The following is a 72089-nucleotide window of genomic DNA, read 5'->3' on the forward strand; positions in this document are numbered from 1 at the left end:
AAATGTTCATGATGTTTGTTTGTTTGTAGCCTTTATTTAACCAGGTTAAAAAATCCCATTGAGATCAACGATCTCTTTTTCAAGGGAGACCTGCGGTACATTAGTTACACATAAAAACAACAGAAAACAAAAGGACATCACAACATAATTACAGGGGTATACATTAGCAACCTATTTACAGTGACAGGTATCCAATAACATTTCATCCAGCCGTGCTTTAAAACGATGCAAGGGAATCAAAATGCTCAGTTTCAATATTTTTTGCATGGTGTTCCAAGCCAGAGGAGCTGCGCACATAAAAGCTTTAGTACCTAAAACAGTCCTAGCACTTGGCACATGTAATAAAAACACATCCTGGGATCTCAGGCAATAGCTACTTGCCACTCTCCGTGAGATCAAAGAGCATAAATAAGTCGGTAGTTTACCCAGCATGGCTTTATACATGAATATGTATCAATGACTGAGCCTCCGAACAGTAAGTGAAGGCAGACCTGCCTTAGCATACAGGGTACAGTGATGAGTAAGTGCTTTACAGTCAGTAACAAATCTCAGAGCACTGTGATAGGCGGCATCTAACCTTTCCAGGCAATGGGCAGGTGCATTCATATAGATCAAATCACCATAGTCTAGCACAGGTAAAAAGGTCACAGTGACTAGCCTTTTCCTGGCTTCAAAAGAGAAACAGGACTTGTTTCTGAAAAAGAAACCTAGTCTAACCCTCAGCTTTTTAAGCAGATTAGTGACCTGAAGTTTAAAAGTAAGACAATCATCAAGCCAGATACCAAGGTATTTATAATAGCTAACCACTTGGAGTACTTGTCCTTGCATAGTCACAATATCCAAAGCAGTCTCTGGAGTCTTTTTAGCTTTAGAAAAGAGCATTACCTTGGTTTTCTCAACATTTAAAAGAAGCTTTAGTTCAGAGAGCTGAGTCTGAATAATGTTAAAAACAGCCTGTAATTTAACGCCAGCCTCCTTAATGGAGGGACCTGCACAGTACATCACGGTGTCATCCGCATAAAAATGTAAAGTAGCTTCATCCACATTTTCACCTAAACTATTGATGTAGATGGAGAATAAAAGTGGACCTAAAACAGAACCTTGAGGAACACCATTAGCAATGTTCAACCACTCAGAAGACAGCCCATCAAAGTGAACACATTGGGACCTTTTAGAGAGGTAGTTCACAAACCACCCACTGCATGGCTGGATAAGCCAATACTGAGTAGCCTCTGCTTTAAGATGCGATGATCGACGGTGTCAAACGCTTTGGAGAGGTCAATAAATAGAGCTGCACAGCTCTGCTTTTTATCTAAAATACTTGTAATGTCATTCACCACTTTCATTGTGGCAGTGATGGTGCTATGTTGCTTTCTGAAACCTGACTGATGTTTAGACAGGATATTATTTTTACATAAAAACTCCTTTACCTGTTCACTCACTAGGCGTTCAAGAACCTTAGCCAGAACTGACAATTTCAAGATTGGCCTATAGTTATTTAAAATAGTTGCCTCCCCTCCTTTTAGTAGTGGCAGGACATACGCTGACTTCCATACTTTAGGAATTGTTTTTGTGCTGAGGGAGAGGTTAAAAAGAGAAGTAAGAGGTGGAGCAATAAAATCTGCAGCTATCTTTAAAAAGAAAGGTTCTACGTTGTCCGGGCCGGCCGGTTTCTTAGGATCTAACTTAGATATGTATGTATGTAATACAAATGTTTCAAGAAATGACCATTTTTACTGTGATATGTAACCACTTAAAGGTCATTACTGGTCTGCTCTGAATATACTGTTAACACTGAATGAATGTAGCAAATATAAATAAGGTTTGATATTGTCAAAAAAATATATAGAAGCAATCTCATGGAGTTTTCAGTTTGAGAGATGTAATTGCTGTTTTCTATTTTCTTGCCAACTGAGGAAAGTTCATTTTTTGAGCAACAGGATTTGAACGTTTATTTGTAGACCCTTGTTTTCTGAAGGTACTCTATTGAAGGTCAACAATGATTTGTAATGCTAAGAAATAGGAAACATGTGCTATCTCAACATCCTCACACACATGAAGGTTATTTTCCAAGGTTAGCTTTGTAATAAATTACAATATAATTCTCTACAAATCTTGAACCATGTCACCGCAGTGTATTCATGCCAGTGATACAGAAGCACAAGACACACAACTCAAATGCACTATTTGAGTACATTTTCAATACTTTCCATTTCAAGCTACTTTAAATACTACTACTCCTCTACATGTTGTGATATAATATATCATGTTCTGAGGTTTGTCCATTCTGCATAATGAGGATGATCTTACATGCCCATATAAACAAATGTAAGGTGACAGTAATCGTAAAGAAAAGAAATAAAATACAATGGCAAGGCAAGTTTATTTATACAGCACCTGTATAGGAAAACCTGCCTTTCATGAAGCAGGCAGTAGCCTTTAAACCAACAGTGAAACACAAGAGCACATACTACAGTTTAAAAAACAGAAATACAATCTGATCCTTTCCCAACAAACACTATATGCTCTTTTGTAGTTCATACAGTACATGGATTAAGAGCACCCAAAGCCTATGCTTCGTAATATATAGTGTGTTGATGTATTGTCTCCCTGTATCCCTGCTGGTAATCCCAATGGTTTCACCAAGTCCTGAACTGTAGGCCTGTCCCAGTGTCTGGAAGCTACTGTGAACCAGTGAAGGGAGCATTGTGGGAACACTTAAGGATGCTCAGGACCAGTTGGACTTTTGCTCCAATCAAAGACGTTTAATGAAGCAAAAACAAAACAGCAAAATGTGTGCAGACCCTCCAGTACGTAAGGAGTACCTTTTACGAGATGATGAGGTATATATATGTTTTTAAAGGTCACCTATCATGCAAAATGCACTTCTTGATGTGTTTTATACATAGATATGTGTCCCCGGTGTGAAAGGAGACTTTGTTTCCTGGTGAGTGTTGTGCAAACACTGACACCTCTTCCTAAGATCTGTATCAACCCTCAGCAACAGCGTCTCATTGGTGGACCGAAAACATGACATCTTTATCTCATCGTCAGTGGAAACTTTGAAGGGTTAGAGTTATCAAGTAATCTCTGGGTTTGCACTTACGTCAAAGCCACGCTCTTCTTGGTTAGACTTCTGATCTGAACATGTTGATATCTTGAGTTTGCTGCACAGGAAGACATTGATCTGATGGTTAGAGTTGAGGGGGTCCAGACCCCAGTTTGGGGGACTGGGGCTGTGAGAGGTTTTCTACCAATGGAAGGGTTGGGGGTTTGATCCTGATGTAAATTGAGCAAGATACTTAACCCCGAGCTGCTCCCGATGGCCGATGTGTGGATGTTAGTTTCTCTGAGCAGTGGGCTCCTTGTATGGCAGCCTCTCTATGAATGGCTGTAAATTGGTAAATGCTGCACTTAGAGGGTAAAGAGGTGGTACCCCAAGGATCAGTGCTGGGTCCACTTCTCTTTCCTGTTTACATGCTCCCTCTTGACCACATCATCCGTAAACACAACATCAGTTTCCATTTTGAACTGCCTGCCTCCAGGATAAATGTATGTCTCAAAACACAGGCTCCTCTAACAGATCAACATGAATATATATATAGGACATAGAACAAATAGAACAGATCAAATAGTGCATGAACGACGTCCCTTTCTACTAGTGTCACCAAAACATGAAGCACGCTGAGGAAGAACTGTGTTAGTGTTCAGCATTGCTGTGTCAAATGTTCCTCTAATCATTTAAATCATATATATAGATTATGTCTCAGACTGATTGCCTTTTACTCGGTTACATTGTAGTTTTAGTCACACCAAAACATGAACTACAACATCGAATTTAACTTTGATACAACCAAAAGTAATATCTAGGTCGTCTCTGATACCGAGCTCCGATGCTGATAAGGCTCCGGAAAACGGCCGTCCTACCTTTAGAACTAAACCCCCCAGAATCTACACGCAAGATCACCGTAACCTGCTTAGGGGGGCACTAACAGCGTGGCCTCTAACACCAGCTGCCCGTCGTATCACTTATTTCAGGCACTAAAGTGTCGGATGTCCGACCGCCAGGATAGCAAAACGGAGTGTGTAGTGCAGTAGGTGTTGGTGAGCTGGTAGAACCCCAGAGCAGTATCTAAACTGCCCCTGGAGGAGAAACCCTGTGTCGTTGAGAGACCCCTTGGTAATTAGGGCAGCTTCAGGACCCACAATCCCTAACCCCCTCTTTTCATCCCCAGTTATGCCAATTAAAACAATACAAATGTAAAATCAAACATAGCCAGAGTCAATCACTGATATCACACCAGTGATATTACCACATCAGCAGAGCACGTCATATTTCAGCATCAATCAAAACCACATCAACCACAGTAACCAATATGAAACTACAGCTTATCCTTAGCAGGTTTTCTATTCCCCTCAAACAATTTCAAGTCCAAATGATCAACTAATGTCAGCCTTTTCCAAGGAAGGGTGTTCTTACCTCACTCTAAGACCAAGCAGAGACCTTCTGAGACCACCACAGAGACCATTGGGTCGAAATGTACAAAATTAAGATACAAAATGGTTTTACAAGGACACAAGGTCAAAGTACAAAAGCAATAGGTTCCCAAGTGAACCCCCTAGAGCCGTCTAAAAGAGCCCAGGGCCCAAAATAAAGCCTCAAAAAAGTCCCCAAACTCTAAAGATCTCTCGTTTCCCTCACTCATCTTTTATAGTCTCTCCCCTCCTCCCTCCAAGGGCGCCGGAAGCGGGGGGGCCAGGGGGCCATTGGCCCCCCCACTTTTGAGCCCTGCCCTACATTTTCGCAGCGGCGGATGCCGTGGAACACTGTACAAATCCCGTTTCAATAATTCCCCTCTACTCTAGAGTCGCATCTAAAACGCGATCTGATCTAGCTGTGTATATTTTGTTATTTTTTATTGTTATATTCAATCTCATTAGCTACAGGCATTTTTGAAGCTTGTAAAGGGAAGATGACAGCTCTCACTCGCCACTCTGCTGTTCCACAGCGCCGCTTCCCCTCCCTCCGCTGAAATAATGAATGTAAGGCGTATAGTAATCATATATAACACGGCAAGGTCCGTTACAGTTTGTTTGTATCTGATTTCAAATAAATAAAGTCTAGGCTTTCAGAATATTAAACTTGTTTCGGCAAATTTAGATGATAAATACAACTTTGAAAGCTTGTAACGGCATAATTACAAGCGGAGACCGGAGTAACGTAACGTCACAGCAGGCATAACAACAGCCGGTGTTTCTCGTGAGTGTTTTCCCCGGGAAACAAACACAATACACACACAAACGCAAAATACACAAACACACACACGTATACACACACACTCGCGGGCTTCCCCCAGACCAGTAATCCAAACAAAAATATCTTCCCTCCGTTACTACTTTGATCATTTGCTCCGCTTCCAGAGAAGAGGAAACTTTAAAGGCCTTTTTCTCAAAATGATGGCTCTGTAACAGTCATTATATAATGTGACATATTTTGCTTAATATTTGGAGTACAAAAACAATCCTGATATCCAGTGGCGACTGGTCATTAGGGGCAGGTGTGGCACAGCCCCACCTAGTGTCAGCAGAAAGTATTACAAATAATGATTACAAAAATGCAAAAAAAAAAATAAAAAAATATATAAAATATATTTTAAGATCATGTTTAATCATCTGATTCGTCTGTACATTGCTGTTTTAGTCTGTGTTCTTCTAATTAGTGTGTCTACAGTCACAGTGTGTGCCTATTGAGCTGTTTAGAGCCATGTGGGACAAAACCTGATTATGCCCCTTCCTCTCGCTGTGAAGTGAACGGTGACTGTAAAAACTACACTGCGCATGCTCAGAGTATTTTGTAATGTAATGTGTGTGGCAAAAAAATAATGACCAGAGGGGCACGGAGCTACCATCCCCACCATACGTCATCTCAAATCATTCAGAGCTGATTGGCTGTAAGTACGTGTGCCGCGAAAAGTGTGGTGCTTGAAGAGGAGACGAGAGAGCTGGGGTCCTTCTCAGGTCGACTATTTTCATTTCCTCGGTCCTCGGTATCACCGGAAGTTGATTTGTCTGCGCCATCTTGAGTAGCGTCCCATGGCTCTTATTTCTGCCGGAGGACCGAGGATCGAGGAGCGAGGAGCGAGGAGCGATAATGGAGGAGCGATAACCGAGGAACCACCAGACCATCCTCCGGTGAAATCCTCAGATACTCTCCCCGCCCCCTTACTGTGTATCGCTCACTGATTGGACGATGCAGCGCATGCACTGATCTGATGCTTCTTGACATGAGAGCAGTTTCCCAGCGGAGTGAAGAAAACACATGAAACTCACGGGACTCACTCCTCAGTTTATACTGTGTTTTGTTTCAATGAATGCATCATTCAGTTACAAATATGTGATATATCTGAACAACAAAGTGGTCAAAAATTATTTTATTCATTTATTGGAAACATTTTCATGATCGCTTTTTCGTTTTACATTTTCATTTATTGTCATTTCCATTCAGTCAGTCATTAAGTGCTATTTAACATGTTAATTTGCTACATATCCACACAAACTAAGTGTGCAATCCAATTAATGTTAATCTAACTGGGTTTTGATAGATAACACATATCTCTTTTTCTTCTCTGAATTATTTTATTTCTATTGTGCACTCTAATCAATATTAATCCAACTATTGTTCGTTTATACATTTTAAGAATGGCGTTTATCTTTTTTGAGAATGAGTTCTTATTTTATTTAATGTATTTAGGTCTACAACAGATGATACAAATGTTTGTGTCAGTAAATGTGTACTAACAGAGGCGGGGGTGTTTGTGAAAATAACGGGGACAGAGCTGCTGTCAGACGAACAGCTGTGCGGCGTCATCACAAACGGACGTCGCTTCACGTGACGCTCGGGAGGAAAGGACGTCCCATTGCTTTTAAAACTCATTTCCCTGCTTCTCGTGGTTTCCTTGCGTCTCTCCATGCTTCCCTGGTGGGAGGGACTAAACGCAGGGAAACGACGCAAGTGAGGGACGCAAGGATTCCATTTAATCGACCTGAGAAGGACCCCTGCAGTGGCGCGTCCTAAAACCAGGAAGTAAGCAATGAGATTTCTCCAGAGGATTTTAGAAAATAGCTCGAAATAAGATCTGTGGGAAACGTACCTGTTAGATAAATGCACGTTTTGATTAGCCGGATAACATCCACATGTCTACCCTACTTTTATAATTTTTTTATCATAAATCTATGGATTAGATTTATGATAGACTTTTGAAACTACAAGAAGATAAGGAGGACTTTTACAAAAAAGTAATAGAAATGTTTGTCCAGAAGGATAGGCAAATGGACTTCATCTTCAAGTCAAGGTAAGACTGCCATTTGATTGAAAATGGGATCTTACTAAGAGAGAACAATTCAATATTTAAATGATAAAATGACATTTTTTGGGTATCCTTTTGTTGAACTGTCTGTTTAAAATTAATCGAAGCATCAGACAAAAAAAGCTTTTGAAAATAATATTATATTTTGGTTTAGGTCAAAATATAATATTTGTAAACCTGAAGAGTCAGTGCCAGTGCCTCACCAGCCATGAACCTCACTGCACGTCACTGCAGAAGCTTATATATAGACATCTAAGTTTTTTGTGCCCCACCACTTTTGTACATATAAAAACGCCACTGATAACAGGCCTACTCTCTTTATTCTTTACTCACTGCTGATATCATTAGAAAGCTAGGAATCTCTTCTTTCCAACAGTGTATACAACTCAAAAAGTGTCTTCGGGTCAATGCGACTGATTTCGATGGAGCAGGTCACTTTGCATTAGGTAAAATAAAGCAGGCAGACATAACAGGAAGAATATGTACATTTTAACCCAATCAAATAGGACATTGTCACACCATTCAAATGTATCCATGTAAATTACAACCAATAAAAAAGCTTAGATTTGTTTTTTTGTTACGTTGTTTAGTTTTTTTGTTACGTTGTTCTGTGTGTGTCAGCCGTTAACCTAGATAGAAAGAATAGATACACTTGCAAACAAGTCAGAAGAACCAGCGCAGAAGAAAAGTAAATACAGTCAATCTAAACTTACATTTAACAACTGGAAGGTCACATCCCTGACATCCACTTCTCCGGAGCCTGGACCTTCATCAATCATAGAAGAAACAGCGAAGCCAGATGAACCCAAAAGCAGCAGCTCTGCGGCCGCAGAGACTGTCAAAACCGCCGCCGCCACCCCCACCGCCGTCGTTGAACCGAAACAGGCTGGTTCCGACTGCATGGAGGTTTGTTGTCGGGACATTGAGGCGGGTAAAGCTGTACAGCTAACTGTCGAAAAAAAGGAGACCGCTAGATCGTCTGGGCAAAGAGAAAGGTACTTCAACGCAGAATGGTACAAAAACAGAGAGTGGTTAATTATTTGCAAAACCACTAAACGGGCCTTCTGTGAAATATGCAGATTTGCTGCTGTCAAACGGCTTGTAACTTTCTCAAAATGTGGAGATGATAGCTTTGTTAATACCGGAGTTAATAACTGGAAAAAGTGCCCAAGCCTCCATGAATAGTTGTTTCTGACTGTACGATGGGTATCAGCTGATTATGTTGTCCATGAAGACTTCATAGGAATGTATGACTGTCCTAAGACTGACGCAGAATCAATAACCCACTGATAAACTGCGATGTTAACAACCTCATGATAACCTCATATGTTTTTAACTTAGGATCATAAGCTACCTGTGTTTAGTCTAGAAAAAGGTAAATGTGTGCATTTTATTATAAAGTTGTGTATATTTACAGACTGTTGCAAAAACTAAGAAGCTTATAAACATCAGGTTTAAAACTAAAAGAGCTTTACAAAAAAGTAACACAATTAAAGATGTTTGGAGTTTTATTTGAGTTATTAATTTACATTTTTTGTCTAAGAGATGCTGATTTGAAACCGTTGTTACATACAGTTACGGCATTTCCTGTTTCTGCCGGAGCGAGGGGAGTTTGTCCCAAAGCTTGCCGCTGTGTTTACTCCCTCCATCTGACAGGAGGGAGCCTCATGTGTCACTCCACGGAGTTCACTCCGTCACGGAGGGGGAGTGTGCAGGGCGTGGTTTGGGATTGGGCCATACACACGCACTTTTTTGCCCCCCCCACTTCTAAAATGAATCCGGCGCACCTGATTTACTACTGTCTCCATCCACACATTCACACATAAACAAAGACAGGTTTTAGACGTTATTCAATTATATTGACAGTTTTCCAGCAAAACACAAACAAAACTCAACAAAAAGTCCGCTCTGCGATAAACAGAAATGGTCTTTACTGCCTAATCCAGGCCGCTATAGTTCATTAGCCGCGTTCACACCGGAGTACTTTCACCGTACTTTTCGCGTTTTAGTTCCGTGAGTACCCCTTATGTCGCGTTCACACCAACAATCGTACTTAATCTCGGGTACTTTTACCCCCATTTTTAGAGCCAGCTCAGAGAGCGTACTTTTCTGTGGGTGAAAAGTGCTCCAAAAGTGCCCCAGTGCTGATTGGCTGGGCGAATTGCAAACCACGCCCGTACAACTCTGAAAATGTTGTGTGGAGACGCCATTGTTTTTCCTCGCTACAAAAACACAACGCTCCGTGCGTTGTGTTTGTTTTTGAAAGCAGTTATGGCAAGCATCAAGAAATGATGAGGAGGTGTCGGCGCTTCTGGAGATCTACGCCGAGGAGGCGACCCAGGGAATGCTACTGAAGCCAGTTCGGTAGCTTTCACTCGACCTGGGAATTGTACACAGCCCCGCCGGCTAAAAATAAAGAAACTCAGGCAGGACTACAAACGGCGGATTCAGTGGCCAACGATGACTACCACGACGAAGGTAAAATCAACTACATGCACTGGGGTTTTAATCTGCACAATAATGGTCTCAGATGTACTTTTATTTGCTCAGTAGATCAAGCTAGCCATGCTAGGCTGAATAGGCTAACACCGGCCCCGAGCTAGCTACATCTAGCTAGCTAGATATTCTCGGCCGTTCTGAAAACGTTTTGACTTGTGAATAACTGTGCAGTGTTTCTGTAATTTGCTTCACTAACTCATGGCACTAATCGTCTGTTTCAGGCGAGGATGGACAACTCTCGGGATTGGAAACAAGCGAGCTTTGCATTCTAGATCACAGCGCTAGCTCGTCCTCCTTACCAGCAACCAAACGCAAAGGTACACACACTGTAACTTTGTCTTGAAAGAACGTTACGCATCGAACTGATGTTCACAATCATGTTTATTTCATAATATTCATCATATTTTATGTTTAACTTGCCTCAACAACATTAAACAAAGTTCAAGCATACATGAAGCACTCTTCAAAAAGGAACAATCCTCCGTGTTTGAACCTCTTGAATCGCTGCATAGCCGATTTATTTGGACTGGATTATCCCAGAGAGGCCAAACATTCTTTATAACACAGTTTGAGATTTGTGAAACCTTAATTCTATTTGTGAAAATACAAAAAAGGGAGATTTCAGTGCTTTTTTTTACATGTAGACCACATTAGACCAGGTCCTGATCTAAAACCACTATACCTAGACTCATCAAATCTGGACTGGATTATCCCAGAGAGTCAAAAGATTCTTTATAACAGTTTCAGATTTGTGAAACCTTAATTCTATTTGTGAAAATACAAAAAAACATTCCTAGTATGTTGTAAAACTACATGGCGACTAAACAGATCTTGTATCTTGCTTATTTTCCCCTCTTAGGAAAGCGGACACGGGATGCGAATTTCTTTGACACCGCCCAGGCGTTGGAGGACCGGCGTGCCGTGGTGAAAGAGTCGCTGCGTGGAGATCAGATGGTGCTGTTCACCAAGGCCCAGGAAACGGAGGACAAGATGCTCACCTCGATGGAGCGCCAGGCAGAAGTGTTCAAGCAGCAGATGGAGCGCCAGCAGCACCAGGATGAAGTGTGGGCGCTGCGCCATGAGGAAGCGTCGGCGCAGCGGCAGGATGAGCGACAAACTGCATTTAATAACAGTTTATTTGGTATAGTTTTTGTAAATACTGACACACGACACACAACGTTGCACTAAGGTGTGTATGCTGCTGAGAATATCCCTACACCTGGGACAGTTTATTTTATATTGTTATTACTGTTATGACTTTATTTTATATATAATGTTTACTGACATGTACAACTGACACTTTATTTACATTTAAAATTGTTCTATTTAATGTTATGTCTTGAGAGTGCAATAAAGAAAACCGACATGGCGATTAAGCTTATTTCTCCTGACACTTTATCTTTTGTGACCTGTGTAGCATCCTATACATCACATGTAAGTGATTATTCTGATACCATCATGTTTCATCGGTTATAAACTGGCAAAGCTTTATTTGTCATTTATTTATCATCAATGTTGCAACCTTGTGGGGGAATGGCAGGGGCACATACACAAATATGATAATTTATATAATTTTAAATATTATTTGACCTAAACTTTTAATTCCCCCCCATTTCACACAACACAACATGGAGTCCACTATGGGCCAAAACTAACATGTATGTTTGCATAGTGTTTATGGCAGACGGATGCAGTGGGTCTCAGGAAGATATATAATAAAGGTGGGTTTGCTGCTGAGACTATCCCTACACCTGGGAATTTATTTTATATTGTTATTACTGTTATTATATAGTACAACTGACACTTTATTTTATATTGACAATGTTTACTGACATGTACAACTGACACTTTAGTTACATTTAAAATATTTCTATTTAATGTTATGTCTTGAGAGTGCAATAAAGAAAACCGACATGGCGATTAAACAGATCCTGTATCAGCCATCCTACGGTGAAACATGGCAATCATGTGTGCTTTCCGTCGGCCAATCCTTTTCCTAAAGCTTTTGAACTGCCTTTGATGCTGAAGAAACTTTGCGATTATAGCATTCGACGTGTGGCGGCTCCGGATTTTTGTCGGACGCCTAATAGGCTCAGGCTCTGGTCGCATTAACGAAGTTACAAAGCTGTATAACATGAGCACAAACAGCACAACTTCAGTCGACTCCATCTCCATCATGTCTGAGGTCGGAAGGTAAACAACAGACAGTATACGCGGGAAGTTTTTCTTCTTCTCTTGTTTTGTAGCGGATTGCAAACAACTTTAAGGTGCTTACCGCCACCTACTGTACTTGTAATCTTCCCTCAGGGAAAAGTACTCCGGTGTGAACGCGATCTGTACTAAGTGCCCTGGGGTTAAAAGCGCCAGGGCTCTTAGTGCCGGAACTAAGTACAGGAAAGTACTTGGTGTGAACGCGGCTATTGCCATGGACAATAGCTCCAAGAATGAAGTTAATATGGCCGACCAGGATGAGAGTTAATCCCTTCTTCATCAGCCCCCTTGGCCCTTTCTCCATATCTGGATGACAGAAATATAAGCAATACAATACCTCTAATTATTATGAGATATAGATTCATATTAGCATGCAGCTTGAAAACAATATCTGAGGTGGAGTTTGAGTTCACAGAGTTCATTCTCTGTATAGACATGTATACAAACTATGGTATTGATGGACTGATAATGATTTTAAATGTTTGATATCTTAAAAAGTCTAATGATAATATATTTCAAACACCATTCATTCTTTAATAAAACCCTGAACAAAAATATACATGTTGCCTTTGATATAAAAAAGGACATGCTTCCTTATGTACATTTTGTATTTTTAATCATACATATATTTTTATATGTGCCTACATAAATGAAATGCACATTTGTACACGCAGTGCATTTTTATCAACATCATCAAAAGGACTTCATAAAACTGAACTATTAGACCAAAAAGCAACATGATTTGCCTGTGAAACGGCTTTATGCTCTCAAACATTAAACATCACAGACTTAACACTTGCATCAACTCAAGACCTTATCTTGCACAGTTGGTCGTTTTGCCTGAAACAAGTAGGCTACACCTGCTCGAGATGGACATGCATTTGCATAGAAAGGCTCACACTGACTGTGAGCTACTGTGAGTCAGAGATGTGAAGAAGCAGTGAGGGCATGGGCCTACGTGATATTTTAAAAACGTTTTAATTATTATCCTCTTTCTTTTTGACTGATGACAGCTCATTTCCTCGAAGTATAAACCAGAGCAATTATTATTATACGCGCACCAACACGTTACATGTGCAGTTAGAACATCGAAACCATCCTCCTCCCTGCAGGCCTGCGGTCAGTGTACCGTGGAGGGAAAATACAGCGACGGACAGACAGGCTTAATGACGTTAAAAGCGAGATTTCTAAGTAGGAATCATGATAGAAACACTCACCAAAAGTGCACATCTCTCCGTTTTGTCAGGCACTTCCCTTTGAAAAATATAATGACCGTTATTTTCAAGCACAACAATTGCTCGACAACACAGAAGCAGAAAGTCAACGGTGCCTCTGTCCACTTCCTGTATGACGTCAAGACTCACCTGTGAATTACCTGCGGCGGGCTGGACGCTGAGGGGCGCAACAGACATATCATTTACCTCGAGCATCTTAATTCTGGCATTTCACAAACAATGGAGGAGCAACTATTCAGATATTCACCTTAAGTTAAAGTTGTAAAGGCACACTTTAGAAATAAGAGAGTTAAATTTGCTTAACAAGGAGATTTTCCCCCAACAACAAATATTTGTATATTCAAATTTCAATTCAACTCATATGGTGTTATATGCTTTTTCGGAAAAAAGTGGATGCAAAACCGTAATTTGTAAATAAATTGAAAAAAAAGCAGATTGGAGAACAATTTTAGCCCAAATACAAAAACAGAAACATTTGAGTGGAGATCAATGGATTGATATGATCCAATTGATGAAGTGACTACTTAAAAATATATCTCAGCAACAAAAGTAAGCTCTGACTGAAAGCTATTACAGAAACTGAAGGTGTCAGACAAATGGATTGAAAACTACAATATTTGCCTTTGAGATGTAGTGGAGTAGAATTATAATTTAGCAAAAAGTAAAATACTTAAATAGCTCAAATTTGTAATTAAGTAAGGAATAATTACATCCCACCATTATAAATCATCGCAAGCAATCTTATTAGATGAGAAATCATAACACTGATAACAGCAACATGATAATGAAATAATTAAATCTGTCTTTTGGATCTAAAAACATCAACGTTGAGCATTTCACACATTTATTTGAAAGAACAGATATTGTCAGGATACACATCTCAGAAAAGACACAAACACATTTACTGACGCTTATGTCATATACAAAATAGAAGGATATACAAATATGCTCACATCCTTGAGTGACAGGCTAAAGCTGCCCACCCTGTACGATTATTTAATAACCAGTTTCAACACCACCATTAATTTGGGTGGGAAAGACAGCGAGAGAGAGAGAGGTGGAGGAAGAGATTTATAAAGCTGGTCTGGTTGGTTTTTATCACTTCTCTGTAAAAGAAGCGATGCATTTACATTCTACTGGCTGACTTTAAAACATATCTTTGGAATATACAATCTTAGAGGTTCACAGATACACATTCAAATAGAGGAACAACTAAAGTAAACAATGCACGTTTTTTTAGTAAAAATGCAGATTGGAGAACAATTTTTGCCCAAATAATTTTTTTTTAAACAGAAAGATTTGAGTGGAGATCAATGGATTAATACGATCTAATTGGTGAAGTGACTACTTAAACAATACAGCTCAGCAACAGAAGTAAGCTCTGATTGAAAGCTAATACAGAAGCATTCAATTCAACTGGTAAAATGTATTCTCAATTGTAAGTTTTTGCATCTAATAGTATCGTTTCTGTTTTTTTTAATACATACTGAGAAAGTAATTTTTGATGTGCATTCTTACTGCTGTTTAAGGTCCTGAATTGTATGGGCTTTGAGACACTAAAGTACCTGTAGACCACAAAGAGTTCTGAGCCAAAATGTCACAAAAGGCCACTCCCTGATCCCAATACAAGTCTCAACATGACATGTAAGATGTAACCTTTTGTATTCAAGTGTTGGTGCCTCTGCACTCTGTGGAGGAAAATCAACCCTCTAAGTCCCAGTTTAACCGAATGGTGATCAAATGAAATCAATCAAGCAATAGAAGTGTATATTGGCTCAGACTCTCATCAATGTGGTCTCTGTGTTAATCACAGTAAACAAAGACATGCTATACAGTGTCTGTAACATCAATAAATCTCACATAGATGTATCAGGAAAAGGCTAGGTCCTCTTTTTTACAGCATATGGCAGCCGAGTTCAGTACACAAGTCTCACATGAATGAATGTTACAGGCAGAGGAGCATGTGTGAACAAGCAACAAATGGTAAAATGGCAAACAGTAGAGCAAAAATATAAAAACAAACACACAAACGGAAAATTCAGTAACACTGAGTTCACAGTAGCTCAAAGTAACCATCATCCAGAGACCTGGCATCATGATGCCCACCCAAAATGTAATATCCAGCTGTGCACATACAATATGTTCTGTATCAAAGGCTTTTCAAATATGTATCATGGGTATAGGTCAATTATCAAGTTATCTGAAAAAGTTGCATCTCTGCACATCCAGTTTTCAAACTCTTATATATATTTAACCTGATAGGTGACATGTTGGTAAAAAAAACACAACACAAAAATCAAAGAGCCGGGAATGTTCAAAAATCATAAGGCAAAACAAAATGAGAGGGGGATTCACATGAAATGAGGGGGAAGAACGGCTTGGCTTGTTAGGGGTGCTATAGGTTTGAGATCATTAAAGTTTATAAGTACAACAGTAGTGAAAGGTGGAGTGACTCTAGTGAATATTTGAATTAGACTTGATGGCGTTTTAGCCCGTCTCATCCTAACACAGGCAATTCGTTATGTAAACACCTCACAATAAAATACATCTGCGGCTTGGAGAAAGTGGTTTTAACTTGAAGTAATCTAGTCAGTACTGGTGTGATGAAGTGTCTTTTGCAGCATTAATGAGGTTAACATTTAACAGCCAATGTAAAAGCTAACACATTCAGAATAAATCCTCTCATATGGATTTAAATGGTTCTTAACTTTTACAGCTAAAATGTGATATCAGTCCAGGGAGCTTCTTTGGAGTAAACTGGACTCTGAAATTAGCTTGCCAGTATGTTAAAGGTTTTCTGTGCTTTGGGGAGGTTTGATTCCCTGATGCAGAGGAAGAGAACCCACCCTTTTGGTCACATTTTCACCTAAGGCTTAGAAGAACAAAATACAAAAACCCCACTAAATATAATCACCATGTTGAGTAACCAAACAGAAGATGTAACAGGGTTAAGAGAGTGTACTAATGAGGGGACAGGTATTTCGTGGAGGAAATGGTTGCTATTGAAGAGCTTGGCTGAATGATTCTTCTAGTAGGGAGGCTATTTTGTTTTGGTCCACCTGTAAAGAGAACACAAACATGTTCAACACTCCAGGATATTACAAATAATACATACACCAATATGTTAGAAAATAGAGATATGGTAATCATAACAGCAAAGACAGTTAAAAATATGCAAGTTGGTCGAACAAATGAGGCATAAAATAAAAATATCTGAGAAAACCGTTAAGAGGAGTGAGTCATTAAGACAAAAAACCTACATATCCTCTCTCAGACAGAGTGATGAAGTGACTATATAACATATACGTGGGTAGGTGAGAGTGCACAGGAGTACGTATGTAGCAGTAAATGTACATTAAGCTCTTAGAGGAGAAGGTGTTTGTGTTAGAGGGCACCGCACGTAGGAGTCACGGGTCACATCGCCTTATAAAATCTGCAGAATTTTCACACAGTTTGATACAGAAATAGCACGCTCACCCACACACGCTTGCCTGCAGCTCTTCAACAGCAAACACACAGAGACTCACACACATTGATTGCAAATCTCTCTCGCACAAAAGACCCACCTCACTGATTAAGCCCAGCTGCACCAACTCTTCAGCCATCTCCTGAACATTTTCATCTGAAACACACAGCAGCACAGTTAACAGTAGTCCATGGGCATGTAACATCCCTTTTTCATCCTCATCTCTACCTGTCACACAATGTATCTCTTTGAATTATGAATATAATAACACACACTCCTAGGGCTGTGCAATTAATCGTATTTTAATCGCAATTACGATTTTGGCCTGCCACAATTACGAAAACAACATAATCGAAAAAAACTATTATTTAGCTTTGCTTGGTTGTGACAGTGTACTACAACATATTTGATCTAATTAATTTTGGTCTCATTTATTTGTATTTATCATATTTATATATGTTTAGTAGCTTGTGGAAGTGCGCTCCAAAATATTTGTTGATCTTCTTTATTGGTATTTATTATTTATTTAAATGTATCATTTATTTTTGTATTGGTTTTTCAGTTGAATTATACGTTCAGGGAAATCAACAGTTAAAAAGATACTGTTCAAATTATTATTTGTTTTAAAAAATTTCAAAGTCAATGAATAATCGTATTTAATAATCGTGATATCAATTATTGACCCAAATAATCGTGATTATGATTTGTGCCATAATCGCACAGCCCTACACACTCCTACTCAAAAAGGCAGACTAAGGGTAAATACCACATTCAGAAGATATGGTCAAGATACTGCTTTGAAATCCACATCCCACCCTACAACATTAAACACCATCAAACAGCAGCCTCTGCCGCAGCTCTTTCTGAAGCCACGGTGTTGTTTGATGGTACCATTTACATGTTTCTGTGTATATCTGGCAAAGCAGAACTTAAGGGATATCCAATAAAGATAAAAGGAGAGTCTAGAATGGGACTCATTTGGCAGGAAAATGAAAGAGCCGACATGTTTCAACCAGCATCGTCTTCATTAGTGTAAGATCTGTTAAAACATGTTTTAATATTTCTCTTAAGCTTTGCTAATAAAGACTTAACTGCATGGACTGGCATACACTCCTTCTCCTTTCCTACATTTTGGAGTTTATATAGCTCATAGATATTAAAGGTATAATATCTTCAAACATGTCAGAAGTTTCCAAATAAGCGCCGTATTAATCCCATTTAACTGTAGCTCATCAAATGTGTATTATGACAGGAATTTTAAATACATTATGCACTGATAGTGTTGTTCGCCTCAGCGTCCATATGAACTAACTACCCTTTGTTAAACTATCATTCATGTTGACGTAAACTATGTTTAAATAAATGCACAAAATATGAAAGCATATGCTGTTTTCTAAAACATTGGGAAAATACATTCAGAAAAAACCTGAGCTGATATTCCTGACATTAAAATGTGACGTTTACTTTCTTCTGAAACTTAACTTGTATGACCTTCTATTCATTCCCTGACCTGTTTGGGGTATTTTAATTGTATTTTAGTTACCTCCCTTTCCTGTGCCCAGTGATCAGAGGAGTTGTCATGGTCTACTGATTTTTAATAACCTCGCTGTCAATTTACAACTTTATCAGGAATGTGGCAGGGACAAGACAAACAAGTGGAGAAGATAGACCACCCAACACTAAGAAAAGAAAACACCCACCCACATATAAATGATAAAGGGCTATGTATATTGCTATTATAGCCGAGTGAGAGGATTCCTTGCTTTTTGCCATTTTGTAGTCTGCTTTAAAATCATCGTTACTGTTTGGTTTTGAGGAAATAAAGCTTCAGTTGTAAATATGGTTCAATTCAAGTGTATGAGAGTGAAGCAAAAGGCCTATCGGGTGAAATCTAAGTGGCTCAGTTAGCTAGTGACCCTGCAGAGTGTTACTTTGGACTTTGACGTGTCGATAAGTAATGCTTTAGAATAACCCGATATCAGCAGGACAGACTGTTTACTAAGACAACAGGGTGTGCCTATAATAGAAGTAACACATAATAGACCAATACCACTGTGTGCCAGTGGTATTAATGTGTGAGCGTGCAAAAAAATACACATGAAGTGAGAAAGAGTGTGAGTGAGAAAGTTGAGGAGATACATTTGAGTGAATATGTGTGAGTGAGAGACAGGGAGATGAAAGCCTGGGAAGAGATGGGCTAATCTTGACAGAGGAGGTGACAGCTGTCAGCTGCAGCCCTCACAGGCCAGGCATTCCCCGCACGCCTGCAACATTATACATGCCTGCCATACCTGAGTGTGTGTGTGTGCACACTGGATCATACTGCCAACATTAGTTTGACCATTGCAACAGTTGTGTGTTTTTCTGGGTTTCTAGTCAGCTTTATGACAGTTAAACAATTTAGGAAAGCCTGAATTTCAAATTAATTAATTTAGATAACTCGGTAAAACCTTCAAAATGTGTTGCCAAGGAAAGTTATAGTTAAAGTTTTAAGAAACAACTTATCAACCCCGCACTGTCCAAAGTACAACCAGGAAACCATTTTCTTCAGAGCGTATCAACTGCCACCAACAGACCACATAAGGGGTTTTGTTTTCCAAACTTATTCTGGTTGTTTCACCATCCACAGTTTACATAAGGAGGGATAGTCATTGTAAAGACCTTACATTAACACTCTTTTGTAGCTGGGAAAAGCTGCTGATAGCTACAGGGAAGAAAAAAAAGGCGCAATCCTTTGAGCCGTAAAGCGAGCCTTTCTGTTCCCTAGAGATCATACCAGGTGGCATGCAGAGTTACAGAGTGGAAGTGAGACGTTTTAGGAACCAACCCCAACTCTGATGGTGTCATTTTTCTGTAGTCATTACATTGTGCAATCAATATTTGGTCAACAATGGTAGGTTCATGAAAAAAAACATTCCAGAATGTAATTATAATAAATAAGACATTTGTCCAAAATAGAGGTGCAAGGTTTTCATGACACATAAGCGACAGTTAGTCTCCCTGCCTAAAATAGTCGTGCATATTGTGACGCCATCCGCGTTTCAGGCTCTCTCTGGAATCTCACTCTCACTTTCCAACATGCCTCAGTGCACACATATTGAGAGGAAGTGTGTATTAAAACTGTGTGTGGTCAAATCTGAGAGTGAAGTAGACTTGAAGTCATTCATACGGACATAACTCCATCATTTATCATCCCCTAGAGTCAAATATAATTATATCATTAACTCCAAACCCAAGCTGTAAACATAAACTGTTCAGATTAAAAACAATGACCACACTTTATAAAAACCTTCCTACTTTGAAGGCGTTTGTCCAAAAAATACACGCACATCAACAAGAATACTTCAGAGGGAAGGATTCTTGTTGATGTGTGTGTAGTCAACTCCATAAGGAAAATAATGTAGCCATTCTTGTATTGCTATTTTACACACATTCAGAAGGGCTTTTATACACACACCCACCCACCCCCACCCCTCTAATCCTCTTTGCTAGCCCTAATCTCCCTCATGCACGACACGCCTTCCAACAATATCAAATGATCGTCTAATTGCAGGAGCCATTGTAATATTAACTGGTTGGAAATGTCAAAGGTCGTTTCAAAAGCTTGTTGATTAAAAATATTCTTCCCTTAAAGGTGGGGTAGGTAATTCACTTCAGAAACACTTTGTGTTATATTCCATGGAATGCTCTTAACATCCCGATAGCAATGAATAAATTAAATGCTTTGACAATAAATACATTTAAAAAATATCATCTGTGGAAGCCGTAGTACTGTAAAAAGCACGACCAATCATCTGAGCCGGCCCGGCTAAAATAACTGGATGGCCTACCTGCCTGTCAGCCTTCCATCTGGGCACAAACTTATCTCGTGCCCTCATTGGTCACGTGCGTGTTCGTGTGTGTTGGAGGAGGGGCTCTGGAAGGAAGTCTGAAGGAAGGGGCAGATTTTTTCCGGTTGTGTACTTTCAAATTCTAGCGCACTTGAGCTGGTTTCTCCATTCTTACCTACCATACCTTTCCCAATTGAGCACCTCAATTAATCCTCACAGTGTAGTTCTGATGAAATACAACTTGACTGTGGACATTTTGATGTGGGTGCGCTATAAATAAATGAGTGACTGTATATTGAAACCAACAGAGTGATTAAGAGTCAGTGTGTTATAGGATAGGTGGACTTACGAGATAACATGTCACAGCTTAGATGTCTATTCAGTTTATCATCCAGTTTCAGCAGCAATGTTAGCTAAAAAAGAGAGAAAGACGACATTATTATTATTATTCATTTCAGGGTTCATACACTTTTTCACCAATGATTTTCAATGACTTTTCCATGACCTTTACCTAATTTTCCATGACCAAAAAAATTACTCTTTCTCAGCGGTACCACTGAAAATGGTTTATTTTAACATGGAACAAGAAAATAAGGTCTGCATATGAAACATGTTGTGCCTATCTAAAACAAATCAAATAGGCTTACTAGCTTCTACACGCTAAAGCAACTAAAATCTCTCACCAGCTAAACACCTCGTCAGTTAAATGCCATTTTACGTTTCATTACTATACGATACAGTATTTATTATCATTATAGTATTACTATTTTGGTGATTAGATAAAATATAAATTATATTTGATGCAACTTTAGTTACATTTCCATTAAAATATTGTTTTCCATAACTTTTCCAGGGCCTGGAATTATCATTTGGAATTTCCATGAATTCCATGAAGAACCCTGTAATTTACTTCTGTATGGTAGAAAAAAAGGATCTGGAATTATATCAAGTTGTTACTCAATGGGGGAAACACATTTTTTAAACGTTTAATTAGTGAAACAATAAAAGATTAACTTATAAATTCTACTGCAGAGACTTACATGATACCTTGCTCCCTCCTCGACAGATTCAACGTTACACTGCATCTGAATGACCTGCAGAAGAAGTTAGGGAGTTTAAATAGGAGCAGTTGGCAACTAATTGATTTCACAACAGTTGTTTACTCCAGAAGAAATATAGTATTCCTATGTATTGATCCTACTGAAGCCCTGAGGTGAAAGTGAACACAAATTCTGGTTAACCATTTTCCAAGTCTCATCTAATTGATTCACTTTTGTGTTGTTAACTTAAAAACTGGTGAAAAAAAGGTCTTGCTAGAACAATCTTACAAAGGTCCCTTTTTTCTGTTATAAGATGAACAATAAAGATTTACCGAGATATTGATATAGATAGAGAGGAATGTCTTTTTCACATTTGTATTCCCGCTCATCATTAATGCAGTAGAGAAATCAATTAGAAATGAATCACCAGAAAAAAATATCTCCCTTGCATTTGAGTTTTTATATAACCGAGTTACTCAACAAGAAATGAGGATTGTCCCTTGTGGAGTGTCACCATTGCGAGTGTTTTTTTAACTTTTGTAATATGCAATATAATCTCCTGTACGTACCCGCCGTGTCTCCAATTCTGTCGGTTCAGGGGTGGGGGATTTGACCAAGGGGACGACAACGGGAGATTTAACCGTCTCCTGTTGAGGCTGATGAGGAGAGGGCACCCCGAACGCAGTCATCGGATAAATACCGTTTCTGATCCAGAGAGAAAGGGAGGAAGAAACAAAGGCAGGTGGAGGTGGAGAAAACATCAGAGAAAGGGAGAATGAGAGAGAGAGAAAGAGGAGACGGAAACGATAATGGAAATTAAGAAATGTTTTAATATACGGACTTTGTTTTCCTCTCCTTATAGTCAACATTTTTAAAGTGAAAAATGTGTTCTACCAAACTAACAAATTAGAAAAAATAAGGATTTCCTCTTGATTCTTTAAAAGCTTGGTCTACCTGTGGCCATGATTACATATCAACGAAGGATAAATATTATAACACTAGTACAAATACAAATATGTGAGCAGGAAAAACATGAAGCCGAGATGGAGACTTGCAGAACTGAATGAAGAGTGGCCAAAGATCATGAGGAAAAAGTATTTTATATTTAAATAAACCCCAAAAAGTTTGAAAAGTGCATGACAAATGTTTAAGTAGGGTGCTGGATTCAGATAGAGAGGCGAAGTCCCTCCCTTTCCGGGGGACCTCCATGGGACCTTATTTCGGAAAAATTATGTATTGAAGTCAATGGAGAGAGAAAGATTATCTTTCAATCCCGTTTGAATTAAGCCACGAATTACACATATGATGTTTGTCAATTTAAAAGATAATTTTGCAAGTCAAAAAAATAAAAATGTGTCGTAAAACTGTGAAGTAACACTTTTTTTTGTGTGAAACCGCTCAATGAACTCCATCTCCCGTCTCGCACCACACACCAAGACGGCCGTCACGTTGGCACATTTCACTCCTTTCTTTCAGAATGAGGCGGAAAGTATTAAAAGAGGTGAAAATCACTCCAAGTCTGGGCATGTTGAGAGCTGTACATACACACAGGGGGAGTTAGTCGGTTCCTAAGAGCCAGCATGCGGGACCGGGACTCTGGGATTTGTAGTCTTTCTAGTTGCCTATTTTTCATAGTCTTATATTTCAACAGTTTTACGACAAACTGTGACCTTTTTTACATGGAAATTATTTTTTAAGATTGACAAACATCATATGTGTAATTCATGGCACAATTCAAACGGGATCGAGAGATACGTGTTCTCTCCCCATTGACTTCAATACATAATTTTTCAGAAATAAGGTCCCTTGGGTCGGAAGTAGATGGGCGGGACATCATTAAAAGATGATGGCAGACCATAGACTGTATATATAAAGTGGCAGACGCACACTAGTCAGATGGTCCTATACTGCCCCCCTGTGGCCAGATGGGGTTTTTCTTTGGAGCCTAAATACATTGAGAGTAACGCTTGTTCACGCTGTTGCTGCTCTCCGCCTGTGCCTCTTACCTCACATCCTCCAGGAATTTATCAAGCTCCAAAGCAGGAAAATGGGAAAGCCTACAGAAAACACAAACAACAGTCAAAGGTCTTTACACCTCAAATGTATATAGGTTATATTCACAATTTCAGGATTTACTATGTATAAGTATAGAAAAACCCAGTAGTAACAATGACTGTTAATATAATCACTTACATTTGTCTTTGTTTTATCCTATTCAATTAAAAGACATGTTCCTGTACCAAAGATATTCAGAATGAAAAAACGACATGAATGCGGTTGACACTCGATAGTGGAAACTCACTTGAGCTGAATGCCTTCTTTCTTCTCGGCGATGACCAGGTTAGGATCCAGGTTCTTGGTAATCTCCTCCAGGGCATTTTCAGGAATCATGTCTGGACAATAATAAACATTTAAGAATGAATGATGTGATGCTGGTTGTTAAAACACATCCCTTTAAAACTAAACTTCTTTCATCTTTCATAGGTAGTATTTGATCTGATGATATGTGAAAGGTAGCAAGTCTTGTGAAGGGATAACCCACTTAGACTTAGAGTTACATTTGTGTTTGTGATTTTGTACGTGTTGGATTGCATAGTTTCCAACTGTGATTTAGTTTGAATAATGTGTTTTATTGATGTTCTAGGTCAAGCTGTATATGTAATGACAGTATTCACCAGTGCAAGGTAAATATACAACACCAGTAAAAAAACTATATTTAAATCTGCATCATTAATTGCTCCGTCCACTTGGATGCACAGATTCCTCTGACTAACAATGTACTCTTAGGGCTGTGCAATTAATCGTATTTTAATCTCGATTACGATTTTGGCTTGCAGCTATTACGAAAACAACGTAATCGAAATAAAACGATTATTATTTTTATTTAAAAAAAAAAAATGTAATTGTTTTTTTTTTTAATTGTTTTTTCAGTTGAATTATACTTAAAGTTCAGGGTAATCAACTGTTAAAAACATACTGTTCAATTGTTTTTTTCAATAAATGGATGTTTTCAGTTTTTAATAATCGTGATATCAATTATTGACCAAAATAATCGTGATTATGATTTTTGCCGTAATCGCACAGCCCTATGTACTCTGACACTTTATTCCTTTATTATTGCAAGTACATTTTTTACTCTTTTTATAAATTATGTTTTGTTGGCTTCACCAACCCTGAATCATTTCTGGCTCCTAAGCCTGCAGGATGTTCCACTTTCTTCCCCAGTTAGTCACTTTTTCCAAACTCCCGCTTGTTGTCGTAGGGAAACTATGACTACTACTTTGACATTACACATAACCCTCCTGTCCATTGCAAATACAATGGATGGTTTTTTCTTATTAACCATAGCATGCTAATAAAAGCTAATCAGAATGACTCAATCTGTTATTCTGTGTATTCTGTGCAACCCGGTATCACGGCAAGACGTGAACATGTGACGATCTACCATGCTGGGAGACGTGAAGATATCACGGTTTCGTCCCTTCAAACGTGACAGTTACACGGTATTGTTAACATGGCCCAACCAGTGGAGAAATACCCGGAAGTGCCTAGCAAATGGTCTACCGCGCCTATTGGTCGGTTTTTATTGTCAAAATTAGATGTTTTTAATTTATTTTTTAATCGTCACACTCGATTTTGCTGATTTTCTTGTTGCCCTAGCTGGTCGACACCTCTTTGAGCAGAAACAAAGGCTACATTAATGTATTAAATCGATGTTAATCCATGTGTGTGGATCATAGACTGGTGAGGATGTGGAATTAACGGACGTGACGTTGTGCGATTGCGTTGCCAGGCAACGCAATTTACAAACTCTTCAACTACAACCCTAATTATATTTTAAAACATTTTAGAAGGCCTCACGAAATACTTTAATGTAAATTAAAATGTAAATGTGAAGGAATGTGTGTAATGTGGTGATTGACATTATTCACCCACGGATCTATGGGTTGGGGGTATTATTCCGCAGCACGGACATCTTAGTTAACCGGACTCCTGTTGATGTGAAATCCGAAAACATTTAAAAAAAATAAAATAATACTTTATTCCGAGTTTGCTTGCTTTTCTCTTTGGAGGTCATCACATAACGGCATTGTAATACACGGTTTGGCTGCATTAAATATGACACATCTGCCGTAGTTCTGTATTTATAGAGCCCTGATGAGAAGACTTCTGGACAAACAGGAAGCACTGCCGCCAAAACTGAAAACGTGACGTGGATCATAAATATATCAGCAATTAAACAACATCTTACATTTCTTTTCACACAATACGTCTCCTTGCAGTATCAATACTAATTCGGCTGACTTTTATATTTGATCCAATTGGTAGATAGGCTGTATTTACACCATAACGGTGCACAGCTGATAGAAAGGCACATCTAGTGGTTAAAGCACGTTATTGAATTTGATTATTTGATTATTTTTCACAAAAATGAAACCATCAATAGCAGAAACAGAATTAACTGTCATTAGTAAACCACCCAAAAAAAAAGATCATAAGTGGTTTTGTTTTATATATATTTTAAGGATAATAATAGCAATGTAACACTGTCTATGACACTTACTGTATAACACTGATTTGAAAAACATACAGAAAAAACTAATTCACTGCCCTTAATAAAGTATGTAATACATTTCAGGTGTGCTGTTTTGTTTAGATCATTGACATCTGGAGCTCTTTTAATGTCCTTTTTGATTATTGTTACACCAGGTCTTGTCAAAACCTTTATTCCATATTCAATATCCATTACTAAACAAAACAGCAATTCTACTCCACTACAATTCAGAGGTTAACCTGGTATTTTTACTCCACTACATTTATTTTAGTTACTTTGCAGATTCTGATTAATGATGTGAAATATAAACAACCCTTAAATCAGGCTTTAGTTACACCTGAGTAAAATTCAGGGAAAGGTGATTGTCAAGTGCCAACAATCAGGAGAGATATTTGATAGTTGCTGCTTGAGAAGACTAAACATTTATCTGCAGATCCCTATAAAGTATATTCATTACTCGTTATTCTCTACTAATAGTTAATTAAAGACTGTATATAATGGCTATTTTGCATATCCCTTTCAAGATTTCAAGATTTTCTAAGGATCATTGACATATCATACACAACTAATTCAATAACGTGCTTTAACCACTAGGCGGTGCACACAGCCATAATAACTTTGTATTATTAGTGTAGGACACTTGTGTATGTATAACATCTGAAGATGTGTAGTTTTATTCATGTTTTCACATAATTGTACAGGATATTGCTATATTATTTCACATGTTTTACTTATAATATCTGATTTGTAAAACATCACAGACAGAAAGGTATATCCGTCATTTAACAGTAAGCTATTGAAATTCTGAATCCATAGATGTGTCTCCCATCACCCAAATCCCCTGACTATTCTCTCAACTCAGTATTTACATTCTTATATTCAAAGAAAATCAGTAATATCTTTAAAAACGACAAGTCCTTTTATATCAGCTGTGCACCGTTATGGTGTATAACGTATTTTTTTTCGGATTTCACATCAACAGTAAGTCCGTTTAACTAAAATGTCCGTGCGGAACAATACCCCCAACCCATAGATCCGTGGGTGAATAATGTCAATCACCACATTACACACATTCCTTCACATTTACATTTTAATTTACATTAAAGTATTTCGTGAGGCCTTCTAAAATGTTTTAAAATATAATTAGGGTTGTAGTTGAAGAGTTTGTAAATTGGGTTGCCTGGCAACGCAATCGCACAACGTCACGTCCGTTAATTCCACATCCTCACCTCCACACACATGGATTAACATGGATTTAATACATTAATGTAGCCTTTGTTTCTGCTCAAAGAGGTGTCGACCAGCTAGGGCAACAAGAAAATCGGCGAAATCAAGTGTGATGATTAAAAAATAAATTAAAAACATCTCATTTTGACAATAAAAACCGACCAATAGGCGCGGTAGACCATTTGCTAGGCACTTCCGGGTATTTCTCCACTGGTTGGGCCATGTTAACAATACCGTGTAACTGTCACGTTTGAAGGGACGAAACCGTGATATCTTCACGTCTCCCAGCGTGGTAGATCGTCACATGTTCACGTCTTGCCGTGATGCCGGGTTGATTCTGTGTGTATGTTAAACACTCACGGTGGTGGCTGACTATGCAATGAGCAGCCAGCAGCTTTAGCAACGGTACTTCGAACAGAGCTTGGTTAAACAGCAGCTCTCGGGCTGTAGGTCTCATACTCGGATCAGACTCGAGGCACTTCTGGATTAGCTCCTACAAAAACAAACATAAAAGGTCACACACTTCTAGACGAAAGTCATGTATACACAAATGGGACTTTCAAATAAACATTGAGACCCAATAACACATACACACACACAGATGAATCTGGTATGATCTTTCAGGATACTCATGAACATAAACACACACTCCACTCTTTCTCTCACCCTCTGCAGTGGGTCCTCCAGAAACTGTATGGCATTGTTGATGGCTTCCGGAGAAACTAAAGAGGACTCTCCATTCCCCTGGATTTCCAAGAGCGCCATCTGAAACACACTGACACACACATTAGCATATTGTTTTAAGAAAGGGCTATCATGTATCATAGGTCCCATCTCACCTCTAAGGCACACATGCCAAACGAGTAGATGTCCACCGCCGTGGTGATATCGTCAGCTACAATGAGAGAAGGAAAAGAAAGAAGAAATATGTACGGATATTCACTTCTTATATTATATATTGTTTTTTTCGTCTTAGAATTAGATTTTTTCCTGATATAAATCAATATTTGATTATTTTATTGGAACAAAGCCTTTGAGCGTATTGTGTTCAGTCAACATTCAGACATATCTGTTGTATTCATGATACTAAGAAATTGTTCAATACCATCTATTATGCTGTGTTGATTTAAGCTGCCATTTTGTCTGAAGCTAAACACTTTCAATGGATGTATTCAAGAGTCCTTTAATGCAGTTATATCCTTTAATGATATCAAATGATTCGTATCATCCAGAAACATGTGGATTTCAGTTTAAATAGAAATAAATGTAAAGTGTAATTTCAGTCATGTCTACCTCCATATTCTGGGGCATAGAAGTGCAAGTTCTTCTGTTCCTCATGACACGTCTTCACGTGGTTGTTGATGGTGTCTGGAGCAACTGCAGATGTGACAGGAGGGGAGCATATGAAGGAAATAAAGAAGTAGGATGGAGAACAGAGAGATAAGTGGACATGGAGTCATTGTACACACAATAATAGTTTATTCCACACACCTTTTGTCGACATCTACCTATTTATTTAAGCTCGAAAGAACATCAAGAAGGTATCCTTATTGAAAATAGTGTCTACTTGAGATGTAAAACAAGGCTTGCAACAAAATGGCTCACAATGAAAACTACAATGTCTTAGAGTATCATAATTGTTTTTGGTACATGAGAAAAGGGTTGTATTCATTACTTTTGACACATAATACTGGATCCCAAGATGTTTTGGCGTATTAAAGCTAATGCACCGGCACCTAAATGGTTTGGATAGTTGAAGCTAATTGACTTGCAGGATACTTTGAAATGATTGTTAAGTTACAAAGCCTGATGAGACTCGCAAAACTAGCACTGTGTAATAACGGAACTTCCCTGAAATGTCCAGTCTTTAAATCCATAATTCAGTATCATCTGACTCCATCACTACCTAACCCTTAAGTGAAACTTGCGTAACTGTATACCTGATCCGATCTTGATGAGCCCGTTGTGTTGGATGAAGATGGTGTCACAGGTCAGGTTGCCATGGAGGATGGGAGGGTCACATGAGTGGAGGTAACTGCAGTCAAGAAAAAACAACATTCACAAATACAGACTACATACGACTTCATTATTCTTATACTTAGCATGTGTCCTGGATGTCTAAAATAAGGTGAAACCAACCTGAGAGCAGACAGGATCTGTGTGCACCATCTCTTCCAAGCCTGTAGGACCATACATCTTATCAGAGCGCTTACATGTTGGTTTCCAATATGGAGTAACAATGACTTACATCATGTCATTTGACTTTGCTTAAACTGGTACACAATGTATTTTAAAATGCTTTCTCTCTCTTGCCATCTGGCAGATTGGTCCTAGCTTTGGAAAGATGACCTTATCAATATTACTGATACAGGGTCTGTCACTTTTCACATAATATGCTGACTTTCATGCACCATTATTCTATTAGGGAAACATTACATACAGCCAATTCTTACCTTTTCATTCATGGCTTTATGATTCTTCTTTGTCTTTTTTAGAAACTGCTTCAAGCTTCCTGATGACATATATTCAGTAATGAAAATCACCTGAAAGAGAGGAAAGAAATGAGGGGGAAATGCTTCGGAAGATGTCATTCAAATTTAAATAAAAAAGATGCTCAAATACTTTTTTGAATCTTTAAAATTGAAGATTTTACAAATGAAGACAGAAGGATGATTCAATAACATTCATATGTTGACAATTGTTGGTTTGTCAGGTCTGAGAGTGAGACTCACCCTGGCCCGGTTCTCCTTGTTGTCGGCCCAGTACTTGTGAAACTTGACGATATTAGCATGTTCCAAATTGATCAGGTTATCAAATACTGCTTTCACTTTCTCCTGAAAACATAGGAAAAACAAAATATAGTAAAGTATAATAATATGTCATATTGCTATGAAAAAAAAACACACACTCTGCTTTGACTTGACGTTTGCCTGACCAATGGATAGATGGTAGTATATCTGGCAGAACTATTTATGTAAACAAAGTACACATTTCCACAGTTTTGACCTTCTGGTAGTTTTCCTAGCAAGCCAAGGGGTGACAACAGTGAACTCACAATAGCAGTGATAATACAAATAAAACATACGTGAATCGATTAGTCAATACAACAAATATTTTAAGAAAAATGCTAAATACTTCCTAGCTCATGCTTCTGCAACCCGATACAACACAGAGCCAGACATGATGTGACACTATTAACCTGCACATGGTTACGTTAACCTGGACAGTGTGTACCTTCTTATAACAGCAGGACAAGAGGCATTTTTTAAATACTTTTTACAAAAGGTAGGAATGTCTTCCTTTGATAAGTCAAAGACATTCCTACCACTCGTTACTTTTCTGAAAAATGTAGATGAGCCCATTTAATGCAACAGTATATGAAGGACTGTCCAAATGTATGATACTTAAAATATTATGTCAATGTTATAGTGCATTAAAATGACATGGTGGTTCTATAAGGCAGTGTAGCTATTACATTTGACTGAAATTGCTTAACACTGGTTTCTCCACATTACAGACCACACTGCGTCATTATAACAACAAGAACGTGTTTGTATACACTGTAGTGAATACGTTTTACCTCGTTATTCTTTATTCATTTTTTTGATCCTGTATATGTGAATGAAGTACTAAGGCTAAAACATCTGTAATCATTAATGATTTTTCACTTTTCCACCACACCGTAGCAATACTTGTACCCTTTTTCTTCCGTTACTGGACCAGTGGGCCTCACCTCCAGCAGCTTGAAGTTCTTCCTCTCTGAGATCATGACTTCGTTCCACACTACCTCTACGCCTTCCTCTGTGTCCATGGCCAGGTACGCAGCATCGATCCCTGGGACATTACGCTGGTTCACCTACAGGAAAAGTGAAGAATAGCTTAGGGGACAATATATTTTAATACTGAAACAAAAGACAATGAAACGGTTGAATGGCAAACAGTGTCTGCTATACTTTTCCGGTTTGAGCTGACATGATGATGAGAGGCTTGTACCAAACACACGGAATATTATAACTAAACACAAAGCTTGAAAATAACTCCCACCAGGTATAATTGAGTTTTGGAAATCTCCGTAACAATATTCTTCACTAAAGACCAATTTGTGAGGAGAAAACATCAATATATTATTAAATAGATAATGTTGAATATGTATAGATATTTGACTATAGTGCGAAATTAATATATATATTTAAAAATATAGCAATTTGAAAATGATGTTGGAGCAGGTTGTTCTTTTTATGTTGAAAAAGTGATATGATCTTCATTTAAAAATATTCCAGCATCCATTGATCTAATCAACTAAGCTTCAGGACTTTGGTAATTCCCTTAAAACGTGATGTGTCATCTTTTGAATCAATGACTGTGTCGGACAGTTCAAACTTTGTCCATCATTTCCACTTCAACCATCAGAGTGAAGCTTCCTGACTGCCCTTACCTCTTCTCTGCGTTTCTGCCAGCGGCCACACGGACTCTCCTCCAGGATTTCCGACTCATCTTCGCTCTCATCATCATCCTCAGTTGCAGTGGTGGTGTGGGGCTGTATGGGGGCCACGGGCGAAGCAACAGATGCTTCTACCTGTTGAATACTACTAGGCATGTGTCCTGTCGTGACATTTGGCTTGTTTCCCTCTGTGCCTGGAGCTCCTATCTCCTCGGCCTCCGACATCATGACACAACTTGAATGCTGGCAGCCTTTCCTTCCCTAAGCTCCCAGCGAATGATAGGAAGCCTCGTCCTTGCTTTCTCCTCTCTGTTTGAGCTCGTCACACATCCATGTTCTTCTCTGTCCTGGCTTAAACGAGGTAAAGCTCAAGGAGGGAGGGCTGTAAACAAATGACATGCTTAGATTTGAAATCATTGGGCTACACGTTATAATACTATTTTTTAGAGGTGGAAGAAGTACGTTTAATACAGAGTAAAATCCCAGGTCAAATGTACGTTAGAGGGTCTCGAGCATGTTTTCTCTTCAGAGATTGTGATGTGATGTTAAATGTTTGTTTTCCTTGTATTGTGTCTTAATATTTGTCCTCGTTTGATGTTGATGCAAATGGAGCAGCTGTGATGCAAGACAAAGGTCAGACTTGATCTGACAATACATTATTATCTCATCGTACCTTAAGTACTTGTACTAAAGTAGAGGATCTGATTACTTCTTCCAACGTTGAATATAGTATACCTTGAAATATATTTAATTGTTCATAGTTGAATGACTCAAAGAATTACTTTATTTAAGCTATGGAATCATTTAACCAGCTTTCCTTTGTTCATAAATGACAAAAATAAGCTCCTTATTTTAGACATTCTGCTTTAACCAGCTTCACAATGAATTCACAAGAGGAATGATCACTCACCCCAGACAAGATAAGATGAACGAGAGGACAGTCTCTGGTTTAACCAAACTATATATCGAATTTTAAAAAATGAGCGACCAACCACAGCTCTCCTTCTTTAAAATATTTTTGTAATTTCCCTCCAATCGAAATATAGAATTTTAACATTTGAATGTCAACTGCTTGCTATGCAGACATGTTATGAAAATATCACACATCAAAGGGTCAGGTGCAGAGGTCCCTGAAACAAAGAATGGATTATGGCTGTTGTAGTCTTTACCACCATTGCCATATTTGTAGTCAATTCAATCATAGTTACTTCAGTGTTCAATAGTTTTTTGATTAAAAATATAACTGAGCTATAGTGTGTCTGTGTGTGTCTTAACTGTCATCCATGTCAGCCAGGGGTGCACATAACTGGTACGCAGGTACGCATGCGCGGCAACAATCTGAAATGCTTACCGTAACTTGTGTCACAAAGCAGAGTCGGGTTGCATTCGAATAGTCCATTTAGCTTAGGAACCTTCCTAACGGAGTGAAATGACCCGGAAGTCCCTCAGTGGCAGCCATGATAAGTGGCGTTCGAATTCTCTAAATTAAAAGGAAAGGAGGTTTCAAACTTCCTTTATAACCTCCTTTAGCCTAGGAACCACTGGACCTCCCTAACCGAAAGGAGAGGAGAAAATGCTGCCCCACAATGCCTTGCGGCCGCAGCATTTGCCGTCACACAACAGTCGGCCGTTCACGGAAACAACCGATTATGAACGAGAAATGATATCATGAAAGTTACGGTGCTTATTAAGCATTTTAAAACGTATGTGGTAAGTTGCCAAAGTGCTTTGTTTTGAACGTTCATCAGTATTATAATCAAAAAGAGAAATATGAACGTTAGTTTTTACTGAAATGATCAAATAAAGTCAACATTTCACAGTCTTTACTGAGCTGTGTGGGGTTTGTTCAACTTTTAAAAGATGTTTGAATGGTGATATACACAGTGATAGATGTTAAGGACTAACGTTTATAATAAATACATTTGTATTGATTTTAAGATCTTTTCATACAATCATACGTATTGGGATCATTTGTATTAATGTGGACCGGAGGGAGAGGGTGACGAGCATAAGTTTCACTTTCCTTTTTTATTTCAATTCCAACTTTGGTCATGAAGAATATGTTTCTCTGTTGTCCACGTTCATAAAGCATAAAGCAACAGCATCAGAGCACGGTGCAGAGTCTCTAGATGAGTTTACAGTAGTCCCTCGTTCTTATTAAACATCCATGTTGTAGTCCGCTGTATAGAAAACTGTAGTTTCCATAGTTTCCCCACAGCAGCAGCAGGCGCACATTTATGACCTCCGCTGGCGCATCATAAACACGTCGGATAGGGAAAGTGCAGTCGGATTCTCTAAAGTACCGCAGTCTCTTCTCCTAAATCCTTTTGAATTCTCCTATCCACTATCCCTTAACCCCGTGACGTTTCACTCAGAGGTCAAGGAATAGACGATAGGGTTAGAACTTAGGAGCTGTTTTTTTGGAGTATTCGAACGCAACCCTGGTCTCTAAAACAGCTGATCACAACGTTCACACGCTCCGCGTTCACGAAGCTCTGCACCCCTCCCCCCCCCCCACTACTCAAGTACAATATCTGAGTACTTCTACTTTTAATCAAGTACAAGATCTGAGTGCTTCTACTTTTACTCAAGTACAAGATCTGAGTACTTCTACTTTTACTCAAGTACAATATCTATACTTATACCACCTCCGTTTATAGCCTATGAAAAAAACTATTACAAAACGAAGGCTAAAGCTAACGTTAGCAGATAGTGACAATGTATGCTAGTTAGCTAGCTCGACAACGATAATATTGCGACAGAAACACTTTTCAGTGCACATCACGGCAGCAGAGCCTTATTATACATCCATCAGCAGAGCCGACAGGCAGGGAGCACACAGATCGCGCTGCATTATAATATATATACACCATACGTGTCATGATGGCACATAACAGCTCCCGGCCGCCGATTACTCCGGGTCCCAGACCCCCCCCATACCCCAAAAATATTTTTATTGCAGATCTACATGAATCACACAAACGACCTATTTTGGATTCAAAACGGCGAATTTCGCCAAAAGGTGACAAGTTTGCATCCCTGACTTTAACTTTTGATACTTGAAGTATATTTAGCAAAGAAATGTGCTAATGAGTATTTGTTCTAAAGTAAAGGATCAGATTACTTCTTCCAACCTTGAATAAATAAAGTATGCCTTGAAATATATTTAATTGTTCATAGTTGAATGACTTCAAACATTACTTTATTTAAGCTATTGAAGCATTTAACCTGCAGGGTTCTTACACCTTTTCCAAAGTCAAATTCAAGCACTTTTCAAGCATTTTCAAGGTGCATTTTCAAGCTTTTCAAGCATCTTACAGCTGTTGTAAATTACATATTTATATACACATACTTATACTCAAATGATTATTTCCCTACCTCACATTAAATCAGATGTTCTTTATGCTATAAACAACCAAATGTGTGTTTCATAATAGCATTCTACATGAGGATGAAAGATTAAAAATGTTAGAAAAGAAAACTAAGTTTAATATTTCAAAATGAGTGACCCATCTGTACGTAGACCTGGCTGAGCCAATATAAAACAATCAGCCAAATAACTTTTCAATATATTATTGATTACTATTTTTGAGGTACTTTTAGGTTGGCAGTAAACACAAGTCAGAGGTAAATGGTGTACTTTGACTCCACTACATGTATTTAATACCTTTAGTTACTTTACAGATGTGGATGAATGATGTGAAATATAACCAAGTGTTAAATCAGACTTTAGTTCCACCTGGAGTAAATTCACAAGCTACTCTGTAGTATACAAAGTCATTCAAACTAGCTGCACCTTTACCAGCTTTGATAACACTTTCATGATCAATCATTATAAAACATATCATATACAATTATTAGGGATGCTCCGATCGCCAATTTTGGCAATAGTATGAAGCTGCAGCCTCGGAGGAGGGTGCACTCTCAGGACCGCATGCACTCTCAGGACCGCATGCACTCTCAGGACCCTAGTTGTTTTGCAACATCGCCACCTAGCGGATTGGATGACCGCAAAAGTACAACCAGCGAGTATTGAGTCTCATACACTGCGAGTCTCTTTAGACATTGTAATGCTTGTTATTAACCATCTAAAAATGCATGAAAATATGTTTTTCTTAATGAAATTACATTATTATTATTAACAACAAGTTGTTAATATGTTTTTGATTTTTAATAACAAATGTATTTTGTATGTCAGATGTAAAAAGATAGTCTTTTATATTTGTCTTTATCAAATTTGACATACAACATAAATATATATATATATATATATATATATACAGGGTTCCTGCAGGTTTCGCCAACTCAAATTTAAGACTTTTTAAGACCACTTCGAATAGAATTTAAGACCTATTTCACGGCAAGAAAGTATGAAGGAAAATTGCTATGAAAGAAGAAATACGTCCCATAATTACTTACAAATCAAATGTATTCATGTTCAACATAAGAACAATGACTGAACATAACAGCATAACAGTACAGAACTGTGTTAGCCAAAAAGTGTGTATGTGTCTCTGTGTATGCTTGTGTGTGTGTTAGGGCTGTGCAATTAATCGTATTTTAATCGCAATTACGATTTTGGCCTGCCACAATTACAAAAACAACATAATCGAAAAAAACTATTATTTAGCTTTGCTAGGTTGTGACAGTGCACTGCAACATATTTGATCTAATTAATTTTAGTCTAATTTATTTTTATTTATCATATTTATATATGTTTAGTAGCTTGTGGAAGTGCGCTCCAAAATATTTGTTGATCTTGTTTATTGGTATTTATTATTTTGATATTATTTATTTAAATATATCATTTATTTAATTAATTTTTGTATTGGTTTTTCAGTTGAATTATACGTTCAGGGTAATCAACAGTTAAAAAGATACTGTTCAAATTATTATTTGTTTTAAAGTTCAATAAATGGATGTTTTCAAAGTCAATGAATAATGTTATTTAATAATCGTGATATCAATTATTGACCAAAATAATCGTGATTATGATTTTTGCCACAATCGAGCAGTGTGTGTGTGTGTGTGTGTGTGTGTGTGTGTGTGTGTGTGTGTGTGTGTGTGTGTGTGTGTGTGTGTGAGAGAGAGTGAGTAACAAGAGCTATATTCAGAGCTCTGCTGCCTTGGCTACAATCTTTCATCGTTGCTGTTGTATGATTGGTGTTTAACTACGGTATTTAGCGTATACACTACAGCACCTCCGCTTTTAGGGTTGACGTAGACCCAAACGTCGCCCGGAGGTCCAACGGTGTTGTTGCGGGAGCTGCTGGACTAGCTAACGCTGCACTAGCTAACGCTACATTAGCCAAACAAACGCTAATTTCTTTTGCAAAGGGTGCAGCAGGCTTCAAACACGTTCCCCTCCACTGGTTTCAACCAAGCACTAAATTCGATGTTTTCCAACCAAATACGGTTGAACTTACACTTCCCCATATTTATTTGTAAGTAGATTCGAAGAGACATGAGTTTCTGACTGCCGCAAGCTGAAGCTTGGTTGCTAGGTTACTAGCTGGGTGTTATCCGTTAAGGGGCCGGGGGAAACAAAGTTAGTGATTACTGGTTCCATGTTGATTTATTTCAATACAAATTGTTGGGGGGAACTGAAAGGCTATTACCATACTGGTTACTTTGCAGCCCGGACATTTCCCCCAAAACACATTTTAGACGCGATCGCAACACAGAAGTACCTTTCAAATCCCATCATTTTTAAGACCTTCTAAATCATATTTAAGACCTTTCTTATTTTTTTGGTCATATTTAAGACCTTTTTAAGGCCTTCAATTCAGATGATCAAATTTAAGACTTTTTAAGACCCCGCGGGAACCCTGTATATAGTAGTAATAATGATATAATCTATTTATAATTGTAAATGTATATTGTATGTAGACATACATTTAGATGTATATTTTGTTAAAAGAAAACTGTTAATTTAGTTTTTGGGAGAAGGGGTGGGGTTAAATAAGTGTAAACTCCTTTGAATCAATTTGATACTGCTTATGTTTCTACAGTATCATAATTCTCTTGTTTCATTTCATTATTATATATATATATTTTTTATTGTATTACACGTTCGAAATAAATCAAATCAAATGTGTCTTTGAAGAGGTGCTAGATTACTCAAAAACAACTGTTAGTGTGTTTATGCACCAGGCTGCAAAAGATAAACATGCAATTTGACGAGAGGAATTTCAGTGCAGAATACATTTTTATTTATTGGGCACTGTGGATTCTTCACTGGGGTGAGGCGGGGTCTGCTGTTCCCTCAACCACCAGACAACAGCTCCAGCTGCAGTACCCCGGGAAGCCCTCTTCTGAGTAAAAACCCTGCAACACTCCTCGCCGTCCACTTCCCCGGTAGCCTGTGCCAACGTCCTTATAAAGGTTGTCGCAGTAAAAGCACCTGGAAATTTGGTATTCCTTCCGAAATTCCCTTTTGTGTCCCTCTGAGAAGACATTCCAGTTGACGACACCTGAAGTAGAATGTCATAAGAAAATTACAATTCAGACAGAAAAACAACAAAACCTTCCTTAATTTAGCTGACCTTACGCTTAGTCAATCAACTTCATAATACTAGGATAGGAGAAGGCAGAAGTAAAGACACTTTATAGACTTTGCAACATGTAGTGCATCGTTGTAAATCGGGCAAGGATCTCCCCTCTTGGATTGAAATATGCATCTTGAAAAAGAGAGCCTAATTGGTCAAACTGAACATTTTGAAATACTTTCACAGACAGACATAAATTAGGCCTAATTGTTAGATTCTGACACGACAGATTCTAACCTACAGAATAGGCCGACATAATAACTGACTAAAACACCTCATGCAATATTACAAAACATGTCAAAATGATGAGACTGTCTGATAAACAGTAAACAGGCAGTCAGCACAGTTAAGATTATTTACAATGAATTCAAATAGTAATACAATGACTATTAAAGAAGCATTTACACTGAAGACAGAACTTATATTAGGCTACTGCTGATTTAATGTAGCGGACAGACAGATCATATTGACATGCTTTTGTCATCCTTTGAAGTTTAATTAATTAGCTGACTATAATTAATGATCAGGGTTGGGAAGTTTACTTTTTTTAAATGTAGGTTACAGATGACTAATTACCCTGTTAAAAATGTAATACGTAATGTAACTGACTATGTAACTATTTGTATTGATAATCTAATGTTAATTATGGTTCTTTTATGTTTTTTGTGAGTCACTTTGGATAAAAGCCTCTGCTAAATAACATAACCATAACATACGGTTTCATTAAACAAATAAACAAAAAGGCTAACAGTTGGTTTTGCAGCGAGTCATCATAGGCTAACAGATGACATTTAGCACGTGTTACTGTAATTAGTGATTAAATCAACAATTAATGTAGGACACCTAGTTGGGCTTGCCAAAATCACGCTACAGTTTCATTAAACAAACAATCAAATATGCTAATGAAGCTAATGCTATTAGCATTAGCTTTTGCCGAAAGCTATAGCTAACAAATAATTGTTTTTAGTGCCTTTAATACTGTTAGAAGCTATCATAAGCTAACAGATGTTTGTTTGTATTGCCTTAAGACTATCATAGTTAATGTTAGCTAATCACACTTCATTTCAAGACACCGGAATTGTTATTAATGTTAAACAAATAAAACTTTAAAAGCACTTCACACTACTCACACTCTATGCGTTGTCGTTCATATTCATGTCTCCTGCTCACTAGGTGGCGATGTTGCAAAACAACTAGGGTCCTGAGAGTGCATGCGGTCCTGAGAGTGCACCCTCCTCCGAGGCTGCAGCTTCATACTACTCAATTTTGGAGCCGATCGCCGGAATCAGTATCGGCCGATACCGATACCGCTCTCTTTTGCTCTCTTTTCCTCTCTCCCCCTCTCTCTCTCTCCTGACAGCCCGTCAGTATCTCCTGCAGCTCACTGATCCAGTAATGAGTGACCCGACAGTGAAGAATACATATATTTATAACTAGTTTAGCTTGTTCCAGAGGTAGATAAAATAGCTAAGTGTGTTAGGTCTAACTCTTAATGTGTGTTCTGCTCCGCTCACCGGTCCGTCACAGCGGGTGGAGCTGCAGGATTTCTGCTTCACACACACGTTGCATACCGCTATTTTATTGTCATTTTCGGACACTTAAAATACTGCCAGACTAGTGAAGCCATTTTGGCGAGCTTGTTTTGCCGCGCACAGAGAAAAGTGTCATGTATTTTACATGCAACGATAGCCTAATCTAAAATGCTCTACTACCGCGTACCTTTCGTGTGGTGTGTGGCTCGTCAGCGCAGACTCTCGCATCGTTATTGTTGCACACTTTGCAGGAGGCTACTCTTGGGCTTCGCTTGACCCTCGTCTTAGCCATGGCTTGTATTTGTCTTCTGCTAGCCAACGCTCGTTGAAACGGCAACCTCCTGGCATACTGTCATCTATCACTCATCAGAATGCCCAGGTCACACACGTAACAAAAACACTTGCCGGTCACGCGCATTGCGCGGGAAGGCCGGAGCGGAGCTGTTTTATGTAAAAGCGAAGCAATTAAGCGCGCTCCGACTTCTTTATTTTCTTTTAATCTAAAAAGCGAAGTAAAGCATTTACAATTTCAAGCACTTTATCCCAAATTCAAGCACCATTCCCAAAATTCAAGCACTTTTCAAACCTTGAAAACACCTCGTACAATTTCAAGCATTTTCAAGGATTTCCAGCACCCGTACGCACCCTGAACCTTAATAAATGACATAAATGTGCCCTTATTTTAGAAACAAATGTTAACCAGCTTCACAATGATTTATAAGAACAGCCACTCACCTCAGACAAGATGCAAGAGAGAGCCAGTACAAGTTGAACGGCAATACATATATGAAATGAGCAACCAATCAGAGTTCTCCTTCTTAAAATATTTATTTTCTCCCCTCCAATCAGAATAGTTAATATTTACATTTGAATGTCAACTGCTTGCTCTGCAGTGTCACAACGGCTGCGCGCATGCGCATTGCTTTCGTCTACGGCAGGGCTCTCCAACACGTCGATCGCGAGCTACCGGTAGCTCGCGGGCAGCTTTTCAGTAGCTCGCCGCTCGATTATTGATTATAGCGTAGTAGTAAGGTTGCTTATTGATTTTTCGGCCGCGGCTGGACAATAACGTTTTTTTATTTTAGAATTTTTTCTGTCACACGAATATCAAATGGTCGGTGACGCAGAGATCAAGGAACAGACGTGACAGCAGCACAGCGACAACACACACGGAGCAGTCTGCTTTCTCCACCAACACCAGTCCAGAACTAACAGCAGAATGACCCGCTCTGAATCAGGCCCTGTCGCTGCGCGTCAGAGACACACAGGGAGGGATTTGTGTTTTTTGAAAAACACTCGTTATCGTCATGTCAGGTTTTTGGTGGATTTAATCAAGTCTTGGATTGCAGAGTATGAATGTCCTCTTGCTATTTTCAGTTGATAAATACTTGTGTAAAGTTTGTGAAGGCAGGAGGAAAGCTTCCGCGATCACCGTCTCCTCTCCGTTCCTCCAAACCCCGCCCCCTCCCTGAAAATAATGAGTGACAGGCTGATAGTGACCCGATAGAAACTTTATTATTCACTTAATCACTGATTGAGATATGATGAAGCTAACTTAATCTCATACATTCATGGGATTTATGTAACAGTAAGACAGAGAATGTAAGTGTGCACCCACATGCACTATTTTTGTTTTTATAATGCTATTGTAAATACTCCTGCTGTTTTCAGACTCAAGTCCTGTGTGTGATGCATTCAAGACATTCAGTGTCTTTTTTTTTAACAGAAGACTGTAGCTAGAAGCTGCAGCTAGACTGCAGAAGTATTAGTTTTTTGTTTTTGAGGATGGAACCATTTTCACACACAGATATAGGGAGGCTAGACCTATACAATTAATTTATTATGGTTTATAATTTAATGTCAAGACGAAGAAGAAGAAGAAAAAGATGGCTGAACAACTGTTCAGTGTCAATCCTGTGGAGATCTCCAAAATAATGTTCAGCTTAAGTCTCAGCAAAACTCACAACATTTCTGGAGCCTTGTAGACCCCGAAAACTATAGAACATTCACCAAGCAGCACTGAAAATGTCTGCTTTATTTGGTTCTGTTCTACATACCTTTGTGAAGCAGCTTTTTCTGACATGAATGAAATCTAAATACAGAACAAGACCAACTGATGAACATTTAAATGACTCTATTCTATGACTCCAGCATACACATCTATGGTGGACTGCATGCAGTGCCATTCATCTCACTAACAAAAGAGTGAAATGCTTGTAAGGTGGTGATTAAGGACACTTATGTGAATGTTCAGTGATGTACTTATTATGTGGGCCATAATAATATGTGAGAAATCTTCGTTTTCTTGGACCTTATTTTTGATAAGCTTTAGGTATTGCAATTTCACACGTGTACAAAAGTATAGCTTAATTCAACTGATGAGGGCTATGTGAATAAATGTAAGCGATGTGATGCAAGTAGCTCTTGGCCACTTTCATTTTTTGAAAGTAGCTCTCAGATGAAGAAAGGTTGGAGACCCCTGGTCTACGGGGTTTCGGCAGGGTCCCGGCCGTCACTGTCTCTGAGCGGGCGAGCTGCGCTGAGTGAATTTGTCAGACACATCGGTGTGAAGTTGGGGATTCTTGGGACATTTGTCTACCTCGTTTGCCTAATCAGGTAAGTGTGTGTTTTACCTAACAAGGAATGTTAACAGTAAAGTGCACTGTACTATTTAAACCAAAAGATAGATACTACCCACCACAGTTAGGTTTGCTAGCTTAGCTACAGATGGCGTTGAATTTATGTTCAAGCACCTGAAGGCGTTTATAATGCATTTAAATGGTGAGATGACCGGTGTTAAAGTAAACCGAGCCAGACATATAACGCTATAACTTTACACACAGCATTGATTGGGATATGACAACGTTGCCGCTGTGTTGAAACTTAGCCTTGACTGGCGGAAATGTATGTGTTATACATTTTCGCTGTGAGCCGTGTTCATACGTTTTATACAGAACTTGTGTGTATGTGTGACGATACACGGAACGGGGGGGGGGGGGGGCGGCATTGTTGTTCCGCCGTTACACCGGTTATTAACGTCTGTTTATTGGGGTAGCCGGCAGCCGGTGACTCTGACATTGTTGTGTTACAGGTCTTGTTGTTTAGTTGAGGGTAAAACACATCTCAAACTTCGTGACTTTTCCTAAAACGGGTATATTAATCATCGAGTGAATTTTGGGGCTTGGGGAATTAAGAGAGAGAGAAAAAATATATACTTTGCGGCCACACCCCGTTGCCAAGCAACACTTATTGTTTAAGTCACGCAGCTCCGTGCAAACCTAAAGCTCAGCCGCTGACGGACCGGTGAGCGGAGCAAAACACACGTTTCAAGTTAGACCAAACACACTTAGCTATTTTATCTACCTCTGGAACTAGCTAAACTAGTTATACATGTTTATTCTTCACTGTCGGGGTAACTCATTACTAGAGTAGCGAGCTGCATGAGATACTGACGGGCTGTCAGGAGAGGGAGAGAGAGGAAAAGAGAGCGCTACGTTTATTATACCGGTGTTATTATCTAAAGTGAATGTTAATTTTGAATTAAGTAGTTAATATACTATTAGTGGTTTGTTTAAATGTATTAATTGTTTTGTTTTTTGTTTGTAGAAGAATACCATTTATTGATTTATTGTAAAATGAATCCGAACGTTTTGATCTGTTACGATGATAAACTGAAGCAATTTAAAAATTAACCCCATTAACTGAGTTTTAAATCGTTTTTTTGTTAAGTCCTACTAAGTATATAAGGAAAGGATGAAAACTAACGAATTAAAAGTTTAAAAAATGATATCTTCTGAACTGAATGTCCTATATGTTTCTCTTGTGTTTCAGGGGTGGATCACATGCAGTGCAGGCTCCAATCAAGAGACTCTTCTAAAACATTGTCGCCTTTGTCACGGAAAAGGTGCGAACTGGCCCTGTATTCACACTGACTGTGTATGTCAGTTAATTGGCAAACTATACTATACCCTGCCCTACCACTCCACTACAGGCCCCTCCAACACACTACGCCCCACTTCCCAATCAGTCCCCAAAATTGTAATACCAGTTTTTTTTTCAATTCAAAACATCCAAACTATCCCCTTAAGATGGTGCAGACTTTGAACAAGACGGCTACCCAGGAATTTGCTGCACAGAAAAAAACATGACATTGTGGTTTCAATCAAATTACATTGTTTTGTAATTTCTGTTTTTCAGATATCTGAAGAATTTCATCAGATCAGCAAAGACATCCTGGGGACGTTCGGTGCAGCCTTTGACAAACATGTGCCTTGCCTGCTGAAACTGTACCGGGCTAGGAAGGGAGCTTTTGGACAGAAGATGGAAGACTTCTTGGAAAAATGTGATGAACAAGTGAGTGAAGTGCCTCAATCTAAGAGCATGCAAAAGTTGAGGGGAAAATGGCCGGAGCCGGGTCCACCAAAGCCCTTTCCCCCCGTTTGAAAATATGAAATGCTCCTTCGCCTAACATTTGTAGGAGCAAAAACGCTTTGATGGAAAGGCTTCAGTAAAAATGGATTGTTAAAAGTCATTGCTTGGTGTTTTTAGTTGGTGGAATTTGAGAACTGTAACAGTATTTTTAATTTGTAGAATTGTCCGCAGGATTGCAGTTTTTGTTTTGTTTTATTTTGCCAGTCTTTTACTGAAGCATGTTACTGGGATCTGACCTGTTCTTTATCCTCCTCAGAACGTCGGATTTTGTATAAATTCACTACGGCACTAAACTAATTGATATGTTTGTGTGTTTCCACTGGGTACTCCTTAGACATCCGACATTGTGTCTCACCGAAAGACAGCAGCACTGAGAGGCCTGCCCATTTTTGTCCGAGATGACACAACCAAGTTTCTTCTGGAGTGTTTGGTAAGTAATACTAACTGTAGGAAATAAACTTACACAATACAATTAATATTGCTTAATGTAGCTTAAACATGTTATGACCTCATAGCTTATGCTAATCATTTTATGCACAATACACTTTGTGTAAGATTTAATTTTGAGCCCAGAGATGCCGTGCTGTTGAGTTGCAATTATAACTTCCACAAGCTGAATGGTAAGACTCAGTAGCTTGGTGCTAAAGTTAGAATCAGTGGATATGTATTTTGTCGTTTAGTTTTCCATAGCACTCATTCATGCATATTTTACTTTTCCTCAGGACACTGACCATGAAGAACGATTGCTCAGAGGTGTGTCTGTGGCCATCCTCACCGTCATTGAAGATGATGATGCCGCCATATCGCCAAATGTGCGAGACGTGGCTGTTGTGTTGGAAGGGACCATTGTACTGCATGACCTACCAGACCTCTCTACTGCCTTTGCATACCTCTTTGGCCTACTTTATGCAATGAACATGGATTTTCCAAAGGAGATGAGGTTTTGAAGCCATTCAGACTATCTTTTAAGAGCTTGGCTCTAGACGCTCGCAGCGCATAAGGTCTCGGAAAACAAAGCTTTTGCTGTGAATGTTAATGGGGAAGCCAGACATGACTTTAACCTATGTTTCGCCTGTTCTAGTGCATTGTGGTTAGTGCTCATGTAAAACCTCACAGCATTCATTTCATTTGAAGCATATAAGTTCCCTTCTGAAATAGAGAATCAAAGAATGTGTGGATGTGTAAGTTGCCAGTTCAAAAGAGGGGCATATCCAGTATTTCTACTGTTCAAGTTCATTGTTAGTGATCAGGTAAAACTTCAATGTATGTACTTGCACATGCAGTCATTTTAAGCATGAAGTCCCATTTGCCTGTGAAATTGAAATGTGTGGAATTGTGAGTTGCCAGTTGACAAGAGGCACTGGATTGTAATTGTTATATTTGTTTATTCTTAAATTCTTTGATTGTGATGTGCTGAAGAGGCTGAGGCCTGATTTATCACAATGATGCCAGGTGTGTGAATCCTATTTTGACCTGATGGATAAAAGCAGAAGCAGAAACCATCCTCAGAATCTGTGTTCAAAGGCCATCGTCATTTTCTGTTTAAAGCAGCTTTGCTAGATGTTTATTATGTCAAGAAATGTCCTTAACTTGTGTTATGTTGCAAAACGTGCATTTTTTCAAATCCATATATTCAGCATGTGAAGAATGCATGTTATCAACGTCTAGCAAAGCTGCTTTAAACAGAACATGATGATGGCATGGGGTCTGCGAGACAGCGAGACACAGAGGAACTCAGCCTGAGCACACACACACACAGCTGGGCTGGGCGAGTCGGCTGACAGCTTCCATACAGCGCAGCATAGACAGGTATTTTCTGTGTTAGAGTTTTACTCGCTACAGGGTGTACTTTGAGGGTTTGTGACTCTGCAGACCGTTTACATGCAGAAAAACCTACATAACACACAAGGGGACGGGTCATAACCGGAAAAGCATATGATAAGACCTTTAAACAAGAGAATGTTTTGTGTGCTAAAGTAGACAAAAAATGTACAAAATGTTCATATAATTGAATTAAATCGTAATAATCAACTGAATAAATAATGGCTCTTTTTTTGTTAGTTCATTTTCAATGTCTGACATCAATGTTGATTGAAATCTTCAGCGTGACAATATCTCAATGTTCATTCAAAGACTTTTTGCTATCTGATAATAACATTGTTTCAATGTATAATGCAACGCATAATATAGTTGAATCAATGTTGTTGCAATTCTACATTATTTCAATGTATATCATATCGTAATTGAATCAAGGTTGATTCATTGTTGGGATTGATTGAAAAGTCAATGTTCTTTCAATGCTGATCATAGCGAGCACTTTCAATGTTAATTTCAATGTCTGACATCAATGTTGATCACAATCTTCAGCGTGACAATATCTCAATGTTGATTCAATGACTTTTTGCTATCTGGGGTGTCTGTGTGTGTCTTAACTGTCAGCCATGTTGTTGTCATCTAACCAATGAAAGCAAATACTAACTATATAAAGAAATATAGTATACCTTGAAATATATTTAATTGTTGAATGACTTACAAAAATCGAAATATATAATATGTACATTTGAATATCAACTGCTTGCTGGGTTAGCAATGTTATGCATTTATGAATATCACATTTAAAAAAATGAGCGACCAATCAGAGCTCTCCTTCTGTTACATTTTTTGTTTGCCTTCCAATAGAAATAGTTAATATTTACAGTAAAAAAACGATGTGTGTGTGTGTGCGTGAGACGCGTTCTCGCGGTAGCCAATCAGCGATGAGGATCTCAGCCTGCCGTCACCTACGTTGAATCAGAAAACCATCAGCCGTTAGCTGTTAGCACACAGAGTTTACAGCTCCTCATATCTGTTCAGAAACTGGACAAAAGTTAAACATGAACAAAACACAGACTGTCTGTGTCATGGTGAATACAGTCGCTGTTGTATCTGTGTCTGTATCATGTTCTTGTGAGTGTGGACGGAGCAGATACAACGTTAGCCTGATCGGTACATTTCTCTCAGCGCTTTTACGTGAAATATAATCCAGAGTAAAAGCAGCATAGCTGCAAGGTGAAAATATAACAGCTGGTACAAAAATGACCGAGTGTTTGAATGCATACATTAACAGGTTTGAATGGATCTGACTTTAATTACGTTTGACTCGAGTGTTTCGTCAACTTAATGTGTTGCAGTTCATACTTTGGCATACAGTATGTGACAATGTAAGTGTGCACGACCAGAAACGGCTCGAGAATCTGATACAGATAGGAAATATATGATATGATGTGAGATGACAGGGTTGCCAACTCTCACGCATCTGGCGTGTGACACACGCTTTCACTCTCAATCTCACGCTCTCACGCTGCCCAACCATGGATGTATAATAAGAACTGGATACAGCGTGGGAGGCGGGGCCTCATTCATTCCTATGAGAGTTGCTCAATCGCGCATGATGACAAAATGGCCCAACTTTTGAGAGAGCGAAACGTCACAGATTACCCGGCATGCCTGAGAAGTACCCGTATGTGCGCTCATAGCGCATGCGCAACTTTAAACATGCCCCCCAAAATGCTCGTTCACATCAAGCACGTCAATTTGCGTACACGTAACAGCACCGCGCGTTCATGACAGCATGGTAATGGGTTGTTATGATGGATTTGATATTAACGACGAGGCGGCAGTTAGCAGCTAGCGGCTAGCTAGTAATTATGCTAATTTACACATCAGTCGTTATGTACTTTTATATTACGCTGATGTAACAGGATCTAGTGATATCCAAGCAACAGAGCTTAATTTAGCATGATACTTGTGTGGGTTGTAGCCTACATGAAACCACTTGGTAATATATAAAAATATATGTATTTTGAGTTATGATCAATTGTGATTTAAATCTTTATCATTGTTCATTGTATATGTAAGTTATTTATATGTATGTAAGTTTTGTCTCGTGTGTATGTACTGTTTGTGATCGTTGTTGTGTCCTCACTCGTGGCCTGCACCTTGACGTGGTGAGTGGGCTTTAAACTAAGACAGGCCATTTATGTTTGAAATATCATGCTAACAAACCTGCAATTACAGAATTGAATGATAGTGGTTATATATGTTCATGTCTTGCTGACATTATTTGTTATCCTTTTCCGCATAGCCTCTCAGATGGATTCCTGTTTCATCTGTTGGTGTGCCACTGTCCAGTGTCTGCCGGCTGGCTCCCTCTCAGAAAAGTGCCATCTTCTGTCAACAGGAAGAACTGAGCCTCCCAACCAGCATTCTGACCATGAGTCTGACTCACTAAATGAAGCTCAGCGCAAGTTCTTTCAGGAAGACTGGGTATGTATACATTCACTCCGCAGCTGCTTATAATCAGCTCATCACAGGCGTTCTCTTTAACCTATTACATTCACCTCATTCTCCAGCAGCCAATCACCGAGCTGCAGCCAAACTTTAAAATGGTTCTCCTCTCTCCTGCAGTCAGCTGTGATTTCAGGTGTTCATGCTGCCGCCCGCCTCCTCCCCATGCACCTCCTCCCCATCCACCTCTTCTCCACCCACCTCCGTTCATCATATCCAGAGCCAGGAGAGCTAATCCAAAGACCTCATCACACCTCCTCTTCATCCCATCTCCTCATCAAATCCAGATCTTCATCATCATCACCAGTGTCTAGACCCCGGGGAGGTTCCCTATATGCTCACGGCTGCATTTCCCCCTTTAGATATAAGATTTCAGGATCGGGGTCTAATCGCCAAAGACTTAACATTTATCATATGACATGTGTCAATAAATGTTCTTTAAACAAAATGAAGTCTCTCCTGATTTAACTGTCTGGACCCCATCCTCAACTTTTTTTCAAACCACAACATGCCTTCAGAGGGCTTTCCTGTTGATCATAATTGGTGGATCTTTTAATCTAATAATTGCAATCAATATTATATATATTACCTTTTGATCTATATAAATTGTATTTACATTTGTTGTCACTATTTTTTCCACCTAGTTCTACAATGCCAGCCATAAGAGGTATACATTTCTTATTTTTGTGAATTTCTATATAAAATGCTGATTTTCTACCTGAAAATGCTTATGTATTTTTAATTACATTTTCGTAGAGCTTTGACTTTTTCAGCTGAATAAATATTATAACTAGATGGTTTTGTTCAGCATTGCCAGCTTCACTTTTGAGCTTTATGTTGTGCCCAGCATTCTCCTGTGCTCTGAAATCAAAATGTGGATAAGCATAACACAACACTAAAATAAACACTACAATACAACTTGTTATTTGACACACACAAGGTTGTTCATTTGTGTGTATAAATATAAAACACAGGCTATATATATATATATATATATATATATATATATATATACATATACAAGTATAATTAATACAACTGTTAATTTGATTAGAGCTTTGACACATATATCTTTATTTATATATGTATAAGTATGACGACTTCCTCGGGCGATATCATGGTATAGCTAATTAATCTGGGTCAAAACGTGTTGTGCCCACATGCAAAGGTTGTAAACTCTGGTTTATCCCTGCGTGGTATTATAGTAATAGCAAACAGCAACGTTCAACTCCTTTAATGGTATATTGCAAGTGCAATAAGAAGCTACAGGGACGTTAATCTACGTCGGTAATATTAACTTTATTTAATACAAGATTTACATCATACAGCCCATGTAGTATAATATTTTACAAATGATGAATTACAGCAAACATGTGCAATATATCCATTATTACAGCTCCGTGGGCTGGCAGTAAGGCGATATGGGTCCGTTCTTATCCATGGGTAAAGATAAACTCATGTGGTGCTGAACACGTCACATCACATGAACGTGCCGGGCGGCGCGGTCCCGTGGGTTAGATGCGCGTTCATAATACAGAGGGAAATAACTCTCAGAATAACGTTATTAGCACATTTTTACAACTTGAGGAACGAATGTTTTTAATAAGGGCTATACAAGTGTTCATACTGGGTAGTTTATTTAGTTTAAAAAAAATTATCCAACGAGTTACAGACCACTCTTTCCCCATGTAAGTCAATGGGAAAAAGTGTTTCCGGGCCTGGCAACCAAAAGGAAGTGTAGTACCGCCGTTTGGCCAGCACGAATATTTTCATCAGAGTCCGGCGCACTTCCTGGGGGCTTGTGCCCAACCTATTCTCACGCCAAGAACAAGATGAACCGGCGATCATTTTTGGTTGGTTATTTACAATGTTGAGTTGACAGCTGCTCAAGCTGTCAATCCGCTCCCTCCCGGCCCCCACCACTCTTAACAACGTTATCAGACAGCAGAGCAGTGGGAGCCGGTTGGTCAATCCCCGACCTGTATTGCGCATGCGCAGATCTGAGATCCAGTAGAAATGATAAAAAGTAAAAGTCTGCTGCTTATTGTTCTACTAGGCCAAAATAGAGTCAAAGAGTATATGAGAGTGAGAGTGTGTTAATTAATATATTTGGCAGTTTGGAGGAAGTCTATAGATTTGTTTGTGTGTGTGTGTTTCATGTATAGGCCTCTCACGATAATTAATTTTGTTGGATACATTTTCCGGGAAATTATTGCGATAAACGATAATATTGTCGGCACCGTTGTATGACCATTTTAGACCACTGACATAATGATAATATATAATAATAATTCAAGTACATCCTTTCAAACTGCTTGTCACATCCTCATGTAAATGGCAATTTATCGAGTTCATTTTTATTTATCGTACGATAAGTCAATTATTTGCTTATCGCGACAGGCACAATAAAACAGTGGAAACAAACATGTGTTTGACTTTCATTAGTGAATGAAACTTTGTGCCCTTTATAGTCTGTGTCCAATATTGTGTATTTGCATATATTGTATATATATCCAATATATATGCTAAGGTCCCGCTACTGACATGATAGCAGTCATTTAGTGCGCATATGTGTAATTAAACCCATGATATCAAAATCTCACTCCAGCCAGGTACCCAAAGTTGGCAACCCTGGAGATGATGTGATGTGAATGATAAGTGCGACACGTCTGCACAGTGTCGCAGACTCTACGCAATGCTCTGAGTTGCTTTGCTCCGGTTACTTATCTTGTGGCAGATATTTAAGTAAGCTTGCTTGCTGCAAATGTAATAATATTCAGATTGCTCTGAAGATGGGCAGTGATATTCTATTTTGTTTCATGTTCACACAGTCGGTGATCTTTTGCCGGACCTCTTTTCCTGCATAGCCTACAGCAGTTTAAACTGTATTTATTTTATCCTGTAATATGACTTGATAGCTTTACACTCTGCACACTGAGCTCTGATTGGTCATCAGGCGGTGCTTTCACTGAGTTGGGGTCCTTCTCAGGTCGATTAAATGGAATCCTTGCGTCCCTCACTTACGTCGTTTCCCTGCGTTTAGTCCCTCCCACCAGGGAAGCATGGAGAGACGCAAGGAAACCACGAGAAGCAGGGAAATGAGTTTTAAGAGCAATGGGACGTCCTTTCCTCCGGAGCGTCACGTGAAGCGACGTCCGTTTGTGATGACGCCGCACAGCTGATCGTCTGACAGCAGCTCTGTCCCCGTTATTTTCACAAACACCCCCGCCTCTGTTAGTACACATTACTGACACAAACATGTGTATCATCTGTTGTAGACCCAAATACATTAAATAAAATAAGAACTCATTCTCAAAAAAGATAAACACCATTTTTAAAATGTATAAACGAACAATAGTTGGATTAATATTGATTAGAGTGCACAATAGAAATAAAATAATTCAGAGAAGAAAGAGAGATATCTTATCTATCAAAACCCAGTTAGATTAACATTCATTCATCATTGGATTGCACACTTTGTTTGTGTGGATATGTAGCAAATTAACATGTTAAATAGCACTTAATGACTGACTGAATGGAAATGACAATAAATGAAAATGTAAAACGAAAAAGTGATCATGAAAATGTTTCCAATAAATGAATAAAATAATTTTTGACCACTTTGTTGTTCAGATATATCACATATTTGTAACTGAATGATGCATTCATTGAAACAAAACACAGTAGGCTATAAACTGAGGAGTGAGTCCCGTGAGTTTCATGTGTTTTCTTCACTCCGCTGGGAAACTGCTAATGCTAACCTGAAGTTGACTGCGAAAACCGGAAGTCGAGTGTGTGAACATCCGGTTTTCAGAATAAAGCAGCTTTCAATTTGAACAGTGTATTCATTTAACTCCACATAACTCAATTTCACATGCTCCAAACGGCCCCAAACGGCCCCAAACTTCACATGTGTACAGCCCTAAAGACATATTTGTGTCAGTTTTGAGATTTAGTCAAATGTCGTTGCTATGGTAACGAAATGGTCGCCGTGAAACACGGTTTTCTCATAACTCCAGTTAACATGCTCCAAACGGCCCAAAACTTCACAGGTTTGATACCGATGCAGCCCTCAACACATCTAGGCGTATTATGGGGTGTCATCAAATGCCGTTGCCATGGCGATAGATCACTCGCCATCAAACACAATGTTTATGATACTGCTGTAACTCCTAAATACATTGTCCCATCGGCCTGAAACTTCCCACGTTGGCCGAGTCCTCGAGACACCTACACACACACCTCGACGTGCGGACAACAGCCTGCGGAGCGTCGAAGACCCGCTCAACGCTGCTTGCAGCTTTAATTCTATTTAGTTTCATTTCCGATATAGATAGTACACCATTTTCAAGTGTATTATATATGTATTGCCTTTTAATCTCGTCAGGCTTATTATTCCAAATACATTTAAACACTTGTTCAAAGCTTTTAATAAAAGACGCCTCTGGGGAGGGAAGTGCAATGAAGAGATAAACAAAGTGAATCAAAGAGCTTTACTTCATGTGATCTCTCCCTGTAATGACAGAGTCTTCTCTTTCCAAGGTTTTAGTCTTTTCTCAGTTTTCTGCATTTCTCCCTCAAAATGTTCCGTAACTAGATCTTTGAGATGATCTTGAACCATTACACCATGAGACTGGAGCTGAGCATTGTGTCTGAAATCTGTACCTCTCAATGTTCCTATTCTCATAATACAGCATTTATCAAAGTTAGGCCTTAGCTCAGCTCATTCTGAACAGTGATTTAAATCACCTATGAGGGCATCTAATGAAGTTTCTTCAGGCTGCAGAAAGAAAGCTGCATCATCTGCAGATAATGTTACTTTAGTTTCAATACCATTTGATCTGAAAGCTGTTATGAATTGTTTCTACTTCTGAGAGCAAGAGTTTCAATGCATAATAGAAACAGATCTGGAGACAGTGAGCCCTTGACGTACGCCTCTGGACAGGCTGAAGCTTTTTGATACATATCCATCATGAACTATTTGACTGGTAGGTTGGTTATATAAAACCTTCACCCACTGTATCATTGTTTCCCCAAAGTGAAAGAGTTGAAGGGTTTTTGAATGAAACCCCATCTTACTGTATCAAAGGCTTTTTCAAAGTCAGCAATAAATAAAAGCCCTGCTTTTTCATCCTCTTCATGATTTTCTATCGCATCGAGAAGATGGTGAATATTATCTCCAATAAAACGCCCTTTTATAAAAACCTGTTTGATCATGTTTTATTATATTCACAATAACTATCTTGATTCTCCGTGCAATACATTTGGACAGAAAGCGGGTATCACAGCAAAGTAGAGTCAGTGGTCTCCAAAGCTTCATACAAACAGGACTCTTGTAATGCCCCTCTGGGTCTCGCTTCAGCTCCAATGTGATGATGCCCTCTTTCTGTGTGTCAAGTTCTTCCGGGTTTTGGCCTGTATTCAGTAGGCTTGGTTGAGACGAGCTGCGGCTCGCCTCGAAAGTAGACGAGAATAGCCGATCGCAGCCGGGGGAGGTCTCAAAAAGCTCGCCTGAAGTCGGACAGCTCGGAGTCGGCTTCTTCTTCTTCTTCTTCTTCTTCTTCTCTCGTTTTTTTGGCGGATTTCAAACAACTTTAAGGTGCATATTGCCACCTCCGGAGTCGGCTTGACTCGGTTTGCATTTATAAATGCACACGGCATCTATTGCACGTCTGTCCGTCCTGGGAGAGGGATCCCTCATCTGTTGCTCTCCCTGAGGTTTCTCTCATTTCCCCTTTAAACTGTGGGTTTTTCTCTGGAAGTGTTTCCTTGTATGATGTGAAACGTAAGGACAGAGGGTGTCGTATTGTCATACTGATATTCTGTACAAACTGTGAAGTCCACTGAGACAAATGTAACATTTGTGATATTGGGCTATATAAATAAACATTGATTGATTGATTGATAAAGAATGGACAAATGTGTTTAATCGTTAATGTCAGATATGTACTAAGTAAATACATTTGTTCCTGCTCAAGATTAGATTCAACTTTATTGTTATTGCACAGATTACAGGTACTGAGACCAGTGGCGACTGGTCATTAGGGGCAGGTGGGGCACAGCCCCACCTAGTGTCAGCAGAAAGTATTACACATAATGAAAACAAAAAATGCAAAAAGATGCAAAAAAAGAAATAAAAAAATATATAAAATATATTTTAAGGTCATGTTTAATCATCTGATTCGTCTGTACATTGCTGTTTTAGTCTGTGTTCTTCTAATTAGTGTCTACAGTGCCGTTTTGAGCCATGTGGGACAAAACCTGATTCTGCCCCTCCCTCTCACTGTCTAAGTGAACGGTGACTGTAAAAACTACACTGCGCATGCTCAGAGTATTTTTCAATGGAATGTGTGTGGCAAAAAAAAAAAGGCCAAAGGGGCACAGAGGTGCCATCCCCACCATACGTCAGCTCACATTATTCAGAACTGATTGGCTGTAAATATGTCACGTGTGCAGTGCTGCGAAACGTCACGTGTAGTGTGAAGAGAAGACGAGAGAGCAGCATATAGCTAACATCACCAGCGATTAAAATAAGTAAAAAACGGAAAGAAAAATGAATGAAGTTGACCATTTACTGGAGCACACATTTGAGACACTTAGTCTCGGAGAGAAACTGGAGGTAAAGCGCCTCGGTGCCCACCATCCACCGGATTTCCAAATGGTCCAGACTGCGGGCAAAGTGAACCGCGGGTTTAATGCTGAGTGGTTTTGCTAAAAAGAAATGGCTAACGGCGAGCATCCAGAAGAATTCCCCTCTTTTGCTTTCCTTGCCTGCTTTTTGGTGAAGAGCAAGGTACTTGGTCGAGGACAGGTTACAAGGACTTAAAGCATCTTTCGGAGAGGACAATGAAGCATGAGAGCAGCAAAAGTCACTTGGAAAATGCCGTAAAATTGGGATTACTGGGAAGGGTGAATGTTGCAGCTCAGATTGACAGCGCCTACAGACGCGGCATTGATGATCATAATAGAAAGGTGGAAGAAAACACGTACCTGTTTGGGTCGGATCATCACCTGTATTAAACTGTGTGGGAAATGTGAGACAGCACTGCGGGGCCCACGACGAGTCGGCGGACTCTCTGAATCCAGGGATATTCAGGTCAATTTTCGAGACAATGTGTGGGGCGATTCCAGGCTTCGACGGCACTACGAAGCTCAGCCCGTTTTCAAAGGGACATCAAGCACCATACAGAATGAACTCTTGGACTGCATGTATGATGTGTACAGGGAGGAAATATCCAAGCAAGTGGACAACACATAATTTGTTTGCCGTTCAGGCCGACGAGACAAACCGATGTCTCATGTAAATCGCAAATGGTGATTGTGCTGCGATACATTATGCCTGACCTCACAGTTACAGAGCGTTTTTTGGAGTTTGTGGAAGTAAAGGACAAAACTGGTGTAGGTCTCTCTAACAGCATCAAGGCTGTTCTTGAACCCCTGAAGCTGAAAGAAAAGCTAATCGCTCAGACCTATGACGGGGCGGCCGTCATGAGCGGTAACGTGCGCGGGGTACAGACGGTCATGAAGGAGACGTACCCAAACGCTCAGTTTGTTCACTGCTACGCCCACCAACTGAACCTGACCCTGCAGCAACTGTGTTCAGCAAGGATGAGCATCCTGAAGGTGTTTTTTGCAGATCTAACTGCTTTTTCCACTTTTTTTCTCCGGTGCTCCAAAACGTGTTGCAGCTCTTGCAGAGGCAACACAGAGACGCATACCACGGCCACCGGCTGTGAGATGGAACTTTAAAAGCAGAACTGTGAACGCGGTTTGGGAGACCCGAGAAGCACTTCTTCAGTGTATGGACCATATACGCACACAACCAGGATGGGATGCGGTCACCATAAGTGAGGCATACGGCCTGTCAAAGAAACTGCGGGACCGAGCATTTATGCAGCTCCTGGAGTTTTTTTCGTTGCTTATGCCAGAAGTGGATGTTTTATACAACACTCTGCAAAAACGAACCATCGATGCACCTGGGATCAACAGCGCGCTCTGCCGCTTCAAGGAAAATGTCCAGAAAATGAGGCAGCAAACTGATGCATTGGCCGCCACCACTCATGATGGAACAGACGAGCCAGGCCGACGAGTCAGCAGCACAGCGCCGGTAATGAAGGAGGCATGTGACACAGTCATCTCACAGGTGGAACAGAGGTTCTCACAGAGTGACCATTTGATCGCTGCAAAGCTCGTTGACAGCTCATTCTTCCCACAGCATGTCCTGTCATTTCCTACACCTGAGCTTGACTGCGCAGTGAAATTGTGGCCTGCTTTGGGAAACAAGGAGAAGTTGAAGTCTGAGCTGACCACGCTCTACCGCCACAGTGAACTTCACACAGGAAACACTGCCCTGTCTCTGTTGAAATCCATTCACGAGAACAACTTGGAGGATACGTTTGCTGAGACTGTTATTTTGGTCAAAATAATAGTAACAACTCCGATGACGACATCCGAGTCAGAGAGGAACTTTTCCACCCTCAAAAGGATAAAGACTTTCACTCGCAACACCATGGGACAGCTGCGACTTAACGCATTGGCCATGCTTTCAATTGAAAGCCAGTTGATCCAGCAACTACAGGACTTCATCCCCAAAGTGATAGAACATTCTGTCAGAGGAAGGACCCCGCCGTGCCGCTTTTCTTTTCAAGTGAGCCTTCAGCTTTGGTAAGTTCATTTATGTCATATATTTGGTTGATCTTCTGTGTTTTGCCTCTGCTGATCGATTGATATTGTGACCTCGGTGATGAGTGTCTGTGTTTTCCTTATATTTACAGTCTATGGTGTTTAATGCTAAAGCATTATGGTGGTTGTTGTTGTTGTTAAGAATTGCTTTGTGATGGTGCCCTTTACTTATGTATTAAGGTGCATTACAATATGACATCCCCACGCTGTGTACCGTACATTTACGTACACGGTGTACGTAAATGTATGCGCTGACAGTGTTGCTCCGTGTGGTCTTCAGTATGTAATTTGACACTCCCCCTCTCTCTCTCCCCCCCTCTCTCTCTCTCTCCCCCCCAACTCTCTCTGTCCCCCCCCTCTCTCTCTCTCTCTCCCCCCCCACCTCTCTCTGTCCCCCCCTCTTTCTCTCCCCCCTCTCTCTCTCCTCCCCCCTCTCTCTGTCCCCCCCCTCTCTCTCTCTCCCCCCACCTCTCTCTCTCTCTCCCCCCACCTCTCTCTCTCTCCCCCACCTCTCTCTGCCCCCCCAGTTTTGTACACATAGAAACGCCACTGACTGAGACAACGAAATGCAGTTTAGCTTCTAACCAGGAGTGCATAAAGCAGTAAAGTGAAAAGTAATGTACACAATCTACAGAATAAAATATAGAATGAATTGAATGATGAATAAACAGTGAGGGGTATGAATACACTAGATACACAGTAGCCTAGCCTAGTATGAACAGTGTGTTGTATGAATATGCTAAGATATATAAAGTATGACAACGGTAAGCAGTGCAAGTATAGTATAAAATATATAGATATTAATGTCATGATGACAAACATTGTGGAACAATGATGAAAAATGTGAATGGAAGTGGCGACGTAAAACTGACACAAAACAACAACACACTTTTGCCGAGCCAATGGAGAGTTTCATCTCCAGCACGGGGTAAAACCCACCAATGAGCGCTCAGCTCGATATACCAGCAAGTCGTTTCCCATCAAGCATTTCGCTTCCGCAGCCCGTGGAGAGAAACTGCGCCGCCTCGCCGCGCCTCGCTCTCAAGTCTGCGGGCGTCTTTGTCCCGCGAGATTTCAACGTCTCATGTAGGTGAGCCTCCTGAGCAAGTCGGACAAAATGACTAACCATCATGCAACGCACGAGCAAGACGTTGATCGCAATTGCGCAGGTCTGCGCAGGTCTCGCTTGTCTCAAACAAGCCTAGTGTTTTGCCCAAACTTGAGAGGCTGGAGGGCAACAGAGGACGCTTGGACAACTCAGATTCTTTCTTTTTGTCTTTATTTTCTGCTCAGCAGTTATTTACAAGACACTTTTCATCGGATTCTCATCAGGTTGAAAACCTTCAAACACAGAGGACAAACACATGTTAGCACACATGCAAACCAAATCACAAACATGTTGTATGCCTCATTGCATTATTTCTAATAATAATAATAATAATTCAGTCACATTCCATTTTCAGGGTATTATAATTCAAATGATAAATTGTGAGTTATTCTACAAAACATCATTAACTTGAATGAATTAATAAGAAAGTCTCTTTCTCTACTTGAAACCAAGCAACCCAGAAAACCTCAGTGAACACCATCTGCGCTGTCTAAAGATATACACTAAACAAAACGGAGCGCACACAAACCACGCTGCGTAAAAGCCGTCGATTGCGCAACAGCACTCTCACACAATAAGGCAACAGATCAAGAACGCAAAACGCAATAAACAACGGAGAAACATACCGACGGCGTCTCTGGAGCCTCACACACACTGTCGCCAACTTCTCCCTCTGTGGCTTTAGGAACAAAAGACCGGCCATCATAATTCCTGCCCCTTTTGTTGCCGTGTTACCGGAAGCGGCATTCATATTTTGTAATAACAGCTCGCTTCTCATTAAGAAAAGTAGACTACGCTATTCAAAATAAAACGAATACCCCCCTGGTATTGAACAATACTATCACAATAATTCATCCACAGAAAACACACTGGACGCTGCACTCAGAAACCAGAGGAGACTGTGAGGTCCACCGTACGGACCACTTTTGGACAAAATGTCCTCTCCATTAAAGGCAGCACATTGTGGAACAGCCTCCCAACTGAGTTACGGGATTGTCCCACTCTCAATATTTTCAAAGGTCAACTAAAAGAATGGTTAAGAAACAAACAGACGTGCAATCACCGCTAAATGCACTTTAATACAGGGGTATCTCCTCCTGCCCTTTATATATCGTAGCTGCTACATTGCACTGCCTTGTGGTAAATGCTTGTATGCTGCTCATGCTCTTTCTGCATATCATGTATTTCTGTTTGCCATGTAGGCCTATATAAATGTTATGTTCATAAATGTTGTATGTGACGGGACTACGGATGGAAATTAGCTCAAAGTTAAAATCCGGCTCATTTGCATTTAAAAGCATTATTTTATTTAAAATGTTCATTAATGTGTAGCCTACTGTCCCGGTTCAAATAAACGATTAAATAAATAAAAAATAAATAACCTAAACGAAAATATGTATTTTGTTGAAGGGGGTAAATTGAGCCAGTGGGTAAATTGAACCACCCCCTGTAACCAGGCAACGCCTTATAGTTGTAATCACGTGACCAGAAATTATGCAAGCTCCTCCCATTTCTCATTGCCTGTGAAAGAGAGATGCTCATTGTGGTCTGGTAAGTAAACATTTTTACAAAAAAAACGTTTTTTGCTTGTCAAAGTACATTTTCTAGATGTCAGCTATATCGGCTGTCATGTCAAAAAAAATGTATCCAGGTTTAAACAAATATATTGTATATGTTGATGTGCTGGCAGCGTATTAAACCATGTGAATCATTAAGCTAAAGATGACTCTGAATTTTAATGCTAGGCTATTTTTTCTAAAATGGTGGCTATGGGGTAAAGTGAACCGTGGGCCTTGGGGTAAGTTGAGCCAGTTTTTCAAATGGAGAAATTAATGAAAGTAGGCCAAGTTGATAATAAGAGCTCATTGTAGGCTACATTTAAAGTTGAATTTACCCTGTGTTTGATTGGTAAGATGTATGAAATGGATCACCATTTGTATGATTACTTTTCCTTTTATTAACATGTTAAAAAAAAATCAATCAATTCAATCGAAATTTATATTAAACATATTTGAAAAACTAAACTTGTATTTGGTTTGTTATTTATTGTTTAAAGTTACCTTTAAGATTTCTTGTAGGTATGCCCAGGTTTGAACAGGTATGCCCAAGTTTGAACAGTGGTTCAATTTACCCCCTGACCTGGATCAACTTACCCCTAACCCGCCACAACATTTTTATTTTTTTAGAAGTAATATTTTCACTGCCCTTGATCAAATATTAATTCTTATCATTGCCATTGATAGGAGACATCCTGAATTATAGGTGTGTGCTTTCATTTTTACTATGTGTCATTTCTCCTTGCTTAGAGGACAGCATAACACAAACATGGCTCAATTTACCACTCTCCCTACAAATAATTATTTATCCGTCCGTTTTTCTCAGATATTATTATTTTTCTTTCAATATTGACTTTCGTCTCGACACTGTGTCTCTGATCATATTACTTGAGTAAAGGAGTAAGGATGCCAACAGAGCTTTTTTTATTTCTGTGAAGAAAGTCTTATAAACTTCGACAGGCATCCCGTCAATCCCTGGTGATTTGCCAGGAGCGAAATCATTCATAGCATCCAGTAACTCTCCTTCTAAAATGTTTCCTTCACAACTTCATCTCTGATCTACTGACAGTATCTGATCATCATTCTGTTGAACAAATACATCAATATTGGATCCTACAGGAGACTCCGGAGCCTTCTCCAGAGCATATAAAGTTTTTAAATAATCCACCTCTCCAGATAATGTTTCCTGTGGAGATGTAAGTAAAGAACCATTTGGAGTAAACAAGCTGGTAACGATCAACTATCAAAAACAGCTGTGTTAAATAAACGCACGAGGGCTTCTTGATATGAAATAATATTATAAAGGAAAAACAGAACTGATAAACGGACAATCTACTCTTTCCACAAAATAGTCCCCACGGAAGTGTATGTACTACTGTCTCCATCCACACATTCACAACATAAACAATGACAGGTTTTATACGTTATTCAATTATATTGACAGTTTTCCAGCGAAACACAAACAAAACTCAACAAAAAGTCCGCTCTGCGATAAACAGAAATGGTCTTTACTGCCTAATCCAGGCCGCTATAGTTCATTGACAAACAAAAGGCTGTTGCTCCTGCGCCCGTCGGCAGCAAAACACGGAAATGTTTGTAGGCCTATTTAGGCTATAATCCACAAAAAAGGAAACACGATGATCGGCGTGGCACAAAGGAGAGATCTCACCCTGTGTTGAAGAGAATCTCTCTCTCTCTCTGTGCGCGTCCTCTCCACGGAGACGTGCTTCCAGCTCGGTCGATGCAATATCCACATTCAGTTACATTCAGTTACTTCCCCGTTGCATTTGAACATAATGTATACATGCTGAGGACACTTCAATATCCCGCTGAATACCCGCATTCCCCACACACACGCTTCCTCCTCCCGTGAGAACCAGCCCCTGGCGTCCCGGTGGCGCGCGCACTAAAAAGCCTCTGGGCGCGCGACAGGTGAATATGCAGATGAGGCTTGCAGACCCACACCCTCAAAGCGTACATAACAGTGGACATTGCAGTTGCGAGGATAATCTACATGTATCATAGTTCATTTCATTTCATGATAAACAACATGCCTTAAACCTTTTCCCCCTGCCACTACAGTTTAGAAGAAACTCCTTAAATCAAAGTGCGGGCGTCACAAGCTCATGAGGGGTTCTTTGGCAGAATCTCTTTGGTTGAGTCTTAAAAAATGAGCCGTGCACTTTTCCCCTTTTTCCATCCATGTGGCACGGGATCTATGAATTACCTTTTACACGCTCAGAGTATAACTTTTCCAGTTCTAGTTGTTTCTTTGTTATCAAATGAGTTGTTTCTATGGCAACTGCTTTTCATCCAACGTTTGAGTTCATTGCCCTCCTCTATTACACTCTTCTCCTTTATCAAATACTGTTTTGTTTCCATGACCCCATCTTAACAGCATGTCCTCTGAACACACACTTAAAGGCTTCCCAGACGTCGCGAGGGTCCCATGAATTGTCATTATTTTGAAACAAATCTTTGATTAATTCTTTAGTTTTTTCATTAAAATCCGTATCATTTAAAAGTGATAGGTTGAATTTCCAATCCCCCCCCCTCGGGGATATTCTGCTGTGATAACTTGCAGTGTTACTATGGCATGATCAGATCTTAATCGCTCACCAACACTACATTTTAATACTTTGTGAACCAGGGAAAAGGTGATGAGAAAGTATTCAATGCGACTAGCTCGTTGTCCCCTGCGCCATGTGTAGCTGCTGGAATTTGGATTTGTTAGTCTCCAAATATCCACTAGATCATTTCATCATCTTTGTGGACGTTACTATTGAATATGAGCTTGTAATTTTAAATAAATAATAATATTATAATTATTAAAAGCACAAAACAGCAAGAAGGGTCTTCCAGGTTTGATTGGTTATTTGTAATCTTTATTATACAGACACTTGATAACTGATAGATATATATACCAAGGTATGAGAACACATGATTAACACTGACACCATGACAGATACAGGAGTTATGAATGCATCAAACATAAATCACATTCTTTCACATCGAATTCAAAGAAAATCACAATTATTTGATTTGAAATAAAACATCAGAATAAAAACACAGGATTAAAAATAAGGGGATTAAAATCATTGAATGTGAAAGCGATGTTTAAAAGGTTGATAAGTGAACATTTAACAATATCTATGAAAACAACACGGAGCAGAGCGGAGCAGGGATCCTAACATCACAAGTCTTTACAAAAAGAGCAAAACACACATATATTTACAATATACAAGAATATATTCATACTAAACTAAATATATGTTTATATTAATAACAATATCTTTATTTACTTTCAACTTTTAAAACCCTTTTTTCTCTGTATTTTGGGATATTGATATTTTGGGGTGTTTATATATTTTATTCACTTTCTGAAGTTTCACCTTTTCTATTTTTTAAATTGTTAATAATTTATCTTAATAATATGATGTTACATGTTGTCTCTCTCTATCTTCCTCTCTCCGTCGTCTCCTCTCTCTCTCTCTCTCTCTCTCTCTCTCTCTCTCTCTCCTTCTCTCTCTCTCTCTCTCTCTCTCTCTCTCTCTCTCTCTGTCTTTCTCTCTTGTGATCAGCCATTTGGACATGTCAGTAAACTTCTAATATGAAATGTAAAAGCCACTTCCTCCTGACTCTGAAGCGACCCAACAACATGCAGCAGTGTTGTTTGTTGTTAGTCTGAAGTACATGTGTCTTGTTGCTTTATGTTCCTCTCAGAGAACCAGAGTGTGTAGTTCACATGTTCAACACTCTGGAACAAAGACGGAGGTCATTGGCTTCCTCAATAAACTCTGACTCTGTGAACCCTGTCTATATATAGTTAGGAAACTAGTGGACACAACAAAGGGGTTTAACCCTCCAGATGGAGACCCCTCAGTATATGAAAGGTGTTAAAGGGTTAGTTGGATTATAAGGGGAAGTTTGTGGAGGTTTCATGGACTTCTTTCAGAGAGAGGAGAGAGGAGCCAAAACCACTGAGGCTCAAACTGCATGAACGACATCCCTTTCTATTTCTAGAGTCACCAACAACTGTGTGAGTGTTCAGCATCAACTGAGGTGAATACAGAGAGTTACGTGTATCAGTGGAAATGTGTATTTCCTCTTTCAAGTTTCAAGTGTGGAGGATTTATTGTCATGTGCACATTAGCTACAGAGTAGATATGACTCCTCCAACAGAGCAACATGAATATATTTAGGACATAAAACTAATAAAACAGATGAAATAGAGCATGAACAACATCCCTTTCTCTCCGTTAGGGCTTCCTCCAGTTCACAGTCCACTTAAGGTATTTAAAGGGCCCATGTCATGGCCATTTCCACTGATCATAATTACATTGTTGAGGTATACTAAAATAGATTTATACTGTGCAATTTCCAAACTCACATTGGTTTCGCATACAGCATCTCTGTCAAGCATGTGTATTCAGCAGTATTCACTTTCTCCACTAAACGACTCGTTGGAGCTCTTGCCCCCCCCTCCCTGTGAGCCTAGTGTGCTCCGATTGGTCAGCTCGGCCACTCGTTCTGATTAGTCAACCACCAGAGAGGCTGCGCCCATGTCAGTGCTTTTCCCGGCTGCTCTCAGCGTAACATCAGTCTTATCATGGCGTCGGTACAGCGGTATATTTTATATACATATATTTTTAACTGTTGTTATAGAAGAGTGTGACGGCCCCAGGGCCTTTGTCTTACGATGGGGTGGAGCTGAAGAGGCTAATCAGCACGATCACGGACACCTCCGGACACAGTCTCTCTCCAAAGCGGCTGCAGGAAGACTAACTCTGCGATCCTCTCAACCACCTATCTTTGCATTTACCACAATAAATGTGCCGTGGTTTTGTAAACTCGTGTATGTCTCCTTGTCTTTCCGTTGTGGCCTACGAGCTACTCTCATAACAAAGAGTAAGTTATTTTTACCCGTTATAAACTACTACTGTTTGATGAGAAATCAAATCATGGTTTGCATATATGAATTCAGGGAAGAAAGGATAGGCCTACTAAGTATTTCCATTAAACTTTATTTTTAGAAATGTACAAAATGAACATAAATATAATATACACGGTATATCATCCATTCCTCCTCCTCGCATCTTGCCTGCGCACAGTCGGTGCGGTGCCTTTTAGCACCCTCAGTAGTAGTAGAATCCCTTCCCCGTCATGGATTGTCCGCCAGGATCTGGCTGGACGAAATCAAATGCAAATCACAAAATATTAGAGAAACTTAGTTGTTTTAGACTCGTTAGTAATAGTTGTGTAATGAACAGCTTGCCTGCTAATATGCTAACCTAGCTTTGTTTACCTTGGTAGCTAACACGATATGAACGTTAGCTTGGAGGAAAGGCAACTATAATGCAGTGTAATAAAACTACTATGAACAAAAGCTAGTGGTTCATATTAGGCTAGCAATAACGTGTTTATAATTGCAATCGTATACGGGTATTCTGCTACCATACAATGTAACTTGCATGAATACATTGTTTTGCGCTAGCATACAGCTAGCCTCGTTAGCTACATGCAGTATATGTACGGTCACAATGTACGGTAAATCACAGTACAGTATACTGTATGAGTATTCCGTGTGTGTGACTGCAGACATTCTCCTGCCATGACAAACATGTAAGGCCATCTGCTGACATTGTAGTTGATATATTTAAACGCTAGCAACGTAGCATCACAAAAATGTTTTTCTGACCAAAACTAGCTCTAGCTCCGTGTGTTAGATCGCTACGCCAGCTATAATGTAATTACGTTTCGCGACTGACCGGCAAATCACCCGGAGTATACTGTCAATAGGTATTTTGTGTGTGAATGCAGACATTCTCCTGCTATGAGATACATGTATGCAAGGCCATCTGCTGATATTAGAGTTGATATATGGAAACTGAAGTAAGAAGATATGATTCTACACTGTATTGAAGTAAACATGTATTGTTTGAACTGTTTTATGTAATCACAACGGTTTGGGTAATTATATATAGAATAGGAATGTTATTCTCACTTTCAAACTCACTGACTTAGAGATTCTGTGTTTCACACACCAACATTGATCCTTATCACCACTAAGAGCCAGATGCTGTTTCTAAGTCGTTAAAGACATCGTAAAATAAGAAAAGATCCCCTGGAAAAGGTAGGGAGGGGAGATCGGGACGGAGATAAGAATTGACTTGCACTAGTGTGGTTTGGGGTCTCACTCTGTTCGAAACTCTGATTGACCTCGGCCAGAAGCGAATCCAGCCAGTCAGGGCACTTGGGGGAGGTGTCAGTTTAAACAGCTCCTCCCCAGGGCTTCTCTGATTCGCTTGGGAGAAAAGTGGGAAGGAAGAATCGACAAATCTCCGCCCCAAAGACAGATAGAAATACTGACGTTTGTGTGTGTAAAATTGCTTTTGGGTTTTGGTGAGTTTGTTGGTCCTGATATCTGTGCCGCATCGAATCACAAACTTGAAGTCCAATTTCTTCTCGTTTGATGACTTTGTCTGGTCCCGATGCATTTATCCGCATCGCATCACAAATCTAAAAGTCCGGGGTACTCGAGTATACTCTGTATAACTTGTATATGTGTTTGGTTTCTACTAGAAGTAAACTCAGATAATTTGTTATAACTTTGATTCCGGTGTTTTCAATTCCTTTCTTAATTTAATAGAGATCCAGCCTCATCCAACGAACGGCGCGTAGCAGAGGTATTCTACTCCACAAGTGGTGACTCCCGACGTTTGTGAGCAGATCTCTAGAAAGGAACACCGACAGCCAGGGACAGAATCCAGTCCAGGGGGAGGACAAAGAGACACTGTTGACAACTGCAAGCGCGCTATACACAAAAGGTGAGCAGACACCTGTTTTGAATATCAAAATCTGTGATTGATTATACTAAAACTTTAGAGTTGTCAGCGTTCTCACTGTTCTTAGTCACGGGGAAATACAATACATATTCTAGTTAAATTAGATTATAGTGCTTAGAGAAGGGTATTCAGTCCTGGATCTAGAGCAAAAATAGTGTTTGAGTGTGGCGGGTAGATCCCAGCCCTTCACTCACTAAATACGAAGGCTGCAAGGCTAGAAAAAGAGGGTTAAATTCCCCGCAGATCATGATAAGATTGATTAATGCGGTTACCTTGCAAGCGCTTTAATTAAAGACTACTTAGGTGTCAAATAGGGTTAAATTCCCCGTAGGTCAATATAACATTGATGAATACGGTACCTTACAGTGCTTTCATTAAAGACTGTAAGGCTGTAAAAGAAGGGTTACATTCCCGCAGGTCATGATCAGATGATTAATGCGGTTACCTTTCGTGGTGCTTTAAATGTATAAAATGTCTGTAATTGTTATATGGTGGTGAGTAGAGCAGGAGGAGAGAGACGCGACCTCCAACTAATTATTTGGAACGACCGTATCTCATCACAAAACTGTTGTGGGGATAATCAGGCTCATTAAACGTGACGATAAAGAGATTTTGTTGACTGAGTTTTTAACTCTTGACCTGAAGTCGCAATCACCGTGAGGGGATTGTAGAAGCCTACTTCTGGAAGTCACGCTATCTGTTGAAATAACATCGCACAATAAAAATTTGCCTGAATGTGATATGATAAGGTATGAGAAGCTCTGTGTGATTTTTTAAAGTCAAATCTGTGTGTGTAATACTTGAGAGACAGAGAGCAACGAGAAGGTGGTATAATGTCTGAGACCCTACCTCCACCCTAAGGAGATAAGGGCTCACAATGCCACTTATGAGTATCCCATCTAATACTCCTAAAGGAAAACACATTGTTAGACCTGATATTCAGGGATAAGAAATGTTGGAAATAGTAATGGAAGATATTGAAAAATCTTAAACTGGATCAACCAACATGTTAGTGAACCCTGCTAATATGAAGCTAATACATGTAGAAAGACTAGCAGCAGCTCTGGCAAAGACAATAGGTCCTAGCATGCAAGCACAGAGCGGTAATATGATAAGGGCTATTAAACTGACCCTTTTTGGGAATGGGATTTTCCGTTACATAACGGAAGACTCGATTCAGGCCTTAAAGAACGCTTTACAAACAAGTCAGGGAGTGTTAAATGTGGAGCTATGTTGCTCAAAAGGGAACTTACACTTTTGGGAAGAGATCTCCCTTTCTCTGTCGTGAGGTGCTGCTGACTCAAAGCAGCATACAGGGTCAAAGACAGGCGTGACCTCTGGAGAGGAAGAAATCTAAATCTGAACAGACCACAGAGCCCATTAAAAGGTTTTATGGCCTCTACACTGAGAGGAAGATCTGGAGATTGTAAGGAACTCTCCCTAAATATCCACCCCACACCATTGAGGGGAAGAGTGTTCCTTTCACCAATAAACAAATCATCTCTTAACCAAGTCAGATTTCAAAATAGCCATACCTCAAGTGTTAAGAAAAGAGGGAGATCATCAAAAGTTATCGATAATTGCCCAGTATATTAAATAAATACAAACGGACACGTATCAATATAAGTCAGATAATGTAGACGAGGTCAATCATGGAAGAAGGCTGACATTTAATGCCTGATATATAAGTAATAGTAATAATAAATATATAGCTGATATTAAATAACTGATGTATAAGGCTCGATATTTCTGAAAATAGGAACACCGTTAACGGCGTTCTATTTCAGAAAAGGGGGAAAAGGATAGGATATACATCAGACAATATGTATGTGAGATTATTACGTTTTTAGGAGAAATGTATCAATTTAAAATACTAGTTATGGTATTTTTGTTTTGTTTTATTTGTTGCTTTTAAGAGAAATTGATACATTTAAATAATCTAGCTTGGTTATTTTTTGTTTTGTTAGTTTTGTTCCTTTTTGTTTTATTTTTATTTTTGTTCTATTTTTGATTTTTATTTTGATTTTGATTTTGATTTTGATTTTTGATTTTTTGAGATGATTTCAAAACCATTTCCAGCAACTTAAGGGCTTGGTATGAGACTTCTCCATACAGGCTGCTGACGTCAAAAGGGGGGAGAGAAACACAAGGCCAACACAGCAGATTACGTCTGGTTGGAGGGGACCTCCCATGCCGTTCGCCTAGATGGAAAGGGAGACAACTGGCCACTGGAGCCAGTGTGCGGTCGGGGGAAAAACACCTGCGAGGACCCTGGACGACATCAGGACAGAGTTGGCCCTCGTCGCGAGGACCCTAGACGACATCAGAACAGATCTGGCTCTCGTCAAGGCAGTCGACCCAGGAGGCGCCATCAGCGGGCCGGAGGAGGAGGATCAGGACATCTCTCCAGCAGTCAACCCGGAGGCGCCATCAGCAGACCGGAGGAGGAGGATCGGGAGGACATCTCTCCAACAGTCGACCCGGAAGCCGCCATCAGCGGGCCGGGGGAAGACAATCAGGCCACATCTCTCTAGCAGGCACCCCAGAAGCCGCCGTCAGCGGGCTGGGGGGACGAAGACATGGCAAACCAAGACGGCACAGGGAACTCCATTTCCCGCTGAAACAGGTTGATATAGCCGGTGTGGAATTTGTCTGAACAATCCATTTTTTTTGAGGAACTTTCAACTTTATTTTTATATCCCATAATGTAAGGGATTTGTATTTTATTCTACAGAACTATGTGTTACCAAAAGAGGGAAAAGTATGATAATGTCTTTTCTGATTTCTGTGGCTACTTTTATTGCCATTTTGGTGACATGTGGTTGTTGTTGTGTGCCTTGTATCTGCTCACTGTGTGTTAGACTCATCAGTTCCACCATTGAGGGAAGAGTAAAGATGACTCAGCTGACAAGGACTTTGCTTTTTAGATATTTTATTCTCCCTCCACTGTCATAATAAGTTGTTGTTGTGGACTGTTCCTAAAGGTTTAAAGTGCTCTATATCCCAACTTCTGATGGGTTTTATATAAATGTTGGGACAGACACAGTAAGAAGAAAATTGACAGTGGTAATGTTTCAAATGCTATATGTTGATCTCGTGAGGTGAGATCAAAAGAGGGATTGAAGTAAGAAGATATGATTCTACACTGTATGAAGTAAAATGTATGTTTTAACTGTTTTATGTAATCACAACGGTTTGGGTAATTATATATAGAATAGGAATGTTATTCTCACTTTCAAACTCACTGACTTAGAGATTCTGTGTTTCACACACCAACATTGATCCTTATCACCACTAAGAGCCAGATGCTGTTTCTAAGTCGTTAAAGACATCGTAAAATAAGAAAAGATCCCCTGGAAAAAGGTAGGGAGGGAGAGATCGGGACGGAGATAAGAATTGACTTTTGACCTAGTGTGGTTTGGGGTCTCACTCTGTTCGAAACTCTGATTGACCTCGGCCAGAAGCGAATCCAGCCAGTCAGGGCACTTGGGGGAGGTGGTCAGTTTAAACAGCTCCTCCCCAGGGCTTCTCTGATTCGCTTGGGAGAAAAGTGGGAAGGAAGAATCGACAAATCTCCGCCCCAAAGACAGATAGAATACTGACGTTTGTGTGTGTAAAATTGCTTTTGGGTTTGGTGAGTTTGTTGGTCTGATATCTGTGTCCGCATCGAATCACAAACTTGAAGTCCAATTTCTTCTCGTTTGATGACTTTGTCTGGTCCCGATGCATTTATCCGCATCGCATCACAAATCTAAAAGTCCGGGGTACTCGAGTACTCTGTATACTTGTATATGTGTTTGGTTCCTACTAGAAGTAAACTCAGATAATTTGTTATAACTTTGATTCCGGTGTTTTCAATTCCTTTCTTAATTTAATAGAGATCCAGCCTCATCCAACGAACGGCGCGTAGCAGAGGTATTCTACTCCACAAAACTCTAGCAACTTAGTTAGCACAGTTAGCACTGTGTCAATGGCTTAGCAGTCCAACACAGTTTACACATTTAAACAGTCTTGTTTGATAAATACACAAATAACAATGCAAACTTACAGGTTGTATACCCAGATCTTCCCCTGCTCCAAACGGTCCAAACAAGCTGTGCATATCCGGCCTCAAACTGGGCAATGTTTTGGAAGCTTTCGTCTGTGAAATGCCGGTTCTTCGAACCTCTGGAGGAGGAACACGCCGCTGCTGGTGTGGCCATAGCTCTTCGGGATTGGTCCATTTCGTTCCGGGTACCGCATGACATCAGGCGGTACCCGGAACTAAATGGAAGACTCAAATGGGCAGTGACGTATCTCCAACGAGGCGTTTTGGGGAGGTATTTTCTGTGTAGAGTTTTACTCGCTACAGGGTGTACTTTGAGGGTTTTGACTCTGCACACCGTTTACATGCATAAAAACCTTCATAACACACAAGGGGACGGGTAATAACCGGAAAAAGCATGACATGGGAGCTTTAAGGTATTTGCAATTAAGGTATATCTCCACACTTTTCCCCCTGAAAATGATTTATAATCATTATTTTCGCATTTAAATGATTGATGTTATCATGAATATGGTTCCCTAAAACAATGCACTCTGGAGCTCACGGGGGTCCTGCATATGCTTTAATCAGGCAGGTTTAACACTTCTTTCCATGAAAATGATTTGTAATCTCTATCATGGGGCTTTATAAATCCACCCCGGGTAATCCGGAGCACATTTGCACCTTTTACTATTTAAATGTTTTGTATTATATATTTTGGGCTCTAAAAGTGACATTTCTGGGTGATTTTGTCAGTTGATGGAGCTTAGCTAACACATTCTGGAGGTTCCAGGCAGACTATGGGTGCTCACAGGCGGCCTGCCGGGCGCACCCACCGTGGAAAGAAGAACAAAGTGAAACAAACGGTTAAATATATTTGTTTATATTAAAAAACGAATACAAAAGTGACATTTCTGGTGATCTTGTCAGTTTATCATGTCTCTTTGTTTGCAGTTCTCTTTGCTCTTTCTCAATGATCAGACTTTTGCTCTCGTTTGCGCTCCCTCATTTTTGTTTGCGATTCTGACACAAACGTCCCAGGTGGGCGGGACTTTCAGGGGTGCGTCCCCATTGGCTACTCAGTTTTTGAGTGACAGCCCACTACACCACAGATCATACAGTGCAACTCATGCAGCACACTCCGGAGTCCACTCGGCCACGTTAGT

General features: G+C 39.6%; 1 protein-coding gene across 1 annotated transcript; it reads right to left on the reverse strand.

Annotated features, from left to right (window-relative positions):
• Positions 1-15824: 15824 nt before the first annotated feature.
• LOC117496747 (nuclear receptor-binding protein-like) lies at positions 15825-32249 on the reverse strand. Its single transcript, XM_034148486.1, has 17 exons — positions 31866-32249; positions 31164-31286; positions 30163-30264; positions 29884-29973; positions 29570-29610; positions 29371-29465; positions 28724-28807; positions 28270-28325; positions 28097-28195; positions 27791-27923; positions 23951-24041; positions 23655-23705; positions 22218-22353; positions 21649-21702; positions 20958-21021; positions 16879-16934; positions 15825-16371 (listed from the first exon to the last, which is right to left on the reverse strand). Exons 1-17 carry the CDS (start codon positions 32097-32099, stop codon positions 16312-16314), a joined length of 1569 nt encoding a protein of 522 aa, XP_034004377.1. The 5' UTR covers positions 32100-32249; the 3' UTR covers positions 15825-16311.
• Positions 32250-72089: the final 39840 nt, after the last annotated feature.

This window comes from Trematomus bernacchii, unplaced genomic scaffold, assembly GCF_902827165.1.
Source record: "Trematomus bernacchii unplaced genomic scaffold, fTreBer1.1, whole genome shotgun sequence".
In the NCBI taxonomy this organism is placed as follows: Eukaryota; Metazoa; Chordata; class Actinopteri; order Perciformes; family Nototheniidae; genus Trematomus; species Trematomus bernacchii.

What these genes read in the sequence shown, in the direction of transcription:
- LOC117496747 (XM_034148486.1), bottom strand. Translation starts at nt 32,099, where the DNA reads ATGATGTCGGAGGCCGAGGAGATAGGAGCTCCAGGCACAGAGGGAAAC. An exon ending in ACAAGGAGAACCGGGCCAGG is followed by an intron (nt 29,974 to 30,162) that starts GTGAGTCTCACT and finishes CCTCTCTTTCAG; the next exon opens with GTGATTTTCATTACTGAATA. An exon ending in TGGAGGACCCACTGCAGAGG is followed by an intron (nt 27,924 to 28,096) that starts GTGAGAGAAAGA and finishes TTGTTTTTGTAG; the next exon opens with GAGCTAATCCAGAAGTGCCT.